Here is a 71,926-nt window from a genome sequence, read left to right as displayed (position 1 = left end):
TCCCGAAGTTGTGGTTGTAATACCTGAACAGTTCGAGGTATGTTTTCCTCAGGTCTTCTTCCTTTTCCCAGGTGGCTTCCCTCTCGGGATGATGCTTCCATTGTATCTTGCAGTACTTGATAGCTTTATTTCTGAGTTGTTTCCAGCTCTCCTCGAGAATCTTAGCTGGCTTCTCGATGTAAGTCAAATCTGGTTGTAACTCGAGCTCAGCATGTGATATTGGCTCATCTGGGGTCTTTAAGCATTTCCTGAGTTGCGACACATGGAATACATTGTGAACTTGTGCTAGCCTTCCCGGTAGATCCAATTCAAAGGCTAAACCTCGGTTCTGACTCAGTATCTTGAAAGGTCCGATGTATCTAGGACTGAGTTTTCCTTTTACTCCAAACCTCTGGAGTCCTTTCATCGGGCTTACCTTAAGATAAACCATGTCTCCAACTTGTGGTTCCCATGTTCTCCTCTTTTGATCGGCATAACTCTTTTGCCGACTTTGGGCTATCTTGAGCCTGTCTCTGATAATGTCAATGATTTGTTGTTTTTCCTTGACATAATCAGGGTTGAACTCTTTGCTTGCTCCGGCTTCATACCAACATATCGGTGATCTACACTTCCTTCCATACAGAGCTTCAAATGGTGCCATCTTGATGCTGCTTTGGTAACTATTGTTATATGAAAACTCTGCTAGTGGTAAGTGCTCCTCCCATGATCCTCCGAAATCTAGGGCACAAGCCCTTAGCATATCCTCTAGGATTTGATTTGTTCTCTCTGTTTGTCCACCGGTCTGGGGATGATAAGCGGTACTATAGTCCAATTTGGATCCTAAAGCTTCATGAAGTTGCTTCCAAAATGCTGATGTGAACACGGATCCTCGATCCGATACTATCTTCTTAGGCACTCCATGCTTACTCACGATCTCTTTGATGTAAAGATCGATAAGTTTCTCTCCTTTATCTTGCTGATTTACCGCTAAAAAGTGTGCACTTTTCGTCAACCGGTCCACGATTACCCAGATCATGTCCTTCTTTTTATTAGTCATGGGTAGTCCGGTGATGAAATCCATTCCTATCTCCTCCCATTTCCACTCTGGAATAGGTAAAGGTTGTAACTTCCCTGCCGGACTCTGGTGTTCTGCTTTCACTCTTTGGCAGGTATGGCATTCTGCCACATATTGTGCTATCTCCCTCTTCATGTTATTCCACCAGAATAGTTCCTTTAGATCCATGTACATCTTCTTACTCCCCGGATGTATGGAGTATGGTGTTTGATGGGCTTCCCGGAGTATTACTTCCTTGATTTCAGCAACATCCGGAACACAAATTCTCTTCTGGAACCATAATGATCCAGATTCTCCACGGTGAAATTCTGATGGTCTTCCTTCATCTATCCTTCTCATCTCCTCCACGATGAATGGATCATCCAGCTGACCCATCATTATCTCATTTTTCAGGTTAACATTCAACTCATCGGCTATTTGCAAAGCCGATAGTCCTTCATGGGCTTCCTTCTCCCAAAGTTGTATTTGGGCTTGACTTATTTCCTTCCTCAACTCCGGTGATATTTCTTGTTCCACTCCTCCGGTACTCTTCCTACTTAGGGCATCTGCTACAACATTAGCCTTCCCTGGAGTGTAATTGATTGTCAGGTCATAATCCTTAATCAATTCTAGCCATCTTTTCTGTCTCATGTTGAGTTCCTTCTGAGTGAAGAAATATTTGAGGCTTTTATGATCTGTATAGAGCTCACACTTAGCTCCGTAGAGAAAATGTCTCCATGTTTTGAGTGCAAATACAACTGCGGCTAATTCCAAGTCATGTGTTGGATAATTCACTTCATGAGGTCTGAGTTGCCTCGATCCATAAGATATCACTTTCCGATCTTGCATGAGTACGCAACCCAATCCATGCTTGGATGCGTCACAGTACACGGTGTAGTCCTTGCCAACTTCTGGAACTGCGAACACCGGTGCCGTGGTGAGTTTCTCTTTTAGAGTTTGAAAGCTCTTTTCACACTCCTCTGACCACACGAATGGTGTGTTCTTCCTTAGCAACTTAGTCATTGGTCCTGCTATCTTAGAGAATCCTTCAATGAATCTCCGATAATATCCTACCATTCCGAGGAATCCTCGGATCTCTTTGACAGTCTTGGGTGCTTCCCATTCTAGAACTGCTGCTACCTTGCTCGGGTTAACAGCTATTCCATCTTTACTAATGACATGGCCAAGAAATTCCACTTGATCTAGCCAAAATTCACACTTGCTAAACTTGGCATAGAGTTGATGTTCTCTTAGTGTTTGCAACACTATCCTTAGATGTTCAGCATGTTCAACTTTATCCTTGGAATAGATCAAGATATCATCGATAAATACGATGACGAACTTGTCTAGACATGGCATGAAAATCTTATTCATGAGATTCATGAAAATTGCTGGGGCATTGGTTAATCCAAATGGCACTACAAGATATTCATGATGTCCGTATCTTGAAACAAAAGCAGTTTTCGGAACGTCTTCTTTCTTGATCTTTATCTGGTGATAACCGGATCTTAGATCAATCTTGGAAAAGACTCCCGCTCCTCTAACTTGATCAAATAGATCCTGTATTCTTGGAAGTGGATACTTGTTCTTGATTGTGACGTTGTTCAGATTCCTGTAGTCTCCGCACATCCTTCTTCCTCCATCCCTTTTATCTACGAAGATCACAGGTGATCCCCATGGTGAAACACATTCTTGAATGAATCCTTTTTGTTCTAAGTCATCCAGTTGCTCCTTAAGCTCTTTCAACTCCTTGGGCCCCATCTTGTATGGTGCCTTAGCAATCGGAGCTGTTCCTGGGATTAGGTCGATAGTGAATTCTATCTCCCTATCTGGTGGCATACCAGGTAATTCCGCAGGAAACACATCCTGGAATTCATTTACTACAGGTATATCTTCTAATTTCACCTCCTTCATGCTGTTCAGCTATAGCTCAACTTCAATCTGTGTATGTTTGTCGCCTTGGTAGATCATTCTACTTCCATCAGGACTTTTCAATGACACCGTCTTGTTTACACAGTCGATCAATGCTCCATTAGCTTCTAACCAGTTCATACCAAGAATGACATCAATGTCCTTCATCGGTAAAATGAACAGGTCCGCGTCAAACGCGCACTTATTGATCATAATGACTTGTTTTTGTTTGGCATGGGTTACTACTATCGTTCCCCCCGCAGAAAGTATGGTTATGGGTGTACCTAACTTAGTGCAACTAATCCCATGTTTGATGATGAATTGTTGAGAAATGAATGATGTAGTTGCACCGGTATCAAAAAGTACTTTGCCAGGATGAGTGAGTATCTGGAGCGTACCTATCACCGCCTGATCGGAGTTGACCACCTCCTCCAGACTAGTGCAGTTCAGCTTGCCAAAGGGCTTCTTATTCTTCCAGCTCCCTCCGGTGTTTCCTCGATTTCCTCCTCCTCCAGATTGACCTCCTCCGTTGTTTCTCTTGGGGCAGTCCTTCAAAGATGTGCCCCTCCTGGCGACAACCAAAGCATATAATCTTTGGCTTCTTACAATCTTTCGCGACATGTCCTTTGAATCCACAGGGATGGCATATAATCTGGTTTGCAGACTGATATCCTTGGTTCCTCCTCTGGTTGTTGTTGTTGTTGTTGTTGTTGTACCGTGGCTTGAAACTCAAGCTGGTATTGGGCTTGTTACTAACAAACCTCTTAGGCTCAAACTTGGCCTTCTTCCTCTTCTCTTCTTGTAGTTGTTTGAAGTCATCTTCAAGAGTGATGGCTGCATCCACCAACTCTTGGAATTCCGTTGCTCTCATCATACGTAGCTGTACCTTGAACTGGGGACTTAACCCCTTCAGAAACCTCTTCTTTTTCTTGTCCTCGGTGTTGACTTCTTCAACAGCGTACCGGGACAGCTTTGAGAACTCCCTGACATAGGTCAGGATTGCCTTGTCCTTCTGCTCGAGATTTTCAAATTCTCGACGTTTGAGCTCCACAATACTTTCAGGGACATTGGATTCCCTGAACTTCCTTGCGAATTCCTCCCAGGTGAATACCTTTCCCGCCGGATAAACGGCTACAATATTATCCCACCATGATGCGGCGGGTCCACATAGCAGATGGGTAGCATAACGAACCTTCTCTTGGTCGTTACATCCAACGGTGTTGAGCTTTCGCTCAGTATCCATCAGCCAATCTTCCGCGTCCATCGGCTCGGGCGCGTATGCAAAAGATATGGGCTTGGTGTTCTGGAAGTCTGCTAAGGTGACTCCCTGATTCTCGGGTCTCTCTACCCAGTTCTGCTGCAACAAATCCTGAAAGAATTTGTTCTGCTGCTCCAGTGTTACACGCTGTCGCTCCTCCACCAGCTGCATGTACTGGATAAAATTTTGCTGCGTCATGGGTGGTGTTGGTGGTGGAAACTGATCTCTGGCTGCACCCTCAGCCTCTTCCTTTTGTTTTGCTTCGCGCTCCATGCGCTGCGCTTCAGTCTCATCTCCTAGCGTTCCCGACATAACCCCCTAGTTCTGCAACACAAGATGATACTCATAATTACTCCATGCGCAAGTTTTCTGAGCTCAACTTTGTGCACAGAACTAGTCACGCAATGGAAATCAAGAAGCAAATCCAAATCATACAAAACATATACCCTGTATATACATACTTAAGTGGTCTTATTACAGTACTCAAGTCGATGTGAGTATGCAAACTCACTTATTAAAGTATATGTACAAATTTATACAAATATTACAAACTATAATACACGTGGTACTTGTGTATTATAGCCACGCCTCCCTTGGTGGACTCTAGTCGATCTTCACTCCCGGTACATCCCAGGCTTCCATCCGGTCGAACGTGTCGTCCTCCTGATAGACCCTGGAACATAAGGTCTCCCCGTTGGCTGGTAATCTGAATCCGATGATGGTCCTAGGGAGAAATCAGTGTTCACAAACTGATCGTTGAGTGCATCATAGTCCACCCATCGGGTGTACTCTCCTGTAGCCCCACCATAAGGGTTACCAAAACTCATACCCGACTCAACTTGTGTCGGATATCCTCCATCCACTCCTTCATTACTAGGATAGCTCTGGTTCTGGGTTGTTGCGTCATCATTTATCTCACCATCATAATACACAGAAGTACTATGAGTTCCAGTATCATCTCCCCAACGCCAACCCCTGGAATTCTCGATAGGAGTCTCGGAATGCTGGTTGTTTCCGGATTCCTCTCCGCCTTCGTATCCCCCATAGGAACTACCCAGGTAGTTCCCAGGTGTAGCAGGTGTAGGTTCACGTGCAAGTGGATCAATACTGATGTAGTCACCAGCTGAATAAACTGGTGTGTGCACTACATTCTCCATAGGTTCTTTCCCCCTACTCTCCTCCTTGGGTTCAGTGAATTCCTCAAGCATCGTATCAATTGCTCCTATCAGATGATGGTTCAACTGAAAGAGTAATGATATGAGGTTACGGCTATTATCCATATATTTTGCCGCTGCTATGGGTTTGCGTTTAGCATATTTGTAGTGGTTGAGCATGGGATCTTCTTCCTCCTGATTATGAGGAATATGGGAGAACTCGGAATCCATAAGCTCTTTTGTCTTATGTTCCCGTATGTCGGTTATGGCTCTCATAACAGCTATATGGTAGGCTGTATTGGTTGTCCTAGCTTCTCCAGCTGGCATGACTACGCTCATTCCCAAAGATTCGGGAAGTCGCAATCCTACCCTGCACTTGGCCAACACCGGACCATCATAGAACATGTATTTCTTTACTGGAATCTGGGGATCGCACCCAAATTCCAGTAACATGGCTCGTAGGATATCAGCAAGTCCTCCTTGGTATTCGTTCAAAGGTGGAATCCATAACTTTCACGTTTCTTCCCGGTCGTGAACTTGCCATGTTGGCTGTAGAAATAGAAAGATTATAAGATTAGTAATAATGCATCATAATAGAGATAATAAAGAATTATCGCACTAAAAGATATGATTGTTGTATTCTCAAGTGAATATACACCATATTTTTAGAGAATTCTTTACTAATCCTATTTGACTCCTAACGTTTGGTCCCATTTACTAGGTTCCAACCTAAGGTCAAAGCTTTTGCTCTGATACCAACTGTGGTGACCCTGCATACCACTGCATGTTGTAGTATGCCGCCGTTGATATAACATTCACGAAGTACCATTCCGCAAATATTACATCCCTCGTAGTAGTACAACAACATAGCAGGGTCCATAACTCATTCATTGATTATTACAACTATCATACACATGTCATCTTGGAGCTCCTCTTGGGTCCGGAGAGGAATACTCCTAGGTTCGAGGCGAACCCAACTTAATTTACAATATAAGAGTCGCATTAAACTAAACATTTATTTCCTCGAGTAGCTAAATACTAAGAGTTCGGGCTGCTCGGTTACTACTACTATCGGATATCTCTAGGCTTGTTCTCCTCCGGAAGCCTCCCCGGATCCGTAGACGATGATGTAGTCTACGCCTTCAACACCTCCTGAGAGGTCTGGTTCCTCGTAGCCGATGATCTCGGCTCCTTCATTGTTGTTGTAGTCCTCCTCCAGACGATTTATCTGCATAATCTAAGCATGGGATTTAAGAGTGGTATGAGTACGAGCGTACTCAACAAGTTCATTATAGATAAGAGGTGTTTCATGCTCTAGCTACGATATTAGACCAGAAAGTCTAATACCAATGCAGGTTTTGGTAAACATTTCTTCAAGAGATTGCTTTTATTTCAAAAAGCTATGTCCGTCAGCCTTCACCGGTTTACTAGAACTTCATGGAGCTCCTTTCCGGCCGCGTTCGCAGTTCCTTATCCCGGAACAGGGAGTGACAGGTCACAGTTCTTTACACTCTGCAGAGGTGTGTTGCTTTACCCATAAGAGATCTTAACCTTGATGCCAACCGGGCAGCTTTCCCGTCCACACTTCCTTCGGTGTGAGGCCCGGTATAAGGTCTAGCCAATCATGTTCCTCCGCTACCTCGCACACCCACCCTTTGTTGCATACCCCGACCCTGGGTCCTCATCGGTCCTCTTATACCAATTAAGGATGGACCTCGACCACGACAACAGTTTGGGACTCGTTAACCAAACTCCTTCGCCGGCAGCTGCAACCCATCATAGACCACTTACCGTGGGGAATTAGAATGGGATCCCCACCCCACCGCTTGCCCAACCTGGGTCAAGTGTCTACGGTAAGCGCATCCGTTGATGTACGAGAGGTGGAAACACTTTTGACTACTCCGTCCCACTCCAGATCTTATGGTTAACACGGGTATTACGGCACAAGAATCATCACATTTGTTGTTTAATCCTAGATGGATATTAACCTTTGCAATGGAACCTCCACCATATCAACACAATCCATGGTTTCATTGCCCACCACATAGTCATATTCATAGTTATGAAAGTAGTGGTTTTGGTTTTTATGCAATAGTGATAACCATAATACTTTGCAAGTAATTTGATAGAAATACTCAAATGACATGAGCAAGTGATGAACTTGCCTGAACACTGCAAAGTTTTGCAGTTGGAAGGTGTGGACTGACCCTTGTCCTCTGTTTCTGAAAAATAGCATCATTGTCCGATAAGGGCAATGGTTAAAGAGGCAATTATGCATGATTCCATTTTTAGGGTTTGTTCCCCCCTTCCGATGTCGTTATTATTTCATGTAAGAGGTTAATACTAAGAATAATTTGGGGATACTTGATTTAAAGTAAAATACAACCTTGAAATGTTGTCAAGGTGTTTTTAAAGTCCAAATGCATTAATGGACTTATTTTCATTATTGAAAATAATATGTGTGATTTAAATCATTATTTAAATCATCAAATTAAGACTTATTCTTCTTTGTCTTCAAAAATTCTCTTTGATATTTTATTTAGATAGAGAATTTTATGCTGATTAATTTTCATATTTTTACTTATTTTTTTAGAGCTGTATTTTATTTTATAAAATTCTTGGAAATTCTCATTTAAATGGGTATTTTGGAAATGCCCAAAATACCCCTCGGGCCCACCTGTCAGGCGGCCGAGCTGGTTAGGTTGGACCAGCCCACTGGGCTCGGTCCAACCGACCCAGTCGCGTCGTCTTCTCGCTGTGTCCTAACCCTAATTCCCCTTTCGGCTCCCGCGACGCCGGAATCGCCTCCGCCGTCGCCGCTTTAATCTGGCCGTCTCCGGCCATCGCCGGCGACGAGATGGTGCGGATCTGGACCGCCTCTCGACGGCGGACATGGTGGTCCGCGTCGATCTGACGCGTGCGTCCTCGTTCGCTCGCCATCGACTCTCCCGTGCGCCTGGCTTTTGGCGTCCGCCGCCACCGCGCTTTGGAGATGCCGTGGACCTTCCTCCTGGCGCTCCCCTGGGCGCGTGGTGCTGCGCTGGGGTGCTGTGGTGGTCGCCGTGGCTTGGCTTGGCCAGGCCTGGTGCCGTCGTGTGCCCTGGCGTGCGCCGCCGTGGTCGTGTCGACCACCTCCTCCCCGGTATGTGCTCCTCCTTCTCCTCTGCTACCTGTTCTACCTCTTCTCCTTCCTCTGGATGCCCTGGCATCCACCTGATTGTGCTGCTGCTTCTACACCTATGTGCTCTGCTGCTGTGCTTGCTGTGAATGCGTGTATGCTGCTGTGCTCTCTGCTGTTGCCATGGATCCTAGCTGATGTGATGTGCTGCTGCCATGCGCATGCTGCTGTTGTGCATATGCTGCTTCTGTGTGTGCTGCTCTTCCCTATATCTTGCTGTTGTAACTCTTGAGCTCTTGCTCAAGAGAAAATTGTGATGCTTATGCTCTATTAAATTGTTCCTGCTGTTGCTATATGGATCCTGCCTCCGTGTGTGCATTTCCTTGCCCCTGGCTTGATCATGATGCATGATCCTTGCATTATGCAAGTGCCAGTGCCCTGGGTGTGATGTGTATAGGGCTGTGAATCTTGGAAATGCTCAATTGAGCATGGCTGTTGACTAAATAACACCATCCCTTATTAGTGTGCTTCTGGATACAATTGTATTTAATTTATTTACTTATCTGTGATGCAATTATTTATGAGATGTGGCTATATAGTTGATCTGGTTAAATGTGTGGTTGCTAGGCTTGGCTCTAGCATGTCTTAGCATGCTCTAGCAAGCTTCTGATGATCATATGATCATCAGTTGCTTGTAAAAGCTGCTGTGTTATGACTGTGCCTCTCTTCTGCTCATCTTTGTGTCTGTGTGACACCAAAATCTGTACTGATGCATGCTTTTGCTTGCTCAAGCGATTCTTGATGCTTGCAATGATCCATTGGATCAGCCGCAAGACTCGGTGCTTTGATTCCTTATATGATTCACTTATCTCAGACATTACCTGGATTTACTAAAATGGATAAGTGATGTGAACTGCTTGCAGTAATGATCATTTCATTGAGTTTGGCAGGGCTAGATGGATGCCACCACTTGGTTGGGTACCCTAGCCCTCCTTTTGAACCCATCTGGGTGATGATAACTGTGCATGGCTTATTAGTTTGGGCTGGTTCAGTGGTTGAGGTGACCTTGACAGCAATTCATTGCTGTTTAGGTAGCTCCCACCCTTGTTGGCTTGCTATGGCTTAGTGAATGCATCACTGGGTAATTCATTGTTGGATTTCCAGTGATCTTTGATGTTGACAAACAAGAATAGACACATATTGTCTATCTATCTGATGGTGTGCTAGGTTTTAGGTGCTAGGTGACTTTGGTTGAATAGATAGGATCATTTCCTTGCTGGATTGCCTTGGTTATGCCACTGTTTTGGTCTAGCCAGTGTTCCCTTGGTGATTTCCTATTGGCTTCACCCATTTTTGCTTGCACCACTGACTTGGTAGCCAGATGATGATGCAATCTGGGTATTCTACCCGTTTTGGCTTCTGTGACATATGCAAATGCTTATTTATGAGCAAACCAGGGTTTTGCTCAAAGTTGATCTGTTTATACCTCACTCCAGCTCCTAGAAAATGGTGGTTGGTGTAGAGGATTTGGCTTCAGGATTGTGATGTGAGCTTGCCCTGCTCCTCCTGGTTAGCCTGTGCTTGATTTCCTGCTTGTGCCTTGTTCTACAACAGTTCTAGTGGAACTGTTATGGATAGATTGGTTGTTTGGGAAGCTTGGTGTTCTTCCTGTTCTATCTGTTCTTGATGATCTTACCCTGGGAAGTTCTGTCGACAGAATGGCTAGGGTTTGGCTGTGAAAAGTTTATATGTGGTGCTCCCCTGCATCCCTGGTCGACAGCTCTTGCTTGTCACTTTGGTGACTCACTGTGTGTGTGTGCTGCATGCACACAGCCCTGTGAGCAGGCTGTGTGTGTGTGTAGGCATGTGCTGTGCACCTGGACCTGGAACTTGGCTGTGGCATGGATCAGCTCGGCCACTTTGATCTTATCGGCTCATTTCATAATTTTCCTTTGATTTCTGACCTGCCAAGTGGCTATGCCACTTGGCATAACTTGTGTTTGTTATGTTTATGTGCAGGTTCAAAATGATGATCAAATAGGCAAGATGATCTTCAAGCTCAAGATTAGATGATATTCACATTGTAGTATTTAGGATGGATTCATACTTGTATTTTTCTTTTTATTTTCTTTTATTTTACAATTTCCCAATTCTTGTAATGTGTTGCAATATTCATTTATTTTCATTATGAATATTGTAATGACAATGTAATTTGTGTGATGATCAATAAAGCTCAAAGTTTTCTCTAATGAGCTTTACTTTACTTTAATTGATCATATTGTTTATTATTTATAATTTAATTGCTAAATTTCCTCACAATTGAATTTATGAGATAATTATTTGATGTTTGAATTTGAAATTCAAATTCAACTTAAGTTTGAATTCAATCATGCAACTTAAGTTATGATGCAAACTCTCCCCTCTCTTCTCAAAACCCTAGTTTAGTTAGATAAGAAGCAAGTTTGTCGCACTCTCGAAACCCTAACCCTGTAAGGTGTCGAGAGACAAACTTGTCCCTCTTCGATGCAGTTTTTGTTTAAAAGCGCGAAATTTCCCCAGAATTTACTATGCAATGCACATCCCTTTCTAAAATCTACCCCTCGATCGTCTCTAAACCTGGGACATTACAATAAGCTAGACGACGATGGTGGCTTCTTGACCGTGGTGGCATGTGCTGGTGGGAGGCGAGTTCGGTGGTGGTGAGGCTTCGACCTCATAAGGCTCATGTGGAACAACCTATCTGAGGGGCGTGGATTGGGTTTTTTTTTAGAGAAATCCTTGCCTGCTCGTCCAAGACCAACGCATCCAAGAACAATGCAGTGCTGCCTTCGGGTGACACCTTTCCTTCATGGAGGGCGCCGTGGCTACCCTTGGCCAGTTTCCTTCATTTTTCCAGGAAAACCCTAGAACTAGTACTCTTGTCTAGGCAGTAGCATCGTCGATGTCACATCCCTTCTTGAAGGTGTTACTTGGTACTTGACTCTTCGATGCTAGGACCGTGATGGTACATATTCAGAGAGCACAATGGTTGCGGGTCACGCCGCTTAGTAGATCTGCCTTAGTCTACATTTGTTTCTTCTTTTCTTTTCTTTTCTTTTCTTTTCTTTTTCTTTTGGGCATGTCTTTGTTGTTGCCCCAATATTTCTTCGTTTCGGTTCTACCATTGGTTGTATGGTGTGTTGCTATATCAATATAGCGGGACGAAAGCCTATTTCAAAGAGTCAAGATCAAAATAATGATGAAGACAATATGTAGTCTTTACAAGCCCACCGCGAGCAAGAGATTTTTCTTCTCTTACACAATTGACTTAATAAATCTAGCTCTCCAGGATGTCCCTGTTGTTCAACCAAAATACAGAACATAATACCAAATGGATGGGAAAAACTCATTGAGTAAAAAATTCCCCATTGATGGAGGTCTTTGTTGAGAGCATCTCGAGTTGCGTCCCCCAAATCGCGTCCCGATAAAGCATCGAATCAAGTGTTTGTGGGATGCCGCAAGTTCCTGCCGCTTTTGGGGGACGCCTGTTTCCAGCAGCATCCCCCAAACGAGGCCCCAAAATATGTATATAATACATACTAAAATATTTCCATTCAAATTTGATTTTATTTTACAACTTTGAATGAAAACGGCAAGGTGATTGCCCCTAGTCAGCCGAGGGAGGTGGAGACGGATGTGGAGATGACGGTGAAGGTTCTTGGCCGTCACCGGTGCGGCTCAGCATTGGGCAGGTGGTAGCTAGGCGATGAGGCATGTTTTTTTGGAGGCTGAGGGAATGATGGCAATGATTGTGGTGGCAATAGCGAGCAGAGGCGGCTTTTTATAGCCGTTGGCGACGCAGGAAGCAATGGAGAAGGCGCAAGCAGATGCCCGGGAACGCGGATGGTGGCGACGTGTGGTGGAGACGCAACGCCGATGAGACGTCTCGCTTGCACCGCCCTAGAAACTGTCATTGCCATTAAGGCAAAGTTGCAGCGCTTCGGTTCGTGTCACTGACACTGCAGTGGCGATGGAGTTTTTCGTTGCATCCAGTGCCCCGCAGCGTCCCATGTACAACGGAGATGAACTACGGATGCTGGACACCGTATTGGGCCACACCGAATGAAAAGGACTTTGGGACACATCGGCTGGGGGCGGTTAAATGTTCGACGCGTCCCAAATCACTTTGGGTAACCTAACTTGACTGGTGCTCCGAGGGTGCCGTTTGTTTAGTGCACATGATCTCCCATGCATAAAATCATTACGTTTTGTTGCATGCCAATTTATTTCAAATTCTTAAAACTTGATGAAACTGAATGATACGTGACGGCACATATCTCAAAGCATGGAACGGAGTAAATCACAAGGCATAAACGAGACAAACACATTTCTCGGTCTTTATCAAAGTGAGAGAGGAGGAGCGGGCGGCCCAACGTGGTGTTTGACGCTGAGATTGAACGCCGCAGGGACGGCCGCCGCAGAGGACGACACCTCCGATATCTCATGGTCATCCGACGATCCTGATGCACTTACCCCGGATGAGAGGGCGGCGGAGCAGAGGGCGTTAGTCGACTCCTACGAGACGTTCAATAATGCCGAGGATGCCACGAACAAGATGCTGCGGCGGCGCCTCCTAGAGGACACGGCGGCGCACCGAGCTCTAGCAGCTGCACGGCTAGAAGCAGACGAGGACGAGGGAGGGACGCAACAACGGGGGGCCGTCGAGCAGCAAGTAGCCTAGGGCTTGTATCAACTGTAATTTGTAGTACATTACAGAAATTCAATTCGGCACATGGGAGCATATGCTCCTGTCTCCGGAAAAACATTTTGAAATATCAAAAAAAATTGAACAAAAATTTCCGCGCTTACGTTTCGACATTCTACGTACGTACATCAAGTTTTGTAAAAAATTAATATTTTTTATGACTTGTGTGAAAAAGACAAAAAAACGTCACGAACACTACCATTTTTTTGCACCAAAATTTGTCTTTTTTACACTCGACAGTAAAAATGTCAGTTTTCCGTGAGACGAATTTGTAAACGTGTAGAATTTCGAGATATACCTATTAAATTTTATGTCCGAACTTTTCAACATTTTGAAAATATATTTAAAATAAAATTTAAAAACCGGGAGCATATGCTCCCGGGTGCCGAAACACCACTCCACATTACAGATCGCCCGCTGAGAGCACACCCATACGTAAACGGACACGCGGTTAAAATATGTCCGCGGGATGACGCAAACGAACGCGCGCGACCAATATGATGCCCTTAGGCAGATCGGTAATAAAAAACCGCACATGTCATGAAACATTGTGGAGTGCATGCATACGCATCACAAGAAAACTCAACTGCAACGAGGCAAAACAATTTCTAGGCTGCATGTTGTTACAGATGCCCTTGGCACTCGTCGCAGAAACGGCTGTTTTTTAAGGGCCAATTTGGCAGTGCAGTTTCTTCGTATTTAGAATAAACCAGTACCTAAAAAATACTACCGTTTGAAATATTTTGGAGGTTTGATTACTTCATTCGTATTTTCACCTCCAAGGGGTTTGCGGGTAGAAAGGAATTTGGTGTTTAGCTAATCTCCTCAAATACTCTTCCCAAAAGAACATACTAGTGCGATGAAGAGCTTTTAATCTAGGCAGAAATAAGAGGATTTGTGAAGATATTTCTGGATTATCCCATCCAAACGTGGAATTTTTTTGTGTACCTGCCTTTGTACATAGCTATTTAATGAAAATCACACTGTAGGGGTTTTCCCTACGGTTTCACAGTTAAAAATACCTAGATAAATAAACATTAATTGAGATTTTTCGAAATTCAGGATAATGTCCTCTCGTTCCCTTAGACACGTTAGAAGTAAATCCACCCTGAGCGGGTTGGCGACGGTTGAATCCTTGGTATTCCAAAAAAAATGGTATTTTTCACGCTAGTAAATAAAGAGATGCATATGTCTTCTTTTCCCCCTAAACAATGGTTTAGGGCATCACCTATGTAAGGTGAGCTTTTGCTGTAAACTGGATGTCACTTGCCTTGCGAAATCTCTCAATATATATGAAGTGAATCTTAGCATTAAGATGTGATCCACATATGCTATGGTGTACTCTCATGCATGAGAGAGAAAGGTGAGAGAATTTTTTTTATTGCTTATGGACAACCCACAAGCTTGTAGATCACCCATAAGAAACTTTCCTTGTAGACAACCTTCACTATGTATATGTACAACCTTATGGACTACATTTTACTTGTGGATAGGTCCTGTGGGCAACATAGTGGATGCCCTTATGGAAACTATGTATTATCTATTCCCCAGACGTTGCAATACCATTGTTTTTCAATATAATTTGTTGCTTACAAGAACAAAAACTACTATTGCTGGATAGACTAAACTCAAAACATATGATGTTGACAAAGAATATTTTTCGTTGAGAGCATAGACTGTGTCTTATGTCAAACTGAGCCCTATATGGATGTGATACATCTCTTCTTTCAGTGTGATTTCAGTTAAACCTTTTGGTGGAAACTGAGCCTTGAATGGGACTAGTAAATGTGCACGTGCAATTCACGTGTAACATTAGGATGAAACTACATAAACCATCTTTTTCGAGCTCGATCAACTGCAAATATGCCAGATTAAAAGAAGGATTTGCATGCACCCAAATGCTATCTCACATGTTTTATCCATCTTTCTGGCAAAAAAATAGGTTATTGATCTCAATCGTCAAGTTGTTTTCATGACCTCAATCAAGTTGTTTTTAAGATAACACATATAACATATACTCCTGAATTCAGAAAAAATACTGAAAGTAATATGCTGTCATTAATACATCTTGATTCAGGAATTTGCATCCAAAAGTTGGAAATAATTTGATTAGCCTTTTTACAATGATGTTCCTTACATTGAAAACTCTATTAAGAAAATCGCTTGATGAAACCTCTTCATTTCCTGTAAAGGATTTACCTAAGAACAGACAACATCAAAAAATGAGTACCGAACAACATCTTAGTGAAAGTCTTGGAGCATAATGGAGATAGCAATATAGCACAAGTAGTGAACATTTAAATTTCCAAATTATAGCACACACAACAATCAAGTAGCTCAGCCACGCTCAGCTGCAGCCATGAAGATGATGACGGCCGCTGATGTCCGCAACTCCAGCCATAGTCCTGAACTGCAACCGAATAGTCCTAGCTTCCCACACCACCATGAAGCCTCAACTTATCTAAAACTCCCAAAAAAATACAGTGAAACAAGAATAGCATCATCTACATCACAAAAGAACATGGGATAACCTTGGTATGTGATTAAAAATCACTTTGTATTACTTGATACACCAAAAGAAATTGAGTATACTATGTCAAAAAGATCAGTAAAAGTAATTTCGCGGGAAAGTATCCAATAAACAACCATGTAATAATATCAGTAAAGAACTTAATGCATCCGTCTTGAATGGAAAAAAGAATCAACCCAGTTTCTTGAAAAAAAAAACATGAAAGCAATAAGAACTCAACAAATATGACTGAATCTAGTTCAGACTTCATGTCAGGCCTCTTGCTAAGCAATGAGAAACATGCAATATCATAATACAAACAACAACGACAAATGAATAATAGGTTGGAAAAGGCTACTTTCAGAGATGTGGCTTGTTGGTAAGCAATGAAAAATGCAGCAGGGGCTCTTATAAATTATATTGTGAGAGAATTAATAATTCATAAAGGGTAGCGGAGTTTTTCTATATATCTGAATCTAGTTCAGTTTTGTATAATAAATTTCCAAAAGATCCTTTATCCAATTAGACATAACAAGAGTTAAACAGACCACCAGAAACTCATCAAACAATCACTGAACAAATGGCCCTTTCATCCGTCCAAGTTGTATTTTCTTAGATTCAGTTCTTCCAATCATGGAAGCAACCAACATGGAATATATATTTTTCAAGACAGCTTGGGTCACCTACAGATGTTCCATTAATAACAACACAGCCTCCCTTGTCACTTGCATGAACCACCAAGGATCTCTAGCAACTCACTGTGGAAAGCACAATTATCATTTTTTTTGCAGAATGTAGAGAGCACACAGAAATATGATCTGAACAAATGAGATGGGCTTATTAAAATTCGTCCATCGGCTTGAGTCTTACACCAACCTTCCATCTCTCACTTCAAGACCTATACTCTGGTAATTGGAACTGGGAACCTACATTAAAGGACACAATTAATTTGTCGCTGGCAAAAATGCATTACCATATTCCTGACAAATAATCCAAAGAGCTTACATGAATCTTGGAGCCTTTCATACTATTCCAGATCAGCTTGAACCCACTGCCCGCATTCAGATCTGCAGTTTTGGTTTTTAGAATCCTTGGCCACCATGCCAAAATATTACAATGATGTATCCATGGTGGTGCAAAATGACCTCATGATAATAGTTTGCAGGATGACATGTTTGAGAAAATTTTAATGGTGATAACATCAATTAGTATGTTGGTAAAGACATTTGTAAATTACAGTAGCATTCCATTCATGAAATTCGCAATTGTTCCGCCGTTGTGAATTACAGCAAGATCGACTACAGTTCTAATACCTATCAAATTTGAACAAAATAGGTTTACAACACTGTGATGTTCAAATCGTAAGAACATGGCAGCACAGTTACCTTCAAGCGAAGGCGGGACGTACAGTGTGGCGGCGGGGTTGGGCAGCGCACTGCGCCGGAGGCATGCGATGCTGCTGCTTCCTGCTTGCAGCGTGGCGTCGGCCAAATCACAGGGAGGCAGACAGGAGGCGTGCGCAGCGACGGTGGTGTGCGCGGCGTTGGGCGGGGCAGCGGTGGTGCGCAGCGACGGTGGTGTGCGCGGCGTTGGGCGGGGCAGCGGTGGTGTGCGCGACGGCGGTGTGCGCGGCGTTGGGCGGGGCAGCGGTGGTGTGCGCGACGGCGTGCGCGGCAGTGCGGAGGCATGCACAACATCGGCCGGACTGCCGGAGCGGCGGCGTGCACAGCGTTAGGCGGTTCGGCGGCGTTGCGCCGCTTCGGGAGGAGCGTCGTTGTGCGCACCGTCTGACGGAGCAGCGGTTCAGCGGCGAGCGTAGCGTCGCTGGACTAGCGGTTCGGCGGCATCGTGCTTCGTGCGTGGAGGCACGCGCAGAGGTGGATAGGGTATCGTGCTTCGTTTGGTTGTTGTACTCTGTATTAGCTAGCGGTTTTGATTAGACGTGGGTGCCGGCGTCTAACACATGTTTTAGAATTGATCTAAACCGGTGGATTAAAAGATTAGATGGTCAAGATCGTCTGGATCTGCCACTCTGTCTCTTTTAATAGTATTGGAGATACTAGCTTTGAATGGCGGCGGGAGACGGTTAGGGTTACGAGGGGGTGCTGGAGGAGGAGGTGCGACGGGTTACGAGCATGGATATCACTAGCATTAGATAAAATGTAGACTAAAATCTATTTAAAATATATTAAACCTGCGGCAAGTATTAAGGGCCAGAGGGTGTATGTGATCTTTTGTTCGCACAAGCTACATGATTTCTTTGGTCCCAAGAAGCGCATACATATGATTTGGCATATCCTGCTCGTCTCCAATCTGTAGAACTTTTCATGGAGACCTGGGGATTGAATAGCGCTAGCATGACACGATCGCCGCATTCACGGAATTGACTGGGATTGCCCTCCGCGCGGCAACTTTCATAAGCTCATATATTAGCCTCCCTTGCGAAAACGACATTGCCACGTGAGTCATGGCCCGCTGATCGATCGGTCGGCCGGAAAATAAAAAGATTTGGTGACCGGTCGAGGCGATCGCGACCATCTCGATCGACGCACGTACGCACTGTAGGTAACAAAACCGTGACCAGATCCTGCAATTCCCATCGTTTCCTTGGAACTATTCCGCGATCTAAACAGCATCGCTGCAGGAATTATTCTTGGCTCGGCATGGACAGAGGAGCCGCGGCGGCCGGGGACCAGCATTCACATCGGAAGATTCAACAACATGGCTCCTTAATCCGAGCGAGTTTTTGTTGTTGCCCTCGGGGACGGGAGAATCTCAGCCGCTCCTGTCCTGATCTCCCCGGTGCCTAGCAGCAGGTGCAAGCAAGTGAGCGCCAAAAGTAAGTGTTAACAGCATTTTCAATCCCCTAAAAAAGTTAATTACAATCACCGGATCAATAGTCGAAAAAATAACTAAGTTTAATCGACCTAAAACCTAACTTATTCATTTTCTTTCAAGGCACTTGACGGACCAGCTTCGTCGTTGTTTCCCATCCTCCTCTCGTGCTTCCGCGCCCGCCGCTCCCTTCGAAGCGTAGAATCATGCGCCCAATGTTCCTGCGCCTCTTCGAGGAGCCTCTGCCGCTCGGCCATCATGAAGAGGCGGCCCCCTCCTCGATAGACGCTCGTTCGATGGAGATTCCAATGCTGCGCCGCCATGTGGCCTCGAACCCCTCCTCGAGCTTCTTCACCGACTCGTAGGACTCGACGATGGCCTTCTGCTCCGCTAACTTCTCCTACAGGTCTGGCACATCACTCCAGTCCTCCAGGTTGTCGTCGTCGTCCCCCTCCTCCTCTTCCTGCTCAGTCGCTGCATATGATGGCACCTCAGCCGCTGTATCAGCTTCTGCCTTGCAAGATTAATGCGATGATCTCTCTTGAAGATGGAGTCGAGGAAGACGGCGGTAGCAACTTCTGTGGCGTGTGCGTTGGCGTGCGCGGAGAGTCTGCTTGACTAGATGTGCTTCTCACCTGCTATTGGGCGGTTTCGGCATTTGGTTTTTGGATGATGTGAGTTGGTGTATTGTTACCCCCTTCATCCCACTGTAGGTTTAGTGAGGTGGATTCGAGGTTGATCTTTTGTATTATTTTTGTAAGGTTTTGTGAATAATCTAATAAAAGTCCTGTGCATCCTTTGGATGCAGAAGCTGGGGCGATACTTTCCCCATTTCAAAAAAAATCAGCTTATGCCTTGACCAGCCTCTTGCTCTGCGTCAGCCATGAACTGCGCGTCGAGGTTGGCGCACTCCTCCATGTTTGTCAACACCAGGATTTTTAAGTCCAGATGCCTATTATGCCGTACATCGCAATCCCAGGAATAATGTTTTTGCGAGACATAATAGTAAGTAGCATAGAGTCATCATTTATTACAACACATATTATCTTACAACCATAGATCACATGATCCAATATTACACGAATATATTGTTCAACATCACAAATAGTAGCGGAAGCGAAGTAGTAGTGGACGATCTATTCCACAGGCAACGCTTGACGTTAGAAGACGATCCTAGTTATCGTAGACGTCCTGTTGTCCGTCATCCTGATACTGGTGCTCTCCTTCATAGTCTGGCGTTGGAATAGCCAGGGCAAAGCCATGAGTACTTTTAAAGTACTCGCAAACTAACTCTAAGATAAATAACTCAATAAGTGTAAGGGGATACTAAGCTCTAGGTTTATTTGCATAAAGCCAAGTTTTAGTTTCATAAATCTTTGGTAAAAGCCTATATCATGTGCTAGACTAACTCAAGTGGGAACATTAGTGTCATTCCCACAACTCATTATGGTTCACCAAAATGTCACCTTTCAATCCACCATTCATTTCTAGACTCAAAACATTTTAATGATAACGGAGGTAGTATGGCCTTTCCAATCGTCCGTAACCGTGGACACGGCTATTCGAATAGGTTTAACACTCTGCAGAGGTTGTACTCTTGTGCCACAACTTTTGATTTCATCCGTCGAGGATAACCCCGAATCATCGTAACACAGTACGCGGATCATCAATCGAAACCTTTCACTTATCTATGCTAGTATGAGCACCTCTCCCCATGAGCTTGGCCTCCCGGTGGAAACCGCGGTTAACCCGGGAACTGCACAGGGCTTGGGCCGTACATTCACCTCGTTTCAACATCAGTCCACACTTAACGGAGGCAGCCTCAGCGTAACCCCTATGATGTTTGTTTAGAGGGAACCCATACTAAAATACACAAGTTTCTAGTTAAGCCCTACCCATAATCAGGTATTGTGAGGGTACTCGTATAATTGGAAGGGTATCGCATTCAAACTCAATCATCTATTTTATCAAAAATCACCATCTCCTCAAGGTCATATTCACCTTCAAAATCTTTCACCTCCGTTCATTTCACAAATGTTCCCATCTAGAGTAGTCAATTTTAATTCTTAGCAATAGCAACTAGTCATGAGGGGGTGCTATCTAGCTTTATTTGCTTAGGCTAACTTTGATGCTCTTGTTCTATTCCCGACAAGTGAATCATAAATCAAAAAGTACTTTGAAATAAATAAGCAAAAGCAAATGTAAGTAAAAACATGGGATAGGTAATACATAAAAGTAAAGTGTGAAGATGCCTTTGCTCTTGTAGAGCTAAGCACTTGTTTTCAGCAAGGGTTAGCTTGCCTTGAGCTGGGTAGTTATCGAAGTTCTCTTCTTCTTCCTGAGAGTAGCCCTCCTCCTCTTGGTATTCCTCGTTACTAGCGTCTATATACGAATACGAGGTATAAATACTAAACCAAGCTCACATACTAAACTAGAGGCACTCAAAATAGTTCACACACTAGTCCTATCATCAATCAAACATGGCATGGTGGATTATTTGATTTGTCTTTAATTGAAAGAGAAATAATTTCCTCTCATTATTCCTATTTCTTAAATTTGGTGGGTAGGTCTTTAAAAGAAATCATTTCTTTTCATTTCCTCTTATTAAGATTTAATCTCTCCATATAATAATAAGGTATGAAATATAGGTTGACCCAAAGTCAACATTTCATATCTATTATATGTGAGTTCAATTTGATTGAAGTGCTACACTTCACATATTTCTAAAACTTAACATTTAAATGAATTAAAATCTCTAAGTAGTAATTCTCAAGGGTTCATTAACCTAAGTCATTTCCCCTGGTTATTAGTACTTAGGATCAAAATTTAAATGAGAGGTAACTCTCATATTAGGGTTGAGTTTGAATTCCACTTTAAAAATGCTCTAGAAATGACTACATAGCCATTTTATTTGATCTAGTCCATGATCATACAAACAACAGGGCTATGTTATTGCATAATCAATTAGAGGACATCATTTGTGATTTATTAGAATTGGAATTACTTCAAAAACTATTCTGGTTGAATTTTAAATAAAGTTTGAATGTGCAAAAGTCCCTATCTTGTCCTTTTTGTCAAATTAAATCTACAATGAAGATGGGGATGGGGCCAGTGGCATTGGATAGATAAATTCATGGGCTTTCCAACGGTATAAGGTTTGCTAGATTTGGTTTGGCAGAATTCAAACTATTCAAATTTTACTAAACATTTAGCAGAGCAAAATTTGAATAAAGAATAAACTGGATTTGAATTCCTGGGCTTAGGCGGGAAGAGTTACTGGGCCGAAACGAAATAAAAACCCACTTCGCAGCCCAACACGCATCTGGTGCGCTCGGGCCGCGCTGACAAGGTGGGGGCCACCTGTCGGCGCCTCTTTAAACGCCGAAGCGGTACGCGCGCGTTAGGCCGTAGGATTAGACTAGGATCCGACGGCGTGTGAACGTCGTCTTCTCCGACGAGCAGCGGGCTCCCTGGCGGCGAGCCTAGGGGGTCGGAGGGCGTACCAGGCCGGTGCAGGTCTCAGGCAGTAGGCGCGGAGAAGTGGTTGTCGACGAGGAACGGCCTGGTGCAGCAGCGGCGCTCGGGGAGGCTCCAATCGACGAAGAGCTTCCGCGGGCTCCGGCGGTCTTGAGCTCGCGATTCGAGCAGCTCCGGCGAGGTCTGGTGAAATTGATGGGTGGAGGAGACTCAGTGAGGTGAGGGGAGTGGATTGTGTGAAGAGATGAGGTGCTGATCGTCGCTATTTATAGAGGGAGCGAGGTGGCCGGGTGTGCTGTGGAGGAGCGTCGACGGCGTGGCCTATCCGTCGATCGAAGGGGCAAGGCGAGGACGGCATCTTGTAGGCATCATCCTGGCGATGCTCAACGGCTAGCTGGCGCAGAGAAAAGGCGACGGGATGGCTCGGGAGCTTGCAGGGTTTGTCACGGGGCGCGCGGCATCATTTGGCCGAGGACGACGGCGGCGACGGTGCGAGGGGGCAGGCCTGGGCTTGTGTCTAGCGTGTAGAGGGCGGGGAGTAGCTACTCAACGTCGCGGTAGGGATGCAGGGCGAGGAGTAGGCTGCTCGAGCGCTCGACGGACCGGCGTGTCCAGGGCGCGCTCACCGCGTCGACTGGCACGCCCTGGCGCGGTTTGGCCACGCGCGTTCTGGCCAAAGTAGAGCCGTGGCGTTGCAGGGGCTTGTACCATTCGTGTCCTTGTGCAGTGTAGATGCTCCAGGACAAGGGCAAGAGTTGAGATGAGGGCTGGAGGTGGAGATGCCAAAGGTGGCCGGCATGGCCACGGTATGCATTAGACTAGGTTTTCTTTCCCTCTCCTCTCACTTTAATCGATCAAGCAAGGTACTGGGGTGAAGCAGGGGTTGTAAGAGGGTGCAATGATCAAGAATTAAAGGGGTTTAGGGAAGAAACCAGTGTGTAATAGTGTGTGTCTCAATTTGGAAAAGATGCCTGCCACCTGTTCGACATAATGGCCGCAAGAGAATTTTATTTGAATTTCGAAATTCTTTTTGGTGAATCTCATTTATATAAATAATGTGAAGTATTGGTGGTGGTGGCACTCAATTTGGAGTTGTTTTGCAAAATGTCAAAAGTGACATAATCTTCTCTTTATTTCAGCATCCCCTCTTGTCACTTTTATTCTGGTCAACCTATTCAACTCTAGCCATGATGGTCAACATCAAAGTTGCTCACCTTGACATGGTCTTGGATGACATGGCTTTGGTTGACCAAGTTTAGTTCAAGAATTGAGAAAACCAGGGGGGTAAAGAGGTGAAGAAAATATTTTTGTGACAAGTGGCCATTATCATATGTATGTGAGATTTTTGATTTCTTTGCATTTGATTCTTGGTTCAAGGGTGCAATTGTGTTAGTTTATCACATTGAAGTATTTTAGAAGCAAGGGAGCAAGCAATCTTGGCCTTGGTTGAGGATTTGAAATTTTGCATAAGGTGTATGTGAGTGGGAAATGGGTTTTTCCCATTTTCTCTAATTCCCCTCAATTTAGGGTTTAGTGATCATGCTTAGGATTCACAAGGCAATGTTTAACCATACTAACACTCATCATGGCAATTGCACAAAAGAATATCACTCAAATGCATATATCTATATGTGGCACTATATGCATAGAAAAAGTTTTTGTTAATTGCAAATTTTGGGTTTGGGGAATTTCTCTTTCTTGTTTATTATTGTTGAAACTTGGGATGTTACAAACCCTTCCCCCTTACAAAAGATCTCGTCCCGAGATCTGAGAAAACTAGGTACTAAAGAGATCTGGGTACTCAGTCCTCATAAAGTCTTCTCTCTCCCAAGTGGCTTCTTCTTCGGTGTGATTACTCCATTGGATCTTCGTAAACTTGATACTTCGGGTACGTGTGGTTCTGACAGCTTCTTCCTAGATGGGAATAGGTCCTTCGCGGTATGTCGTATCTGAGTTGATATCCACAGCTCGATGGTCGATGTTCTTGAAAACTTCGGTCTTCTCGTGCACTTCTAAACACTTCCGAGTAGCGAGATGTGAAACACATTGTGCACCGCTGACATTTCTTCCAGAACTCCAGCTGATAGGATACTTCTCCTCGGCGACTCAGGACCTTGAAAGGTCCGACATATCGGGGTGCGAGCTTTCCTCTAAGCTGAAATCTCTGCATTCCCTTAAGAGGGGACACTTTGAGATATACGAAATCTCCGATCTCGAAGGTCATCTCTCGGCGTCTCTTGTCGGCGTAGCTCTTCTGTCTTGATTGGGCTGTCCTGAGGTACTCACGGATCTTGTGAACCTTCTCTTCGGCTTCTCGGAGAATATCTGGTCCAAAGATTTGACTCTCTCCTACTTCCGACCAATTCAGAGGGGTACGGCACTTCCTTCCGTACGATTTCTCGAAGGGGGCCATCTGTAAGCTGGCTTGGTAGTTGTTGTTGTACGAGAATTCTCGCGTACGGCAAGCAGTCTTCCCACTTAGATCCATACTCTAGCACACATGCTCTCAACATATCTTCTAGTATCTCGGTTTACTCTTTCGATCTGTCCATCCGTCTGCGGGTGATAGGCTGTGCTGAAATTCAGACGAGTTCCGAGTCCTTCATGTACTTTCTGCCAGAATCGGGAGGTGAATTGGGATCCTCTGTCAGATACTATCGACTTCGGGGTTCCGTGCAGGCTGACTATCCTTGAGATATATAGCTCTGCGAGTCTTGGTCCTTGATAGGTGGTCTTGACGGGGATGAAGTTGGCGACTTTGGTCAGTCTGTCGACCACTACCCAGATGGAATCATTTCCTTTACTAGATTTGGGCAGTCCGGTGATGAAGTCCATTCCTACGGAATCCCACTTCCATTCGGGAATCTGTAGGGGTTGCAACAGATCTGCGGGCGTTGGTGTTCTGCTTTGACTCTTTGACAGATGTCACACTTGGCGATGTAGCTTCCAATTTCTCTCTTCATTCCATGCCACCAGAATTGTTCCTTCAAATCCTGGTACATCTTGGTTCCTCCGGCGTGAATGGAGTACAGGGTGTCGTGGGCTTCTTTCAGGATAACTTGCTTCAACTCGGAGTCTGATGGCACGCAAAGGCGCTTGTTATACCATAGCACTCCTTCTTCATCTACGGTGAATCCCGGCGCCTTTTCGGCGGCTATTTGGTTCTTGATTCCGTCAATGCTAGCATTTCCTTTCTGAGCTTCCTTGATCTGACTAACCAGGGTGGGTTGGAGTTCAATGCTGGCGAGGTATCCTTCGCTAACCAGTTCAAGCCTAAACTGCTCAAACTCTTCAAACAGGCTAGGTTGCTCAATTGCTAACATGGAGTTCAACTGACACGGCAGTCTACTCAGAGCATCCGCTACCACATTGGCCTTGCCGGGGTGATAGTGGATTTCCATGTCGTAATCCTTGATTAACTCTATCCATCTGCGCTGTCTCATATTCAGCTCCTTCTGCGTGAAGATATACTTCAGGCTCTTGTGATCCGAGTAAACCTCGCATCGATTACCCATGAGGTAATGACGCCAAACTTTCAGTGCTAAAACCACCGCTGCTAGCTCTAAGTCATGGGTTGGATAGTTCTGTTCATGCTACTTCAGCTGTCTTGAAAGGTAAGATATCACTTTGCCTTCTTGCATCAGCACACATCCAAGACCAATCTTGGAGGCGTCACAGTACACATCAAATGGCTTGGTAATGTCCGGCATAACCAGTATTGGGGCTGTTGTCAGTCTTAACTTGAGCTGTTGAAAACTCTCTTCACACTTGTCGGTCCATTCGAACTTCCGGTCCTTCTTCAACAATTGGGTCATCGGTCTTGCTATGCTCGAGAATCCTTCAACGAATCGGCGGTAATATCCCGCCAATCCGAGAAATGCACGGACCTCGGTCTGAGTGGTTGGGGCTTTCCATTCTTCAACAGTCTTGATCTTTGCGGGGTCAACAACAATTCCTCCAGCTGACAAAATATGACCCAAGAATCCTACTTCTTTCAACCAGAACTCACACTTGCTGAACTTGGCGTACAACTGATGTTCCCGAAGGGTATCTAGGACCACTTCCAAATGTTGCTCATGTTCTTCCTCGGACTTGGAGTATATGAGGATGTCGTCGATGAAGACAACCACAAACTTGTCCAGGAAGTTCATAAAGATCTTATTCATGAGATTCATGAAGTAAGCGGGGGCATTGGTCAATCCAAAAGACATGACATTGTACTCATACAATCCATATCTGGTGGTAAAGGCAGTTTTGGGAATGTCGGTGGCACGAATCTTCAACTGATGGTATCCTGTCCTCAGATCAATCTTCGAGAATACTCGGGCTCCGGTCAGCTGGTCAAACAGATCTTCTATCTTGGGCAACGGATACTTGTTCTTAATGGTGACATCGTTAAGCTTACGATAGTCCATAACCAAACGAGTGGCACCGTCCTTTTTATCCACAAACAAAACTAGCGATCTCCAAGGTGACGCACTTGGTTGAATCAGACCTTTGAATAGCATATCATCCAGTTGCTTCTTCAGTTCCACTAACTCTGCCGGGTTCATGCTGTAGGCTCTCTGGGCTATAGGTCCGGTTCCAGGGATTAACTCGATGATAAACTCGATATCCCGATCTGGGGGCATACCGGGTAGATCATCCGGGAACACATCAGGATATCGACAAACGACCCTGATCTGATCCAAGGTGGGTTTGACTAGGCTTTGGTTACAAGTGAACTTTCGAGGCATCTTTTCAGATATGTGTTCGACTACTATTCCGGTGCTACTAGTCATGGTGATGGCCTTCTTGGCACAATCAATCAGTCCATGACGTTTCGCCATCCGACCATTCCCAGGACTACTTCCAAACCTTTGGCTCCCGTAACAATCAAATTTGCATAGAATTCTATTTCATGTATTCTGATGGGCACATCTTTGCAAATTTTTCTAGCTTTAGTTGTTGATCCAGGTATTTGAACTATCATGACATGCTTCAAACTGATGGGTTGAATCTTACTAGTGCATGCAAAATCTTCGGTAATGAATGAATGCGATGCTCCGTAATCAAACAAAGACTCTTGCGGGTATTGAGTTAACAGAGAACATACCCAAGACAACGTCTCGGGGCTTCCCGAGCTTCTTCCGCATTCATGTGATAGAGGCGGCCGTTGCGGTTGTTCGGGTTGTTGGGGCGAACTTCTTGTTGGTGGTGACACGACGCTGCTGCGCAGGGCCTGAGGTGTTGGCGGCAGTCTTGGCGAGCTTCTTGGGGCACTCATAGGAGAAGTGTCCAGCCACTCCGCACTCGTAGCAGTTGTAGGTGGACTTGTCCTTGGGGGTGATGGGAACAGCGTTGCTCCCAGTCCTTGGAGCAGTGTTGGAGTTATTGTTGGGGGCGCGAGGTGGAGCGCGGTTGAAGTTGTTGTTGTTGTTGTTGTGTCCTCCTGATCTGGGGTTTCCTCCACTCCGGTTCTGATAACCCGGACGTGGATTCTCACTCGGGGGCGTGGTGATTCTTGGGGCGAACCCTCCACCTGAGTTGGGGCGATACTTGTGGTTGTTGCTGGGCCCACTCTGGTTCATCATACGGCGCTTGCGGTTCTCATTGGCTTGGTGTATCTTCCCCTCCATCTGAATGGCGGAGTCAACAAGGGCTTCTATGTCAGCAAAGGGGATATTGATCAGCACCGTCTGCATCTCATCATGCAGTCCATTCAGAAACCTCTCCTTCCTCTTCTCGACGGTGTCCGTCTCATCTGGGGCGTACCTTGACAAAGTGAGGAACTTGTCGCGGTATTCCACCACGGTCATTCTGCCTTGCTTCCTCCCGAACTCATCCCTCATCTTCTTAATCAAACCCGGGGGCACATGATACTTGCTAAACTTGAGTTTGAAGTCTTCCCAAGTCATCAGGTTCCCCGCATGTAAGGCGCGGGTACTTGTCCACCAGGCACGTGCAGGTCCAGCCAGATAGTGGGTGGCGAACAATACCTTCTCGTTGTCCTCCACTCCGGTAACCTCGAGATTGTTCTCCATAGTCTGGAGCCAATCATCAGCATCGAGGGGTTCCTCTGTCTTGCTGAACACAGGTGGGTTAGTGTTCTGGAAGTTTTTCAGCTTTGACCCTGGGTGTTCGTGGTTTCTGTGGCCTTGATTGCCCTGAGCCAGTTGTTGAAGTGCAGCTAGGTTGGCTTGCCGTTCAGCTCTCTCAACTTCTCTATCAGCTAACATCTGTTGCAACATCTGCATCATTGCCTCCTGAGTCATGTTGCGAGTTGGGGGTGCCATCTGAACAGAGATAGGGATCATGAGATAAGAGGGAAATGTCTATGTCTCATTTTGGGATATAATTTCAACTGAAAACTTGATTCATATTAATAATAATAATATTACACACACACAAACATAGTCATGGAGATAACACATATTACAAGCCAAATGTTCAGGAGGGTTTTAAGAACCCTTTCAACAAACTACGATACATGGGGCGGGTACAAAGGACCGATACATAACACGGGACGCAAGTGCTCAGACGGAACTACTCGCCATCGACGTTGATAGGGTAGACATTGTCTACCCCGGCATCGAGGTGCTCGTGGCCATCCTCGTAAGGGTGGAACTCCAGGTCATCGTCTTCCTCCTCCTCGTAGTCGTCGTCGTTGCTGACGTAGGAGTAGCCGTCCCCCTGGATGTTCTCCCCTTCACCTTCGCCTTCCAGCTCCTGAATCTGCTCAGCTTGGGCAGCGATGGTCGCCTTCAGAGTGGCGATCCTGGTCTTCAGGCGGTTGATGGCGTGATCCTTCTTCTGGTTGGCACGGCGGAGTGCCCTGCGTTCTCCGGCGATCACCTTGATGGTGTCCGCCTGCTGCGCCAACTGGATGTGAGTGTGGTTGGCGTATTCGCGGGAGTTGTCGAGGTCGATGCGGGTCTCGCTCAGCATGAAGTCAAGATGATCAACATGGTGGCGAAGTTGCGGGTGCGACGGCAGGTTCATTGGCACTCCGAGGGAGTTGTGCCTTGCATAGTGCACAAAGCGACTATCCGTGAAGTCCATGAAGTTTTGCCCGCACGTACGTGCGAGTCCTTCCCGAAGTCCCCTTGCGAGACCATCCGCCCGCTTGTTCTCCCCGAAGGAGAATCGGATCCTTGCGCTCATTGGGAGTGTGAACCTTCCACGAAGGTCCACCATGATCACCCACCGGTTGACCACCGGGTTGGTCATTCAGCATTCCGCCAAAGAATTCCGGTGGTGGGCGCCGAGGAACTCGAGAGGGAGAAGAGGTCCCTCTCGAAGATGATCTCTCCACCGTTCCCCAACCGATAGAACTCGGCCCTGGAGAAAGGGCTGTGCGTCCACGACGTGATCCATCTCGTAGAGAGATGAGATGATTAAGTTAGATAAGTGCAAGTGTTCCAAATTTTAATTCACTTAGAAGAAGGGCAGGAATTTAAAGTTTGTAAAAGACTCTTCAAGGTAAGAAGGTGAATAAGGTTTTCATAACTAGTCAAATCATGAAATTTGAAACTAAGTTTTTGAGCGTCCATTCTAACTAGGGTCTCCTAAGGTCAAACAATGGCTCTGATACCAACTTGTCAACACCCGGATGTGTAAGTCCGTATGCCTATTAGGCCGTACATCGCAATCCCAGGAATAATGTTTTTGCGAGACATAATAGTAAGTAGCATAGAGTCATCATTTATTACAACACATATTGTCTTACAACCATAGATCACATGGTCCAATATTACACGAATATATTGTTCAACATCACAAATAGTAGCGGAAGCGAAGTAGTAGTGGACGATCTATTCCACAGTAACGCTGACGTTAGAAGACGATCCTAGTTATCGTAGACGTCCCGTTGTCCGTCATCCCGATACCGGTGCTCTCCTTCATAGTCCTGCGTTGGAATAGCCAGGGCAAAGCCATGAGTACTTTTAAAGTACTCGCAAACTAACTCTAAGATAAATAACTCAATAAGTGTAAGGGGATACTAAGCTCTAGGTTTATTTGCATAAAGCCAAGTTTTAGTTTCATAAATCTTTGGTAAAAGCCTATATCATGTGCTAGACTAACTCAAGTGGGAACATTAGTGTCATTCCCACAACTCATTATGGTTCACCAAAATGTCACCTTTCAATCCACCATTCATTTCTAGACTCAAAACATTTTAATGATAACGGAGGTAGTATGGCCTTTCCAATCGTCCGTAACCGTGGACACGGCTATTCGAATAGGTTTAACACTGCAGAGGTTGTACTCTTGTGCCACAACTTTTGATTTCATCCGTCGAGGATAACCCCGAATCATCGTAACACGCACGCGGATCATCAATCGAAACCTTTCACTTATCTATGCTAGTATGAGCACCTCTCCCCATGAGCTTGGCCTCCCGGTGGAAACCGCGGTTAACCCGGAACCGCACAGGCTTGGGCCGTACATTCACCTCGTTTCAACATCAGTCCACACTTAACGGAGGCAGCCTCAGCGTAACCCCTATGATGTTTGTTTAGAGGGAACCCATACTAAAATACACAAGTTTCTAGTTAAGCCCTACCCATAATCAGGTATTGTGGGGGTACTCGTATAATTGGAAGGGTATCGCATTCAAACTCAATCATCTATTTTATCAAAAATCACCATCTCCTCAAGGTCATATTCACCTTCAAAATCTTTCACCTCCGTTCATTTCACAAATGTTCCCATCTAGAGTAGTCAATTTTAATTCTTAGCAATAGCAACTAGTCATGAGGGGGTGCTATCTAGCTTTATTTGCTTAGGCTAACTTTGATGCTCTTGTTCTATTCCCGACAAGTGAATCATAAATCAAAAAGTACTTTGAAATAAATAAGCAAAAGCAAATGTAAGTAAAAACATGGGATAGGTAATACATAAAAGTAAAGTGTGAAGATGCCTTTGCTCTTGTAGAGCTAAGCACTTGTTTTCAGCAAGGGTTAGCTTGCCTTGAGCTGGGTAGTTATCGAAGTTCTCTTCTTCTTCCGAGAGTAGCCCTCCTCCTCTTGGTATTCCTCGTTACTAGCGTCTATATACGAATACGAGGTATAAATACTAAACCAAGCTCACATACTAAACTAGAGGCACTCAAAATAGTTCACACACTAGTCCTATCATCAATCAAACATGGCATGGTGGATTATTTGATTTGTCTTTAATTGAAAGAGAAATAATTTCCTCTCATTATTCCTATTTCTTAAATTTGGTGGGTAGGTCTTTAAAAGAAATCATTTCTTTTCATTTCCTCTTATTAAGATTTAATCTCTCCATATAATAATAAGGTATGAAATATAGGTTGACCCAAAGTCAACATTTCATATTTATTATATGTGAGTTCAATTTGATTGAAGTGCTACACTTCACATAGTTCTAAAACTTAACATTTAAATGAATTAAAATCTCTAAGTAGTAATTCTCAAGGGTTCATTAACCTAAGTCATTTCCCCTGGTTATTAGTACTTAGGATCAAAATTTAAATGAGAGGTAACTCTCATATTAGGGTTGAGTTTGAATTCCACTTTAAAAATGCTCTAGAAATGACTACATAGCCATTTTATTTGATCTAGTCCATGATCATACAAACAACAGGGCTATGTTATTGCATAATCAATTAGAGGACATCATTTGTGATTTATTAGAATTGGAATTACTTCAAAAACTATTCTGGTTGAATTTTAAATAAAGTTTGAATGTGCAAAAGTCCCTATCTTGTCCTTTTTGTCAAATTAAATCTACAATGAAGATGGGGATGGGGCCAGTGGCATTTGATAGATAAATTCATGGGCTTTCCAACAGTATAAGGTTTGCTAGATTTGGTTTGGCAGAATTCAAACTATTCAAATTTTACTAAACATTCAGCAGAGCAAAATTTGAATAAAGAATAAACTGGATTTGAATTCCTGGGCTTAGGCGGGAAGAGTTACTGGGCCGAAACGAAATAAAAACCCACTTCGCAGCCCAACACGCATCTGGTGCGCTCGGGCCGCGCTGACAAGGTGGGGGCCACCTGTCGGCGCCTCTTTAAACGCCGAAGCGGTACGCGCGCGTTAGGCCGTAGGATTAGACTAGGATCCGACGGCGTGTGAACGTCATCTTCTCCGACGAGCAGCGGGCTCCCTGGCGGCGAGCCTAGTGGGTCGGAGGGCGTACCAGGCCGGTGCAGGTCTCAGGCAGTAGGCGCGGAGAAGTGGTTGTCGACGAGGAACGGCCTGGTGCAGCAGCGGCGCTCGGGGAGGCTCCAATCGACGAAGAGCTTCCGCGGGCTCCGGCGGTCTTGAGCTCGCGATTCGAGCAGCTCCGGCGAGGTCTGGTGAAATTGATGGGTGGAGGAGACTCAGTGAGGTGAGGGGAGTGGATTGTGTGAAGAGATGAGGTGCTGATCGTCGCTATTTATAGAGGGAGCGAGGTGGCCGGGTGTGCTGTGGAGGAGCGTCGACGGCGTGGCCTCTCCGTCGATCGAAGGGGCAAGGCGAGGACGGCATCTTGTAGGCATCGTCCTGGCGATGCTCAACGGCTAGCTGGCGCAGAGAAAAGGCGACGGGATGGCTCGGGAGCTTGCAGGGTTTGTCACGGGGCGCGCGGCATCATTTGGCCGAGGACGACGGCGACGGTGCAGGGGCAGGCCTGGGCTTGTGTCTAGCGTGTAGAGGGCGGGGAGTAGCTACTCAACGTCGCGGTAGGGATGCAGGGCGAGGAGTAGGCTGCTCGAGCGCTCGACGGACCGGCGTGTCCAGGGCGCGCTCACCGCGTCGACTGGCACGCCCTGGCGCGGTTTGGCCACGCGCGTTCTGGCCAAAGTAGAGCCGTGGCGTTGCAGGGGCTTGTACCATTCGTGTCCTTGTGCAGTGTAGATGCTCCAGGACAAGGGCAAGAGTTGAGATGAGGGCTGGAGGTGGAGATGCCAAAGGTGGCCGGCATGGCCACGGTATGCATTAGACTAGGTTTTCTTTCCCTCTCCTCTCACTTTAATCGATCAAGCAAGGTACTGGGGTGAAGCAGGGGTTGTAAGAGGGTGCAATGATCAAGAATTAAAGGGGTTTAGGGAAGAAACCAGTGTGTAATAGTGTGTGTCTCAATTTGGAAAAGATGCTCACAATTGCTCGACATAATGGCCGCAAGAGAATTTTATTTGAATTTCGAAATTCTTTTTGGTGAATCTCATTTATATAAATAATGTGAAGTATTGGTGGTGGTGGCACTCAATTTGGAGTTGTTTTGCAAAATGTCAAAAGTGACATAATCTTCTCTTTATTTCAGCATCCCCTCTTGTCACTTTTATTCTGGTCAACCTATTCAACTCTAGCCATGATGGTCAACATCAAAGTTGCTCACCTTGACATGGTCTTGGATGACATGGCTTTGGTTGACCAAGTTTAGTTCAAGAATTGAGAAAACCAGGGGGGTAAAGAGGTGAAGAAAATATTTTTGTGACAAGTGGCCATTATCATATGTATGTGAGATTTTTGATTTCTTTGCATTTGATTCTTGGTTCAAGGGTGCAATTGTGTTAGTTTATCACATTGAAGTATTTTAGAAGCAAGGGAGCAAGCAATCTTGGCCTTGGTTGAGGATTTGAAATTTTGCATAAGGTGTATGTGAGTGGGAAATGGGTTTTTCCCATTTTCTCTAATTCCCCTCAATTTAGGGTTTAGTGATCATGCTTAGGATTCACAAGGCAATGTTTAACCATACTAACACTCATCATGGCAATTGCACAAAAGAATATCACTCAAATGCATATATCTATATGTGGCACTATATGCATAGAAAAAGTTTTTGTTAATTGCAAATTTTGGGTTTGGGGAATTTCTCTTTCTTGTTTATTATTGTTGAAACTTGGGATGTTACAATGTTGGCCTCCGTCAAGCTCGGGCTCGAGCGGCGGCGACGAAGGTTCTTTCGCCGGTGGAGGCGGAGCCTATGGTGGAGTGATACGTTGCAAACGTATCTATAATTTTTGATGCTCCATGCTTGTTTTACACCAATTTCTATATGTTTTGTTTACACTTTGTGACATTTTTATGCATTTTCTGGAAACCTATCAATAAGATGCCACAGTGCCAGTTCCTATTTTCTGCTGTTTTTGTATTTCAGAAAAGTTTTACAGGAAATATTTTCGGAATTGGACGAAACAAAAGCCAAACCTCCTATTTTCCTGACACGAAGACGGAGCCCAAAGAAGAGACGGGGGAGGGCACCAACGAGGGCGCACCATGCCTAGGCGCGGCCCCCCTGGCCGTGCCTAGGGGTGGTGTGGGCCCCTCAGGCGCCCACCGATCTCGCCCTTCTGCCTATAAATTGCCCCCGACGTGAAAACCCTAAGTCAATCAGCCTCCATCCATGAAAAGTTCCGTAGCTCCGCCGCCATCGAAGACAAGTTTAGGGGACAGAAGTCTCTGTTCCGGTACCCTGCCGGGATGAGGAATTGCCCCCGGAGCCATCTCCACGACTCCACCGCTATCTTCATCGCTATTGATGACTCCCATGATGAGGAGGGAGTAGTTCTCCCCCGAGGCTGAGGGCTTTACCGGTAGCTATGTGGTCTATCTCTCTCTCCCATGGTGTGATCTTTATGTGATCATGAGCTTTGTAATCTAGTTGAATAAATAGATGCTATTCTTCATCTATTATGCTATTCAAGTGGTTTTATTATGTGATCTCCGGAGACACCTTGTCCCACGGTGTGAATGTGACAGTGTGCGCACCGTGTGTGACTCTTAGGCTAAAGTTTACAGAAATACTTACCATGAGTTATAATTTGAGTTGGATGTCTCTATGAAGTTATGGTGTTTGTTAATACTATCTTTGGATGCTCAAAGTGACAGAGTGGGGTGTCCCTAGGTTTGGATCACGACCTTTAAGGAATGCTTTTGCAGCCTACACAGTGAATTGGTGTTCGTTATCCAACCGGAGAGTGGTTCAGAGTAGCATAGTGAAGAGATGATATTTATGTATTCAATTATGATATCATTGTTGATGGTGTTCACTAGTGAAAGTAAGATCCCTAGGCCTTGTTTCTAAGCATTGAAACACCGTTTACAATAGTTCTGCTACATGTTTGCTTGTTTTCATTTTTATTTCAGATTGCAATTACCACTTATAATCATCCATATTACTTGTATGTCACTATCTCTTCGCCAAAATAATGCACCTATACATCTGACAAGTATATTGGGTGTGTTGGGAACACAAGATTCTTCTTGTATCTTAATTGCAGGGTTGTTTGAGAGGGATATCTTCGACCTCTACCTCCCTAAATTTGATAAACCTAGGGTGATTCATTTAAGGGAAAGTTGTTGTTGTTCTACAAACCTCTGCACTTGGAGGCCCAACACTATCTACAAGAATAGAAACGTGCATAGACATCATGGAGGCACAACATAGCCATTGCGACTACGCGTGGAGTATGATGTTGCAGGGCGGCGTGATATTTTCGTGAAGGTGGATGAAAGTTCTTTTGCTACAGCGACTACTGTGGTGGCGATAAAAAGAAGAACAGGTTTTATAGGTGGAGACGACATGGAAATCGGCGAAAAAAGTTAGGACATGATGCAAAAGGGCGGTTAGGACCGTTGTGGCATAATGCCGCTGCAACGCATGGAGAAGGCGCATGGATGACGAGAGGTCCCGCCTGCCTCCGCCTCAGAAACAGTTGATACTATTACGTGAAAGCTATCGCGTACGGTTTGTGTCGATGACAGGGCTGGCTCGCGGATCGCCATGTTGCCACCGTGTCGGATCCGGCGCGTCCATAAGGATCCCTGTGTGGCGGGAATTGTCTCAAAAACACCAGACATAATATTGAACCGCGCCGTGGTGAATCAAAAAGGCCCTTAAGACACCCGCAAGGATATGTTCTAAGGGCATCTCCAGCAGGCTGACGCATTCCGGACGGTGCAAATGTCCGCGAGCGTCCGTTTGCATCGGTCCGCGGACGCGAAAATGGTCGTGCGTCCGTTTACGTCGGGGGGTGGATCTAGCGGACCGACGCATTTCCGGTGTGGGCCATTTTAGTTTCAGAAAATTCAGAAAAGAGGTTGTAGCCTCAAATTAGCTCAAATTTGCACGAAATTATAGTCTAAAATTAGGTCAAATTGAGGTCTAAAATAAGTTCACCACACTTTGCACATGGTACGGCGCAAAGTGGAGTCCAAAAGGTGCACAACAATGCATGAACATCATATGAAGTCCAAAAGGAGGTGATCCGCGACGCCTCGTGGACCTGAAAGGGAGCGGGAGTTTCAGGACGCAGCTGGGAACTTACCGAGCTCACCGACGAGGCCGAAGGAGCGACGCCGGCGATCCCCTCTTGCTTGACGAGCATGTAGGCCTCCGCTAAGCTCGGATGGAGGCCTACTTGCGCGGCGCCAGCTTTCAGCTGCATCTGCCACGCCTGTTGGCTGACCTGCAGGGCGGCGGCCGCTGCATTCCTCTCCTTCAGGTTCCTGCGCCGACCGCGATGCTTCGCGGCCTCGACACCTTTCTCCTCCTTGGACAACACATTCTTTGCCGCCTTCGGCTTAGCGTCCCGGCCGCCGGTGGCGGCCCGCTTTGCTTCCGCCGGAGCTGCGGCCTCCATTGTGGTTATGGTCGTGGCTATGGGGGAGTCTGGGGTGGCGGCGGGTGCGAGGGTTACCTCGGAATCCATGGTGGTGGCTACGGCGGCGAGGACGTCCATCGCTTTTGGACTGCTGTCGCCGGTCTACTGCGGAAAATGACCACTTGCGGGAATGTTATCGGCCTCCCTGCCACTGACACGCGGATTCTACGTAAGTTTTGGCAGACACCCGTCGCAACCGCGGAGCGTCCGCGGGGACGCAAACCTGACGCATATTTGGACCAGGTTTCCGTCGCCGCGGACGGCCCGATCACTTTGCGTCGCTCCGTTGGAGCAGGAGCCATACGTATTTTCAGTCACGGTGGATAGAAACGGTCGTTAAAAGTTCGTTTGCATCACCCAATGGAGATGCCCTAAGGAGCAGTAGTAAGCAAGGACCAAGTGGATGCTGCTCCAGTGCTCCGAACTGTCGGAGTGAGTAGTTCGGTGCAGCAGTAGGCGGGTAGGGTACACACAGGACACAGCCCCTACCTGTTCCTGATCGCAGCTTTCGATAGAATGGAGGGGGCAGACATACGCAGGGGCCCCGGTGGCCAATGCATCAGCAGCGGCAGGAGCAACGGTTGTGACAGGAGCATCTTACTTTGGCTCACGCGTTGGGATGTGGGGTACATTTAACCGGAATTTTTTAAAACGTAGGTGTGCTCCTCATTCCGGATTATAATAGTAAACTGAAAACAAATCCAAGTACTGCATAAAATGGAAAAAAAATGAGAAAAATGAATGTAGAGAATATATGCATGTATGTGCGTACCAAGTTACAAACTTGAATCAGAAAGTATGTAACTTGCGTGGATGAACAATCCAAGTAAAAGTAAAAGGATTTCATTGTGCAAGTATCTTTTTTTTTGAGGCCACATAGATACATCTTTTTCCAAGGCTATGTGCATGATTTATCTTAAAATTTTATAGAACTTATAAAATGCATGCTTTGGGGGATGATACCTTTTTGCACCCACGTACATATGCTCCTATTTTTAATGAGTTTTGAACGTATTTTAAATGTCAAAAAAATTAGACAAAAAATGTTTGGTGTACACCTCTATGTTCTATGTGCTCACAAAGTTGTTTCGTGACAAACTAACATTTCTTATGTCGTATGTAAAAAGACAAAATTTAGTGCTAAAAAGAGCTCTTCAAGAGACATTTTCTTGTCTTTTTTATGTAGAACAGAATGTGCACATAGATTGTCAAGATGTACTTCCAAATTTTTTGATCGGATTTTTTCTGACATTTTAAAATGCTTTATCTGGTAGCAGGAGCATATGCTCCCATGATCAAAAGTGGATTTTCGATGTTTTGTGCAAGTTCTGACCTCGGGATCAGGAGTACCCCTACACACAGCGTATTTTCGAAGAACAATAGGAACAAAACATCGCAAAGATACTACCTCCATTCAGTGGCGGAGGCAGGAAACAAATAGAGGTGGGCACGCCTCAAAAAAATTTTTGCTCTCCCTAACTATAATATTTTTTTCAAATTAGTAATATATGTTGCCAATAATTCTCAAGATAGGGGTAGAAATTCTTTTCCTCAAATTTTTGAGTGGGCCACGACCCACTAGGCCCACCCTCTGTGTCCGCCCCTGCCTCCATTCCATAAAACAAGACACATAAATTTAGTCAAAAATCAATATGCTCTAAATTTGACAAAACATATAGTTGACAATATCGATACCTACAACGGTGAATAAACACATCGCATGCATATATTTTATGGTAAATATGTTGATATAGATTTGGTATCGTGGTTGTTCATATTTATGTCCATTTAATATTTAAACTTAGTGTATGTTGACTTCTAGCTAATTTATATGTCTTGTTTTATGAAAGGAAGGGAGTATGGAGAACATCTGAGCGTGGAAAACTCTGAAAGCAAATACGTGTGTAGAAACCTGCACACATTTTACCGAACACTTCAACATGTTGGTACTATCTTCAACAAGCGACATGAATACGCACAAGTGTTTTGTTCAATGAGATCCATTTCAAAAAAAAAAAAGGTAACAAAGCCACAACAACACATTAACTAAACATTTCTCGATCTCGGCTCCTGGTCGTATTAGTTTCGCAAATAAACAATGCACCTGCCATTGGTGCACTTCTTTTCTTACAAAATAATTGAAGTTTTAGGTTTATTTTGAGTCAAATGCATTTACGTCTGCCAAAATTATAAGAAATGTATCAATATCCGTGACATCAAATCTCTATAATAGCATATTGTATAATAGATCTAATAGAACTAAATTGGTGTGGTATATGTAAGAAGTGGGTGTATTTTTCTCTAACCTTGTTAAAACTAAGATACTCTCTGCATCCTAAATTAAGTTGCTTAACTTTATTTAGATACGGGTCTAGATACGGATGTATCTAGATGTATTTAGTGTGTATGTACATCCATATCTAAAAGTAATTAAGTCACTTATTTTAGAACACTTAGGACAAACTATTGTGGCCACGTAAGTGGTTTGTAAGACCTTCTGAAACCTTCTTCTTAATCGAAGAAAATGATAAATCTTTTGACTTGTTTGACAAAAAAAACTTAGAACAAAGTTAGGACAGTTGTAGCATAGTTGTGGACTGTGGTCAGTGTCCTAGCCTGTTCTTCCCGGCCCACACTCTACATTTGCCTAGTGACTTGACAACACGGCTGGCCCAAGATCAGCCCACTACAGAGCCCAGTGGTGGCCCACAGCCCACAGATACGACGTCGCGGAAATCTCGTGCATAAGCCGTTACCTCACTTCCGTCTGTAAATGGGAAAGGAAAACGTGCGACCACTCCTCAGAATCGAGAAGCTCGCGGAGGGATTCGCTTCGCTTGCAAAATCAGCTAACCGGCGATGGGGTCCGGAGCTCGCGCCGCCCGCGCCACCGTCTGCCTCGCCGTCGCTCCACTCCTTCTCCTACTCCTCGCGCGCGGCGCCGAGGGTGTCGGGCTCTGGCTGCCGCCGCCGGGGGCCGGCAGCGGGCAGCTGGGCGCCGCCCCCAACAGGTACCTGACGCGGGAGGAGCACTGGATGACCCAAACCCTCGACCACTTCTCCCCCACCGTTAAGTATCCTCTCCGATTCTCTGTCTGTTTCTTCAGGGAGCTGCTCTGTGCCGTGGGAATTTCTGTTCGGCGAATTTTTTATGAGCAAATCTGACACCTTTATCTGTTCTGGGGAATATATGTGTTAAACAGTCATCCGGGAGTATGGGGCCGCGGGGAACTGGGAGAAATGACAAATCTGTGAATTTCATAATGCCGAAAAATCGCTAGATTTCTTCATTGATTCCGCGGGAGCCACTTTCCTTTTCTGGTAACGCCATTTACTAGCTCGCATCAGTTAGGTGGCCATGAACCAAACTACCAAAGTAGGCTCCAGCTGCTGAGCTGCACTTGACATCTCAGATTGAATCGAACAGATCGGTGTCCCCTGCAAAAAAAAAAAAAAAGAACAATAAGTTGGTGTCGGGCCAGATGTCCCTTGTTTCCTGGCCACGTGTGTCCATGGAGAATTTCAAATGTGATCCTGGTGGATTCACTACGTCGGCTGACTTCAGTGATTATAAGAATTTACTTGATAGCAAATCACATGGTTATTAGTAATCCCCTGCTTCATGCCTGCCTCACGTAGTTTTAGGTAGACAGATCTCTTGCATGGTGGGGGAATGCCCAGTTGTAGTTTATTTTGCGTGCACTAGCCTGCGATTTATGTTGTTCTTACTATGCAGGATCATCGGCAATTCAAGCTGCGGTACTACGAATTTCTTGATTACCATCGCGCTCCAAATGGGCCGGTCTTCTTATATATATGTGGAGAAGCTTCATGCAGTGGGATTTCTAACAACTACTTAGCTGTGAGTTCATTAGTACATGGCCACACCTATTTTTAGTGGAATAATTGGACATTATTTGTTGCATTCTGTCCATTGCATTTCATCATGTAACTCCGTCTCTTACCGATAACATACTTGTGGGTTGGATTAATGTATTTGTAGGTGATTGCGAAGAAGTTCGGCGCTGCTTTGGTTTCTCCTGAGCATCGATATTATGGAAAGAGTTCCCCTTTTGATAGTTTGACGACGGAAAATCTAAGGTTCTTGTCATCAAAGCAGGCTTTGTTTGATCTGGCTGTCTTCCGCCAGTATTATCAGGTGTGCTTGTGGTATATTTTTTTCGGTATCCTTATACAACACCTGTACATGGTCTTATATTAGGCTAGAGCTCCATTGAATACACAAGTTGCTATTTCTAAAAAAAATTGTTGTTCTTCTCTGAGCTTATCTTTCTGTTGTGTAAAGGAAAAATTGAATGCAAAGTACAATCGCACAGGAGCAGACAATCCTTGGTTTGTGTTTGGAGGGTCATACGCTGGAGCACTCAGTGCTTGGTTCCGATTGAAATTTCCTCACTTGACATGTGGAAGTCTTGCAAGTTCAGGAGTTGTTCTTGCTGTTTACAACTTTACTGACTTCGACAAACAGGTTAGTACAGATGCACATGCTGGTTTGTGTGATTAATTACGGCATTGTGGCTTGTACAGTTGTACCTAAAGTTTATTTTTATACAATTTATACTACTGGAGATTGGGGAGTCAGCTGGTCCAGAATGCAAAGCAGCGCTTCAAGAAACAACAAGACTTGTTGATGGACAACTTCAGGCTGGCAGCAACTCGGTGAAACAACAGTTTGGAGCAGCAACGGTAATTTTGTGCAGCATGAAGTGTTTTTTTTCTTCGACAGCTTATGAGTCCTATGTGATATGCAACGACTTCAGTCTTTAGGAGTTTGCCGCCACTAAACGGTCTTTGCCAAAGTATCAGGTGTTTCATTATGTAACAACTTGAAAGGGGAAAACTGTACAAGTGTCCAGTGCTAACTTGAGTCACACAGTAGTGGTCATAAAAATCATGATTTTCCATAAAGACTATTAATGTGTCCTGACGGTGCAACTTTGTCAGAGGCCATGCCATACTCTGGTGGAGTTTGGGCTTTTTCACATAGGTGCTGGAAGTATACTAAACCAGTAAACATTTCGTAGGATTCTTATTTAGTATTGCAACCCTATCCATTTCGAAAAAAAGTATTGCAACCCTATGGCTTCGTTTTTATTTTTGATATCTCTGACCTATCTATCCTACTGATACTCTTATTTCTTCTATATTTTCTCGGAACAAAAAATTAATTGAATTGCCATATATGTGGGAATTGAAACATAATAGTTTAAACGATTTGCGCACTACCAATGGCCGTTGACAGGTTCGACTGTTCCTTTTGGATGACATAAATGTTCATGTGATATTATCAACACATTTGCCGTTCTATATTTATCCATCAATTTATTTCGTACATTGCAGTTAGGAAATGATGGTGACTTCCTTTACCTACTGGCAGACGCTGCAGCTATTGCGGTATGCTCCGTGACCATTTTTCTAACTATATTGTCTGATAGGCATGGTTGTTGTGTTAAAAAACCTTTGCCATTTGCAGTTCCAATATGGCAATCCTGATGCCCTGTGCTCCCCGCTAGTTGAGGCAAAGAAGAATGGTACAGATTTGGTGGTAAGTACTATGGTCATTTGAAAAAAAAAATGTATATTCCTGTTAGTAATTGAGGAATATATCCTCTGGATAACTGCTAAGATAAATTAAAGGGGCTGATTTGCAAATATTGTTTTTTAAAAGTGCGTCTGTGTTATTACTTAACATGTAATACTTCATTGTGGATCTTAACTCTTATTTTACTCGTGCTACCATAACTTTCTGGTAAATCTGGCATTTGCTAACATCTTTTTTCTGTGCAGCAAGCATTTGCTCATTACGTGAACAAGTATTACATTGGGACATTTGGGGCATCAGTTGCATCATATGATCAACAGTATTTAAAGAACACAACTCCTGCTGAATCTTGTAAATGCTTGCCTCAACATTCAGTATTACGATATATTACATCGAGAGTTCTTAATGAAACACTATGCATATGTATTAGATAGTGTTAATGCTATCCAGATGTTCTATTATATACCATGCGTTTAACTGTTGAATTTTTATTCTATATGTAGCATATAGATTGTGGTGGTACCAAGTTTGCAGCGAGGTTTCGTTTTTCCAAGTGGCACCAAAAAATGATAGCATCCGTTCTGCGAAGCTTGATACTAGGTTGCTACAAATACCTTTCCTCATGTTTCGTGTCTCAGTACCAAGCACCCTTTCCCTTACCTATCACCCTGCTTGCTTCTGCAAGAATTTGCATTTTTCATGATCTGAAAAACATTATGCATTTTAACCATCAAATCATCATATGTTGAAAGCAGTAATATCTTCTTCATAGGATCTGCCTTTTATGATCTTGTCTTTTAAAAAATGTGATTATGTTTATAGACTGTGGGTTCACTTCCGTGTCCTTGTGCTTCTTTTTGTTCGTAGGTACCATTTAGACTTGTGCAGAAATGTTTTTGGGGAAGGAGTTTACCCTGATGTGTCCATGACAAACTTATACTATGGAGGCACAGGAATTGCAGGTGTGCCCTTTGACTAACTAGCTTTGACCCTGTTGCCTGTTTCGGTATTACAATTCTTTCTATCTCTCTATTTAATTGTGAAATTCATCTGATGAAGGCATCCATGGATGCCATTGCGGTAGATCACCACATGCCTGTGCCATTTTACTTTTTGTGTAGTGCTTGGGGCAAAATACTTCAAAATTGAAATTTACTGTTTCCTTGAGATTAAACACTATATTGCTTGTCAGACCTCCCTGTATTTGCTCAAAACATATATTACACCCCTGCAGGTTCTAAAATTGTTTTTGCAAATGGCTCTCAAGACCCATGGCGTCATGCTTCTAAGCAGAAATCATCAAAAGAAAGTAAGGATGTGCAGTCCTTTGTACCATTTTGAATATTTCCATCGTCTTAACTTTTAAGAGAACAAACTATGTTTCAACTATGAGCAAGGTTGGCGAGATTAATTTCTAATGACATTAGCATTCTTATAGAAGTTTTCGAATTTGTGCAGTGCCATCCTACTTAATTGAATGCAGCAACTGCGGACATTGCAGTGATCTTTCTGGATGCCCTCAAGCACCTTCAAATATCGAAGGTAGGTTCAGTCTTTCATTTTCTTTCATTCCAGGAGAAAGCCTCTTTAGGATAGTGACTTGTCATTCTTTGCCTAGCGACTAGCGTAGAATTAAATTACATCCAACATGTATTTTTTTTAATTGCAATTGATTAAACGTAAGAGCTGTTTGTATTCTTTGTTTGTCAGGTGATTCATCCAAATGCTCACCTCCAGAAGCTCTCAACAAAGTTAGAAAGCAGATCATCGATCACATTGACTTGTGGTTGTCCGAATGCCAAGAACAAGGTCAGAATTTTGGTTCTACAGCTATAGTACGAGTGGAATAATTTTATTTGAACGATTCATAACATTTTCTAGTTAAGGCGCCTACCGTATTTACCCCCAGCGTTACTGAAGGGCCAGCTGGTCGCACTTGCAATTCAGTCGACGTTTTTTATTTTCTCTTGTCCCTGACATCGGTGCTATGTCTATACATTTCAGGGCATGGCAGCGAGACGTCGCAGGGGAGTAGATGGAGCATATCTACTTACTGATCACCGGCGCAAAGGGGACAAGCATGATATTGCTGTTACTACTGCAAATAATACAGGCAGATAAGTGTTTCTCGGAGTCAGGGGCATCCGCATGGTTTCAAGCATTCTCCCGCTTGACACTACTATGTCACCGTGGCCGCAAAATCTTGGTTTATATTATGGGCAGGGATGCTAGTTTGAACTTGCGGAGAATATTATGATACATGTATATGTAACTGAATCGATCACCAAACATAATCGATGCTGCTGAGCTTGAAAATATCTGAACATATGAGAGAGCTCCGGTGACATTTTATCGTTGCTTTGAGTACCATGAGTCCATGACACACGAGTGTGTCGTATGTTTTGGTGCCGAAGGAGCTTGGTCACAGCCATGCCGGATGCCAGAGCAAGACGCACTATGTAGAAAACTACTGAATCAAGCCCCTCCAGGCGACCGGGGGGGGGGGGGCCCCACCCTTGATCCCGCCGCCGCCTCTCCCTCCCTCTGCCCCCATCACCCCCGGAGGTGCCGCTGGCAAGGCCGTGCGGCGCCGGTGAAGCGGGTGGCGGGGAAATCTCCTCCCCCGGCGCGCGATGATGTAGGAACGACGACGGACGCGTGGGGGTGGCCTTCGTCGCTGGGAAAGGTTGGCCCGCTTCCCAATGCCCCCCTCTCTGGCGCGGCCTCGTCGGCGCTGGGGTGTGGCGGCCGATGGCTGGGTGCCCTCCGTCGACCGGGCTGGGGCCAGGAATCCAGGGCGGTGGCCTTGGGCGCACGGTGGGGCATCGTCGGCCTGGCGGCGGGTGTCGTTCCTGCGGTTTGCTTTCTTCGACCGCGCGGGCGGTGAAGGGCGGCGGGTGTGGGCATAGTGCGGAGGTCGCCCCGACGGGCCTAAGACGGAGGCTCCTCCTCCCTGCGGTGCTCGTCGCACGTCCTCGGCCTCGGACTTCCCCGGTGGCTGGGGGGTGGTCGGATGTGGGCTCTGGATGGGGGGGGGGACCCTTGGCCGACAGTGGCGGCCGCGACATCGACGACGCTAACGGCGCCGTTCTCCATCTTGAAGGCGACATCGAGGTTGTATCCCCTCCCTCCCCGCCCTATCTATCGCGGGTGAAAACCCAAAACTTCGGTTTGGATGGTGGCGGCGCTCTGGTGGTGTCGTTCCCTCATTGGAGGCGCCGTTTTAAGATAGTGGGTTTGGGTGGATGAGCTCGGCGGAGGTTGGTATCCATCGTCTTCGCTTACTCCTTGCAGCTTGGTCTGGTATGGTGGTGTGCTGCGGGTGGCAGTAATGTTCGTGGGTGGCGGCGAGGCGAGTGCTCGGAGTACTTCTCCCAGCGGCAACTTCCAATATCCATGCGTGCTCAGGGAAAGCGATCTACCTCCGACAGATACGGTGCCCTCTGATCCTGGACGAGAAAGCAGGGAGCTTTCTTTGGAGGTGGAAACGGATGGTGTCAAAAAACGACACCCGGCCGGTTAACACTTTCCTGGTCCGCGGCTCTCGCGACCATGTCGATCACCTGATTGGTACTCAGGCATCCCTGTCGTTGGCCTTTTATTATAAGCAAGGAAAAAAATAGCGCGCTATAACAAAATAGCGTCGGCCGAAAAATATGCTATAGCGTGATAATAGCGCGCTATAGCACGCTATAGCGCCGAAATGATGTAGCGTGGGCTATCTAAAAACGCTATAGCGTGCTATTAGCGTCGAAATAGCGCGCTATTTTTTTCCATGATTATAAGAAGAAAATATGATTGCCGTGCACCGGATTGGACGTAGAGGATTGAACAAAAATCCTTTGAATGGATGGACGTGGACGTTGCCGGTGTGTTCTTCCTTTTCTAAAAAAAAAAAGAAGCGATGCCCAGCTCCCACGGAACAAATATGGAGTTAATTGGTAGTAGTCAAAAGAATGCAAAGATTTTAATAGGTATAATTAAAACGAAAATTTTCTTAATTAGTAGCGCGATTTTTGACTGCGCATGAATGCCTGGTCAATCAGCTACCGGCGTGGTCGCCACTCCAAAACAAACGCTTGATAGTCCAGTGGGAAAGGAAGCAGCAAGAGAGACATTCTTGCCGGAAACAATGGGGTCTCGCGCTCGCTTCGCCTCGCTCCTCTCCGCCTCCTTCCTCCTACTCCTCCTGCGCAGCGCCGAGCCGCTCGGGCTCCGGCAGCAGACACCGCTCGCCGGCGGCGAGCTGCTGGGCGTCGCCGGCAGGTACCTGACGCGGGAGGAGCGCTGGATGAACCAACGCCTCGACCACTTCTCCCCCACCGTAAGAAGATTCCGCTGTGTGTTTTTCATATGCTTTTACGCCCCTGGCGTAACCGAATCTTGCCTGCAGGACCACCGCCAATTCAAGCAGCGGTACTTCGAGTTCCTGGACTACCACGGCGCCGCCGGCACCGGCCCGGTGTTCCTGCGCATCTGCGGCGAGTCCTCCTGCGACGGCATCCCCAACGACTACCTGGCCGTGCTCGCCAAGAAGTTCGGCGCCGCGGTGGTGACGCCGGAGCACCGGTACTACGGGAAGAGCTCCCCGTTCGACAGCCTCAGCACCGAGAATCTGAGGTTCCTGTCGTCCAAGCAGGCGCTCTTCGACCTGGCCGTCTTCCGCCAGTACTACCAGGTCAGCTCATGCGCTTAGAGAGCCTATATTTACTATGGTCTGATTCTCTGTTCTGAATTGTGTAGTCTTTTTCGTTCTCTTAGGAAACCTTGAATTCTCGGCACAACCGAAGCTCGGGATTAGAGAATCCATGGTTCGTCTTCGGAGTCTCCTACGCCGGGGCTCTCAGCGCCTGGTTCAGGCTCAAGTTCCCTCACTTGACATGCGGAAGCCTCGCCAGCTCCGGGGTGGTTCTTGCCGTGTACAACTTCACTGATTTTGACAAGCAGGTCTGTGCGCACTAGAATGGATGATGGGGCTCATCAATCATGAAGCTGTCACGTTTTTGTGGGATGAATTGAGTTGAACCACTGCTGAGTGTTGTGCTGTCTGGTCTATTTTAGGCTCAATTCGAGTTTTATGTGTGGTCATTTTTACGCAGGTAGGGGAGTCGGCCGGCCCTCAATGCAAAGCTGCCCTCCAGGAAACAACTAGACTTGTCGACGAACAGCTTCGGTCGGATAGCCACTCGGTGAAGGCTTTGTTTGGAGCACAGACGGTAATCTCTTGTGTACATGACAATTGGCTGCCATTTTGAACCTGACAATTGGCTGCCATTTTGAACCTGACAATTGGCTGCCATTTTGAACCAAACTCTATCTTTTCAATGAAATGAGACGCAAAGGTCCTTTGTGTTTTCTCGAAAATTGACTGCCAATTTCATGTGATCAAATCAACCTGTGTTCAGTAAACCTCCAATCGGTTCGGTACTTCGGTGTTGATTTGGTTTCTGTACATGCAGTTGAAAAATGATGGTGACTTCCTCTTCTTACTGGCAGATGCGGCAGCGACAACAGTATGAACTGTCAATCTGTAATGCTGTGTTACTGCCACGTTGAAATGTAATTTGGGGATTACTGAGACCTATCATATTTTGCAGTTCCAGTACGGGAACCCTGATGCCGTGTGCTCCCCGCTAACCAATGCAAAGAAGAATGGGAAAGACTTGGTGGTAAATGACTGAATACATTCCCTCTGTAGTTACCTAACCATATATGAGCACATCTGGGTTGGTTAGTTTCTTAGGCATCTTGAAAATCTTTTTGGAAATGAGAGCAAATAAATAAAGTTGCATCTGTCTATTTCTTGCCTTTATACTTTATCTACACTAGGCCAATTCTTACAATCTAAAGAGACACTGACCAATGAGTGTAACATGACATCTTTGAAATGTCAAGTCCTCCTACAGTCCTATGTATGCAAAGGGAAAAGTACAATGACGTTAAGTGGGTATTATGGATGAGCCATGAGTGATTTTTGAGCCAGTGTTCCTTCCTCTTTGGAGATTTGTTTCCTATTAAATTTCAATCTAAAATGCAATTACATAATGATAACTAAGCACACGATTATCTGTTTCTTAAGATAGCCACGGTAATGCAATTAAATCTTGAAGTATTATGGCTTTTTCACAATTCAAACTTCATATCAAGCTGGCATGTGACTGTTTCTAACTATCTATTTATCTTATTGTGACAATTCTCATTTCTTACCTGATTTATTATTGGTATCTAGTAAGTTTTGTAGATATATATGTGGATGCCTGAAATTCGATGTACTCGCTTTGCAGGAAACATATGCTCAGTTTGTGAGAGATTATTACATCAAAAAATTGGAAACAACAGTATCTTCATATGATCAGGAGTATTTGAAGGAAACGACTCCTGATGATTCTAGTAAGTTTAAGGGGTAATCAGATTTCCCCGAAGTTGAATGACCTTTCTATCTTTTTTTCTAGTTGGCAAACCCTAAGCTTCTCCTCCAGTTGATTCAAATGATGGCTCTAATCTTTTTATTTTGGCATAAATCAGAAAGCGTAGCACATTTAAGAGCTTCAAGTGAATCACCATGGCATCTCTTGTTTGTTATTCAGACATGGCTGGAATTTTAATTTACTATTATTTTGTAGGTTCTAGGCTTTGGTGGTTCCAAGTTTGTAGTGAGGTTGCCTATTTTCAAGTGGCACCCAAGAAAGATAGTGTTCGTTCTGCAAAGGTCAATACAAGGTACTCTACCATACTCCTCTCTCACAGTGTGTACTGTTCTTTCATGTGCTATGTACTTTGTAAGAAGCTCTTATTATTTTTACTCTAAGAAGAGTTGCTTAACAATATTTTGAACATTACAGTTCGCACCATAAATCCATAATATATGGAATTGAAACAGTACTATTACAGAGTACAGACTATAGCTTATTCTTTAATACTCTCTTAATGCACAGCAGCGTATATCCTGGATACGCTTTGCAGCTATCTGTTGTGTGTTTTATAGTTCAGGTATATTATGTACCACTTATATTTATTTTGCTTTGTGTAACCCCAGGTACAATTTGGACCTGTGCAAAAATGTTTATGGGGAAGGCGTTTATCCAGACGTGTTTATGACCAACTTATATTATGGGGGTACAAGTATTGCTGGTTCGTCTCCATAACTTGCTTTTTATCTGTTCACTTCACATATTTTCCTTTGTTACTTAGTAAATCAAGTTATGTGCAACAGTTAGGGTATTTGTACTTCTAAAATGGAAAATCACCAGTCCAGTTGGCACCCTGATGGCCTGACCATGCCTAGTATTCATGTAGCTACTGCATCAATTGCCCCTTTTGTGTACCGTGTTAACCAGTGCATTGCCTACACAGTGAACATGAGTCTACCGTTATTGCTCTGCTTTATGGATTACGAATTTATGACTCCTGCACTTTCCCAGTTTTCCTGCTGATGATGCAATTTACTAGTCTTCTTCCTGATTTTGCATAACTGTGTGCAGCTTCTAAAATTGTGTTCACAAATGGCTCTCAAGATCCATGGCGTCATGCCTCCAAACAGAAATCATCTAAAGACAGTGAGCCTCCAACTTTTTACTGGACTGTTCATGTTTTCACATCTCATGAGTAGCCTTGCCATTTATGTACAAACTATACAATTATGGAATGATTTCCTTCGCCTTGGTTTGTACTAATCGAGGTAACACGACATGTGCAGTGCCATCTTACTTGATTAAATGTAGCAACTGTGGACATGGTACCGATTTGAGAGGATGTCCCCAGCTTCCTTTCAGGATCAAAGGTTAATTCAGTATGCTGTAGAACATTCTACCGCAATCATATATTGTGCATCATACTAATTTTCTTCAGGCTAATTCTGATATGCTTCACATTATCTTCACTAGGTGACTCTTCAAACTGCACGTCCCCGGAAGCTGTGGACACAGTAAGGAAGCAGATCACCAAGCACATCGACCTGTGGCTATCACAATGCCATGAACCAACAAGGTATTAGGATCTGGGATGCTTAGCCATCCAATGACACATGAGAGAACTGTGCAGTGATCATGAGCTGCCCTTTGCATTTTTATGAGTGAGGCTGGCCAGTCACCTTGTAAGTGGCAGCAGCCACCATTATTTTCCGTGTCTTTGCTGCAAGGCCTTCGCTCAGACATGTTGCAACATGGTTGTGAGCTCGGTCCCTACGTGCTGTGGCAAGCTACATTTTAAGTTTCTGACGCAGTCCAGTTCTTGCGCCATCAGGCTTTGATCTATCGGTACTCTCTGCGTGCAGGGCATGGTGAGGCGACAGATGAGTCTTATGACTCGCACCAGCTCAGGATGAGTGTAGAATCAGTTGACAGAGGAAGGAACAATTTCAAGTTCGCTATGTTCAAAAAAAGATCCAAGTTTGCGACATCGTTAAGCTGCAGACAGAGTCAACCATATGCGAACTTGCCAGTATCCAGATGCGAGGGCGCGTAGGCTTGTCTGAATCATCACACAATTCACAAGGTGGAAGGTTGTTTGCGCTTGTAACATCAGCGGCTTTGAGCTGAGACTCTGATGCACTATGACAGCTACTTCTCTGATTATTACTTCGATGTTCCTCCTGTTACGTAATGGCTGTTTTTTCTTACGTTGCTGCTTAACGAATGTTAGTAGCACTCAGCGCTAGTTGGACTGGCTTGCGCGAACTCATGGGCTGATGGCCCCTCAAGAAAAAAAAAACGTTGTGCTATCAAATTTGCTCTTAAAATCACGCATCAACTAATGAAGTACCAGAATATGGTAGCAAAGAGGTCTCTGAGGATTTTAAGTAGTAGGATTTTTCCATTACGCGAGCTGTTGTTTTTTTTCGATAAAAGAAATATAATAATATCAAAAAATACCAATTACATCCATTCTCTGCAACATCGCCCCACTCTAGTGGTAGTACGGATGCACAATAAAAGTCTCGCTACAACATTCTAGACCTAGCAACAGCAATACAACCACCACCGTGACAACACCTTAAATACATACTCTCCAAAAGTGACGCCTCCAAGAAGGGAACGGTGCACCAGCACCGTCATCGCCCGACCAAAGGTCTTAGGTTTTCACCCTGAAGATAGTCCCCACTCTCAAAACAATGCCTCTAAAAAGATCATTATCACGCACAACTAATTAAGGCTAGACCTTGGATTTTCACTCTGAAAGTTAAGACTATGAACTTCACATGTGCTGCCGCCCCCACTTGCACACCACTGCTGTGGAGCCCGGAACGCGAAGCAAGTCTCTTAGCATCACGGAGACTCGAACCTCCTTTAGCCAATCCACCAATCTAGCATTCATGATATTCCTTCTTCTGACTTCACCATGGACCAAAAAGTCACTTGATATCAACACAGAATAGAGCTTCGCGCCGCTTCCTTCGGAACCAAACGGTCGGATTAAAAACATGGGTGTGCGAGACCGAATACCACCAGATCCAACAAACTCTAGGCAAAAGATGGATTGTTCCATTCGCCGGCGGAGCTTTCCGGAACTCATCTCTCCAGCTAGATCAAGGAAAACTGATCTCCGGTGAGAAACCCGAGGATCGCCATCAAAACAAAACAAGACCAGCAGCCCCCACGCCGCCAGTCCCTCCTGCCGGATCACCAGAGAAGAGTACGGTGGCGTGGACCATACGTACCGCCGCCGAACCGCCACCGGGGGCGGAGGCCGCCACCGCTCCACCCACTCCTCCATGGCTACCGACGAAGAGCATGAGGCCCTGGCCAAGCAGCCGTGCAACCGGCTTCCTCCACCGGTGCCTCATCACCTCCCATGGAACGCCGCCGCGGAAACCCTCTCCTCCCCCTCATCGTTCGGCGGAAGGGGAGCCGCCAGCATCGCCGGGGCCGGGGCCGGCAGCAGCGACGACCTGTGGGGCAACGGTCTGAGGGGCGGCTGCGCGGGATGAGAGGGTTCCTCCGCTGCCGCCCGGGCGAGGGGCGGGAGAGGAGGTAGGGTTTTTATCAGTTTGCTTGAAAATACCTAGTTCAAAAAGGGTGGGCGAGTTATTGTTTTGTAAGGTTTATTTTTGTATTACATTCAAAGAAAAAAAATCCGGTTCAAAAAAAAATCGTCTACTCAAACCACTTGGTAATACTTTTTCCTCGTGGTATAACTATTTACACTTTTGTACAAGTTAAATCTAGCACCACAACCATGTGTTTTTCTTATTTATGTGCTTTTGCAAAAAATGCCAACAAAAAAAAGACCTACTAGCACCGGTTGGCCTCTTTTTTTTTGAACGGGTAAAGGCTCCGAAGGACTGAAAGGGCATATTAATACGAATTCCCTCCGTGGCAATCGCTCGCTCGAGCGATCGAATCTTGTCGGCGCGGAGCGCTCGCGCGACAGCGCGAAGACAATTCCCTTTTCGCCGTGTCACGCCTATTTCTATTTCTGGTAACCGATCGACTTTCCCTTTTCGGCCCGTCGTTTTCGAATTATTTCGAATCGATTTCGTGTTCCCCTCCTTCCGCCCGTTCTCCTCTCTCCCCTGTTCTCCTCCCATTCAGCCCCGACGGAGAGGGCGACGGCGACAGCGACGGCGGAGGCGAGGGTCCGATTCCCTGTGGCTAGTGCGCGACCTAGATTTCTCCTGCTCTCAGTTCACTAGCAAGGGCCAGTCGATTTCGGCGCTGTAGGGTTAGTATTCGAACTGGATCTAGTGGGGAGATCTGGGTCTCGCCGGCCGGTTTGTTTGTCCGGCGAGGGATTGTTTCCACCGTGGATTATTCTGATGGGATTTTGTTTGTCTGGCGAGGGATTGTTCCGGCGAGGGTTTGTTTTTTGGGTGGATTTTGTTCTCCGCCTAGGTTCCTGATCCGTCTCTTGGTTCACAAATCTCCGTTATCTGGGTCTCGCCGGCCGGTTTGTTTGTCCGGTGAGGGATTGTTCCACCGTGGATTATTTCTGATGGGATTTTGTTTTTTCCGGCGAGGGTTTGTTTTTTGGGTGGATTTTGTTCTCCGCCTAGGTTCCTGCTCCGTCCCTCGAATCACCGTTTTCCATGTTCATTGTAGTTATGATTTTGGCCTGTTGCACTGCTTTTCGTCCTCAATTTCTAGTGTAATTGTAGCAGGAGATAGCAGAGATCATGGGACTTGTTTTCTATGGGTTCACAAATCCCTGTTATGGGGTTTGTTTTATCAACTCACTTATTCACTTTTCATCAAAAAGTATCTCAACGTTTAACCAACACATACGTTCTGAAGTTACCCACGTCCTTTTTCTATGTTAAGGGAATGATGAACACATTTTTGTACTCCTGCATATGTTTTTTGTTTGTTGCTGCTGCTTATTTCTACCTTTTTACAGTGGTGTTTTTTGGTTGGGCTTGATATATTAACCAAGGCATTGTTATTTTGATTTTTCGACTTGTTATCATTTGATGTCACTAAGATTTTTTCTCATTATCATGGCATCTGTTTTTGTATTGCAGCGTTGTTGTTTCCATGGCGGGCAGTAAGAAACAAGGTGGTGATCAGCTAGGTGTTCGCAAAATGCCCAATGCTAGTGAGCGTGCTAGGAATGGGGCCTCTCCTTTTCCTGTTGTTAGGTTATATGAACATCTAAGTTCTGATCAGAAGAAATCGATTGAGGATATGGATCTTGGTTCAGTGCTTGACATCAAGTGCCATGTTCTTCACAACCCTTTGATAAGCTGGCTTGCTCCTTTGTATGATAGTCATTCTCGAGAGTTTGTCATTCAAGGGCGTGGTAGAATCCCTCTCAATGCTGATTCCATTTACCGCACACTCGGTCTTCCGCGGGGGGATATTCCAGTCGTGTATGCAATGGATTCTGTCATAGAGGCTCGTCTAGGTCCTTTATTATTTTTCCAGGCCATAGCAGCACGCTGAAGATTACTGGTGTGTTCATAATGCTGTCACAGATGAATCAGTATGATGACATTTTCAAGCAAGTTTGGATGATGTACCTTGTCTGTACTTTGCTTGCACCAACAACGTCGAACAAAGTTAGCAACAGATGTTATCCTATACTGGTATATGTGTTATCCTATAGTTTTTTAAAAATTCATTAAATTTTAGCATTTTTTATTAATATATGTGCTTGTTTTTATTAATATATGTGAACAATCATTTTTACGCGGTGTTTATATTATTTTTTTGTAGGACAACATTAGCAATGTCAGGAACATGAACCTTTGTCAGTTTGTGTGCGATAGATTGCATGATGAGCTTTGTACTGGGAAGCCTTCTGGAGGCTGCCTGTTCCATGTTCAGTTACTGTATGTTGACTCTTTGGATATTAGCTCTCTTAACCTTGACCTTCCAGATGGTCGATTTGTTGCTAATATATGGTCAAAAAAAGATGTTGATACTGTGCTTGATGCTGACTTGAAGAGGGATGGATCTGGTTATGGGAATCTCGAGGTTAGTTAATCTTTTTGGGTTTCTCATCTTATGACATGAACTTGTGGTCGATTTGTGCAAGCTGATGCATTTTTGTTTTCTGTTTTGTCACTAATATCAGTTGAAGCCACACCTTGCTATAAATTTCAACTTGTTTGGAGGGGCAGCTAGCTTTGAAAGATGGGTTGAAACCAATACTGCACCTAACTGCCCGAAAAATGTACGATACAGTGATAAGTTTTTATTCAGTTTTTTGTTTTTAAATTTTGTATGGCACCATTACATTTTTTAGTATCTCTCTTATTTTAAATGATTTTTCCCCTTCATTTTTGTGTGTTGTTTTTTGATGTAACGTAAAGACAAGGTTGCTAGATTAATGGGTGAGTTTGCTTCTGGTCTCACTGGTCTAATGAGTAAGCTTGTTCAAGGTTTGACTGAAGTTGATGATGATGAAGTTGTGGATACTGCAAAATTTGATAAGACATTACGTTCTCAAATGGTTGCCTCTCGTTCATTGGATGATGGGGGTGCTGCAAACACATCCTCTCCTATTGCGCAATCAACTTATGATCGTCCTGCTAAGATTGTAGGGAAATCACCAATACGCCGTCTGAAGAATGTGCCTTGCAACCAGAGTGCTGATGCTACAGATGTTGGAGGGGATGTGCCTTGCAACCAGATTGTTGATGCTACAGATGTCGGAGGGGATGTCCTTTGCAACCAGAGTGCTGATGCTACAGATGTCGGAGGGGCTATTACTGCTGATCCATTGAATGTTGTTCATTCCGTTTCATCACCTGTCTTTGAGCAAACTAATGTTGTAGCCGAGGCCCCTGTGGTTGAGCAAACTCGTGTTACCAGGTCTGCTGCAAAAGCAGCTTGTGCTGCCAAAGTGCCATGTCAAACTGATAAGGTACATGTGGTCAACTTCAGTGACAATATGTCTGACGGCGAGAGTTATCATTCTGGCAATGACAGTGATTATGCTGATGAAGCCGTCACTGCTTGCTTTGTTATTCAAAGCAGATGTCATGTGGATGGAGGTGAGCATGCTGATATCGTGTTGTCGGAATGTGCAGCCGTGCCAAGCCAAACAACTCTTTCTGGTGTTGCGACAGTTGTTCCCGGTGTTTCTCCTCAACTGGTTTCCAGCAGTGTACCCATGGATATTGATGGTGCTGTTGCGGAACCATCTAATGCTGATGCTCTAGTACGTTTTATGGAAACTGATATCACTGTTCCATCAGCAGATAATAGGATTGTGTTTCAGGGTCTTGAAAATCTTGCAGAAACTGCTGCTATGCATATTGATGGTGTTGTTGATGAGCGAGATATAGATAACGGGAAGCAAGTTTTATCTGAAACAAATGAAGCTGATCTTCTTCATGCCAAAGATGCCAGTGTTGATGGTGCTGTCATTTCTGTCGGTACGAAGTCAGGCGAAGATCTGAGTTCTAGCCCTGAGGTTGTTGTAATGAATGAAGACAATGGGAAAGGATTATCTGATGGTTATGATGCTGTCAGTGAGACAATCAACGACGTTGTGAATGATTTGAAAAGGAGTAGCTCTGCTCTCGATGCTTCTGAAGCGAAACATAGTTGTGTTGTACGCGAGGATCGTTCTGTTAATCCTGTACAGAATGTACCGTCATCTGCTCCTAAGAAGAAGCCCAATGTGAGAGGCAGAAGGTATTTTTGATCGACCCCGTTTTAAGTTACTCACCAATGTATTTCATGTGTACTTATCAACATTTCTGTTGTTGCATTTTCTTACATTTTCCCTGTAAATGTATTCATGTTTTTTCTTTTTGCTCCTTTGTTTTTCGTGTAATTTTACCAATTACTATCTCATGAACTTACCAATGCCTTTTTTTGGTAGTTATCAAACGCTGATTTGTTTTGCATGACATAGTATGTTTTATACTTCATTGTTTTGGAGTTTTTTCTAATAATTTTAACTTTTTGCTTTTTTACAGGCCAGATGTTTCTAAAAGTCAGGTTGCTACAAGATCTTCACCACGACGACCTCCTAGAGGCACTTCTTCAGGTGTTGCTGATAACGTTGCAGTTAAATCAAAAGTGTATACTTTGAAAGACCTCCTTGAAAGCTCAACAAAAATTCACGCAGCTGGAACATCTCCTTTAGTTGAAACTGGTAGTCAGATTTCAGCAGAGGGTGGTTCTGATGAGGTTGTTTTTAAGGATGATGTTGTCCCTTCCAAGTCTACAAGTGAAACTGTTCCAACAGGAAAAGAATCTGCACATGAGGATCCAGTTGAAGTTAGCTTTGCAACTGGTAGCCAGATTTCAGCAGAGGGTGGTTTTGATGTGGTTGTCCCTTCTAAGCCTACAAGTGAAATTGTCCCAACAGGAAAAGAATCTGCACATGAGGAACCACTTGAAGTTAGCTTTGCACCTCCAGATTCTGGTACCAGTGTTACAAATCAGATGGTTGATCCTGTTGGCGATGTTGACCATCATGCATCTGCTTCTACTGGAACAACTTTTGATGTTGCTCGTGATGCTGAACAAAATGCAACAACTTCTCCACAAGGTATTTGCTCTCTCTTTTTTTCGTTGTATCGCTTCATGTTTTGTATTCATTAGTTTTCATTCTTATTGTTCGTTTGACGAAGTATGAAACATTTTTTTATCAGATCAAATTGTTACTGTTGTTAAGAGAGCTAGATTTGTTGCTGCTGATGGCAAACTGAGTCTCACTCCTGGCATCCCTATAGATCTTTCTGCTTATCATGTTTCTGTTGTAAATACATCTGCGTCCGAAAAAAGCGCTTCTCCAGCTGGTAATATGATTTTTTGTGTTGTGCTCTTTTTGATTTCTTTTTTTTTCATTTGTTTTGTTTGTCACGCTGCTGCTCACAATATCATTGTTTTTGCGCAGAGGCATTAGGAAATGATGATGGTCATGATTCTACCATTTTTGCTGATGTTGTTAAAGAATCAGAAACTGCAAATGTGTCATCTATCCCTCCTACTGGTTAGATCACTTTTCTATATTTGTGTTTTATTTTTACAGTTTTTACTTTCTTATTCATTTTCTTTGTGTTTTTTACTCAACCTTTTGTACTTATTACATTTTTCTGTGCATGTCTTGTTCCATCAATTCATATACGTCTGTTCCGCGTATTATCTCCCACTTGTAATCTATATATGCAGAATGCGTACCATCAGGGCAAGTAAATGCACGTATCCGTAATACGTTTACAAGGAACAAGAGAGGGAGGAAGAAGAAGAACTAATTGTTATTTTTACAAAACCTGTTTTTTTATGGATCATTTGGTGTGGCGAAGTGATGGTGCTGTTGAGTTGGTCGATGTATTAGCTTTTATTTTATTTTATATCGGGGAACAATATCCTGTATGAACGCTATGTAATTTATCCTTTTTTTATGTAATGGATGATTACCTTGTTTTTGAATAATTTGGCTCTGTGTGAGCGACTACTGTTTGTTTGTGCTGTGAGTGCATATGATTTTTTGTAATTTTGTATTTTGTTTAAATTCATTGTTTTTGTATGTATTTTTTGTGTTCCCTTTTCTTATTTCCTCTCTCTTTTGTTTTTCCGACCTTTTTCTTTTTTCTTTTATACCTTCATTTTAATTTTTTATTGTGGCTACATGTGCGGCGATGTTTATTTTGTCAATGAAGACGGAGGTGCAACTGACCTTCAAGAATATTGTTTTGATGACTCTGATGGATTGCATCCTGTAATCGCCACCGAAATCAGTAACAATGAAGCTGGTATGTCCTACTCTATCTTGTAGTTTAAGTTATATTTTCTTTTCTTGTTTTTTCATATAGAATATCATGTCTTTGTTTTTTTACACTTTGTTCACTTTGTAATTCTCTGTTTTATTCCTTTTTTGTTTTGTTTTTTTGATTTCTCAGATGATTTGGAGGTCCTTTATATTACTCCAGCTTTGCGAGTACCTGTTCAGAATTTATCTGTTGCCAGTAGAACTCCAAGGACCAGGCTACGCATGGAAAGGGTTGTTCTTCCTTCGAAGTTCATGCTACCTCCATACAACCGAGTTACTTGCACTGATGAGCAAGAATTATTGTACGAGCAAGTTATAAAGCACAACAGCTACTCTGAACACTCTAAAATAAAAGAGTATGTCAGTTTTTTCATGTATACGCAATGATGTTATTTTCAGATAATTCATTACTTTTTAGCAACTTAGTTTGTTCATGCATTCTTTTTTTGGCAGATCAAGGTTCTTGATGATTGACCCTATGTGGGTTTCCACTGGTGACTTGGCTAGTAGTGTTATGCCTTCTGGAGAACTGTCAACAACGGTTTCCGAAATTGGAATTGCTGTTCTTCAGGTTGACTGTCCGAAGAAGAAGATCATTTTCCCATGGATAGTAACTGTTTATTTGCTTGAAAGAAGATTTAATTCAAGAATACTGCAGAAACATTTCAGGATGGATGATAAGTATAAACTTAGTCACCAAAATCTGGTAAACTTTTCTATGTTGATGTTTTTCGATTTGTGTTACTTGTGTACATTATTTTTTATTTCCCTGATCCTTCTTTTCATCTTTCCTTTTTGTTTTTTTCAGTTGTGTTTTGATGTCCTTCAGAATCTTGGAACAGAAAAGAAGCCCTGTGGTCATTGGTATTCACTGTTCTTGAATTTTGAGAAAAAAGGTTTGAAGTTCTTGATTCTGCGCGTGGTCCTGATGACGAATCGCTCATTAATCATTCTAGCGATCTAGTTGATGCTATCAAGTGCATGTATCATATAAATTACTCCAGTTCATCAAAACAGATTGATGACTATGAGTTGGTTTTCATTGAAGCTCCTAAGCAAAATAACAAGTATGTTTTCTTCTTTATCTAACTTATGCTTTGTTCATTGTTGGACATTTTTTTTGTATATGATAGCTCACAAATCTTTTTTTGTATTTTTTTGAAGCATTGATTGTGGTTATTTTATGCTTAAGTTCCTTGAACTTTGGAATGGCCGTGTTGTACCTGCTATCACTTATGATCAGATACCAGAACTTAGGAAGGTCCTAACATGGAATTGGTTAAACCACCCTCTCAACAAGTTGCAGAATTGGAGGTACCTGTTGGAAAGCAACGCTCTATGAGGTATGAACTACCAGATGCAACTCAAACAAACTACCACTTACAGCATAAATAAGCTACTTCTCTTTTTACTTGCAGTCTGATTAATCAGCATTTTTTCTTATTATTTTGGCTTGGTAATTTGTAACATTAACCGTTGGTAAATATATGATTTAGTGGTTGGTGAGGAGGGCAGGTTGGTATTTTGTTACGAGCTAAAATGTAATTTTGTCTATTTTTTTGTAACTTAATTTATTGTTGTTCGTGGAATTATCAAAAGGCTGGTAAACAATATGCTCAGAGGTTGATAAACACTTTGAAGAGCGGTTGATAACTTTCAAGAATTCGACCTGGTCAGGGGTGTTTTTGGGGGATGGTGTTGATAAGTTCATGTTCTTTTTCACAGCTGTTTGATAGGCGACTGGGTTGATAATTTTTCACGTTTGTTACATTTGATAAACAACTGCTTGGAGGGTTGATACATAACTGGTCAGGGCGTTGATAAGTACATTTTCTTGACAGACGACTGGGTTGATAATTATCAAGGATAGTTTTCATAATTTATGGAATGGAAAAATAATTATCCAAATTGTCGTATTACAAGTTCATACGACATACACAGCATGACCATTACATAAATGAATGTACTCCTTTTTTCATTGCACAGTTCCATCCTGCTTTTCCCTCATCCTTCTTGCTTTTTCATGGGCTCCCTTCTTCTTTTTGGGAATTCATTCCTGGTATGTTCATGCCAACCTGTGTATTTTTTGTACATGGGATAAATTTAGTAAATGGTAATAACTTTTTTAATAGTTTCTTGTACTTCTGTGTATATTTTATGTAAGTTAGTACAGTACCTTGTCTCTGTCTGGGCATTTTGGTCTTTTGTGTCCAGGCAACCTGCAAAGTCCACACAATCTTGGTGCAGCCTTTTTCTTTAGTTTTGCAGCAGATTTCTCATGGAAATTCATAGGTCTTTCACCTAGGTTGAACCCTGGATTTCCTGGCTGTGGTGGATCCTTATAAGGGTGATGCTCATCTTCATTTTTTTCTTCGTCACTTGAATTTTTCTCCTCAGGGTGTATCTATTCATTGTTGTGTCCATGATTGTTGTCTTCTCTGTCTTCATGACGCATATTGTCAGTATCTTGTTGAACTGGGTCATCAACCTTTTTTCTCTTACATGTGACTTTTTCTTTCGTTTGGAGGCGTTCAATTGCATCTTTGCATATAGCTTTCTTCAGCTCAGCAACTCCTTCAGCAAACAAGTTGTATGACCTATCATCCGTGCAGACAGTACATAGTATGTGTGATATTTTGCTCATTTCAATTGTGTGTGTAACAGCCAAGTGTGTATTCTGTGATGCTGTATTGCCTCTTCTCTCCGTCAATCGTGCTACTTCTATCCCAGCTGCAGTAGTCCATCTAGGGTTGATGAAACTGACAGGAAGCTCAGTCAAACCAATATGAGTAGCCACCCTCAAGACATGGCAACATTGTATTCCATCACGAGCCATCTTTGAGCACGAGCATTTGTACACATCCTCATCAGGGGAAATACTAACCATATATGTTGATCTGGGGAACTCTGCATTCCTATAGTTAGTCACCCTAATCACTCTGTATAATCTCTTCTCTTCCACAACTTCAACATTATAAGTAGTACCCTTCCTTAGCTCTTCAGCAAACTTGCCGTATATTGGGCCTGTGTAGATTTTCATAGCTTCCCTTTCAAGAGGGTTGAATCCCCAATTCACAGACTCCTTGAACTCACTTTTCTCTCTTAGGCGATCTAGGTCGGACTGTTTCTTTTCTTGTATTATGATATACTCCTTGAAGAATGTTGCAATCGAGTCCTTCCTTTTTACGTAGTGTTTGAATAAGGAGTTTGTGCTCTCACTTCTTCCCGTCGATGAAGTGAATGGGAAGAATCTCTCTTTGAAATATGCTGGGACCCACTGAGCTCTAATGTCATATATCCTGTCCAGGTGTGGCTCTCCCAAAGCATTGTGACGCTCTAGTAGATCATGCCAGCTATTTTTGAATTCCTCTGGAGTAAATGAGTTCCTTATAACTGCTCTTAGTTCTTCCTTTAGAGTTTGAAAGTATAGAGATGGTAAACCTAGAGGGGGGTGAATAGGTTTCTACAGATTTTAATTCTTTCTTTGCAATATTAGGCTTTGCGGAATATAAAGGTGAGCCTAATGCAAACTAGGTGAAGCAACCTATTTGAAGATACAACTATCTCGAGCACGAAGGCTCTCTCAGGCAGTTAAATCACAAGTAAGGAGTTCGATTAGAGATAACCGATAGCACGCGGAGACGAGGATGTATTCCCGTGTTCCCTTGCTTTGCAACAAGGTACGTCACGTTTGGAGGGGTGGAGGTCCCACGAAGGATTCCCCACGCCACGAAGGCTCACCCTATTCTCCGGAGCCTATCCCATGAAGGAATAGCTCACTCACTTGTGGTAGACTTTGAGGTAGCCTCCAAACCTTCACAATCTTGCCCGGAGCGAATCCACAGCCCGGATGCTTCCGGACTCCTCTTGCCCACCTAGGGTTTCCAAGGAACCCTAGGAAGCAAGCTTCTTGATGAATACAAGGGGGAATGAGATTTGGCTTGGTAGAACAGTAGATCGGGTCCTCCTCTAGTGATTCCCCGGAGGGATTTGAGTTTGAGTGGAGGAGGAGGGAGATCAGAGGCTTTTGGTGTTTCTAATAATGGAGTAAGAGAGAGAGAGCTCAAGAACAGCTTGTAGTATGTTGCCTAAGTGTTCTGAGGTAGGAGAAGGCCTATTTATAGTGTACTTCGAAATATGGCCGTTGGTCACTTGCCACCTCAGCTTTCTTCTCGTCAAACCCGGTCAACCGGACCAGTGACCGGACTGTCCAGTCTAGAATCCGGTCCGACCGGACCAGTGACCGGACCAGCCGGTTGTGATCGGATGCTGGGCCGGATCCTCTTTTTCTTCGTCCAGGGGCTCCTCCGGTTGGCGCCCGGTTGGCGCCCGGTCGACCGGACCGTGCGCCGGACTTGCCGGTCTAGAGCCCGGCTGACCGGGCGGCAACCGGATTCTTCCAGCGTCGATTTGCAACCCGGTTGACGCCCGGTTGGCGCCCGGTTGGCGCCCGGTCGACCGGACCGTGCGCCGGACCGTCCGGTCTGTGGCCCGGTCCAACCGGGTGACCGACCGGATTTCTTCTGTAGACCCCTTTTCGATTGTTGTTGAAGTGGGGGGTCTCCTTTAGCCTTCTTATTCCTTTGATACACCATTTATGCCTCATTGCCTAATACCTGAGATAATCCTTATAAACGTATTAGGTCAAACACTCTAGCACGGTGTCATTGTTACCAAAATAATGGATAAGGGTAAAATACCCTTACAATCTCCCCCTTTTTGGTATACGATGACAAACCGAGCTAGAGTCACATATAGATATTATGATAAGCTCTAAACCTTGATTCCATATAAGATATTACGACAGCTCCCCCATAATGTGTGCACTTGGAGAATTTGCGTTTGAATGCAAAGTGCACCATATGTGTAACATGAGAAGCTCCCCCAATATCTTTAGGAAACAAGCATGGTATGGACAAGTATATCAAGATATATAAGCATAAAACATGATTATCCTAATAGAGTGAATAAGCACACACATAGTCGTCCATACACAAATTATTCAAAGTAGCAAATGATTCTCGAGAAATCGAAAACAAATAAGCACAAGCCATATAAGATCCAAATGAAGCAACTCCCATGGCTTGTGACAATCAAGGAACCCCGTAATCCTAGACTCTACTCTCTTCTCCCCCTTTGGCATCGGGACACCAAAAAGGCGAAGAAAATAGGAGAGAAGCTACCGCACCCATCAATAGAACTGATGCCCGACGGAGTAGGAGCTCTCATCATCATCGCGCGCAGCCGCACCACGGTCATCCTCATCATCATCAGCAGCAGGAGGAGAGGGATGATACGTCTCCGACGTATCGATAATTTCTTATGTTCCATGCCACATTATTGATGTTATCTACATGTTTTATGCACACTTTATGTCATATTCGTGCATTTTCTGGAACTAACCTATTAACAAGATGCCGAAGTGCCGATTCTTTGTTTTCATTGCTGTTTTGGTTTCAGAAATCCTAGTAAGGAAATATTCTCGGAATTGGACGAAATCAAAGCCCAGGGGCCTATTTTTCCACGAAGCTTCCAGAAGTCCGAAGACGAAACGAAGAGGGGCCACGGGGTGGCCAAACCCTAGGGCGGCGCGGCCCCACCCCTGGCCGCGCCGGCCTATGGTCTGGGCCCCCCGTGCCGCCTCTTGACCTGCCCTTCCGCCTACTTAAAGCCTCCGTGACGAAACCCCCGGCTCCGAGAACCACGATACGGTAAACCTTCCAGAGACGCCGCCAACGCCGATCCCATCTCGGGGGATCCAGAGATCGCCTCCGGCACCCTGCCGGAGAGAGGAATCATCTCCCGGAGGACTCTACGCCGCCATGGTCGCCTCCGGTGTGATGTGTGAGTAGTCTACCCCTGGACTATGGGTCCATAGCAGTAGCTAGATGGTTGTCTTCTCCCCATTGTGCTATCATTGTCGGATCTTGTGAGCTGCCTAACATGATCAAGATCATCTATCTGTAATTCTATATGTTGCGTTTGTTGGGATCCGATGAATAGAGAATACTTGTTATGTTGATTATCAAAGTTATATCTATGTGTTGTTTATGATCTTGCATGCTCTCCGTTATTAGTAGATGCTCTGGCCAAGTTGATGCTAGTAACTCCAAGAGGGAGTATTTATGCTCGATAGTGGGTTCATGTCTCCGTGAATCTGGAGGGGTGACAAGAACCTCTAAGGCTATGGATGTGCTGTTGCCACTAGGGATAAAACATTAGTGCTATGTTCAAGGATGTAGTCACTAGTTACATTACGCGCAATACTTAATGCAATTGTCTGTTGTTAGCAACTTAATACTGGAGGGGGTTCGGATGATAACCTGAAGGTGGACTTTTTAGGCATAGATGCAGTTGGATGGCGGTCTATGTACTTTGTCGTAATGCCCAATTAAATCTCACTATACTCATCATGATATGTATGTGCATGGTCATGCTCTCTTTATTTGTCAATTGCCCAACTGTAATTTGTTCACCCAACATGCTGTTTGTCTTATGGGAGAGACACCTCTAGTGAACTGTGGACCCCGGTCCAATTCTCTTTACTGAAATACAATCTACTGCAATACTGTTCTACTGTTTTCTGCAAACAATCATCTTCCACACAATACGGTTAATCCTTTGTTACAGCAAGCCGGTGAGATTGACAACCTCACTGTTTCGTTGGGGCAAAGTATTTTGGTTGTGTTGTGCAGGTTCCACGTTGGCGCCGGAATCCCTGGTGTTGCGCCGCACTACATCCCGCCGCCATCAACCTTCAACGTGCTTCTTGGCTCCTCCTGGTTCGATAAACCTTGGTTTCTTTCTGAGGGAAAACTTGCTGCTGTGCGCATCATACCTTCCTCTTGGGGTTCCCAACGAACGTGTGAGTTACACGCCATCAAGGGAGCACGAGCAGTCCGAGGAGGAGGGCCACCATGAGCATACATGGTGAAGTCAAAGTTCTGGAGCATCTCATCGGTAATGGGAGGCATCTCCCAAGGTGGTGCAACCACAGGCTCCATCTCAGGGCCAGAAGGAGGAACAGGAGCATTCCGTGCAGCCATGAACTCACTCTGTCTCCTCCGTGTCTCCTGGTTAATGGCAAGACTCTGATGTGCAACATCATTGGTGTTCTTGCACATCTGCCACATGCTGGTGAAGAAGCGAGCGGCACCACGCTGAGGGCGCCGAGTGTAACTGGGGCCTGCTGCAGGATCATGCTGTTCCTTGGAACGGCGCTCAGTGGTGTTCATCATGGAAGGGACTTCTTGGCGACCATCCTGAGTAGGGAATCTGAATGGTTCCATGATGATCTTTTCACCAAAAACGTTGAGAGGAGCAGGAACAATGGTGTTGATGAGCCGCTGAATATACTGAGCATAGTTTGGAGTCATGCGGTCCATCACTGCACGCTTGATTTCACAGTAAATAAGATCACACCCATCGATCTTCCTTATCTTGGCAGGGTTGCAATAGTACATCAGGTTCAGGTGATAGTTCCTGACTTCACTAGTATCTCCAGACTTGCTGATGAGGTTAGTGGGGTAGCAAAAGGAGATGTCACCCCTAGTCAGCTTGGACCGAGAGTGGATCTTGTACCCTGGAGAACGGTCACCACCACAACCCAAGGCCGCACAGAACTGTGTGTAGGTGCAAGAGTACTTCTCCTTGCCAGTCATCCAAGTCATGGTGCGGTCTTCATCTTCATGAAAGTAGACAGTGCAATGGAACTGACGGACTAGCAGAGGACAGTAGGTGGGATCTTCTTGTGTATCATCAGGCTTGAGGATCACAAGGTCATATAGGCCCAGACCCCTCAAGGTGTCAACCACAAAGCGGTACTTTGTGGCTGCATGCAAGGCAAGCGCCCGAGGATTGATGGCCTTGGGCATCACCACAGTCCCATTCTTCATACTGTCGTGATCATCACAGAAACCATGCCATAGGGTTGCTTGTGTCTTGGTCCAGAAGAGCTTGTCCCCACCCATGTAAGTCCGGCGCTCATGGCGATATGGATTCACCAACCTCACTTCCCGCCACTCACCGCGGTGTGCATCCGCAAGATTGAAAGTTGGCACTTCTTCATCATCTTCTTGGGCGGCATGCTTATCCTTCTTCTTACCACCCACTGACTTGGTTCTTCTCCTCTCTGAGCTGCCAGTGTCAGTGTCAGTAGCCTGACGAGCTGCAGGAGGTACGCGACCACTAGACCGGCGAGGTGGATTCTCAGCAGTCCGGCCTCTCTTGGCAACAGTGCCCCGTGGTTCAGGTTCACCACTCCAACTTCCTGTGAATGAGAGAATAGAGCAAGGATAGCAGTGGGGTAAGTGTACATGTCATCAATAAGAGAGGAACCAAAAAGCATAGCATATATTCAAGTGTAATGATGAGATTGTGCGAAAAACTGGGCGATCCGGCGCATAGCCCGGTCCAACCGGAAGACATACCGGACTAGCCGGTTGCCAATCCGGTCAGACCGGACGACACGCCGGGCCGGCCGGTTGAGGGGCCGGTTGACGGGGCGGCAAACCGGATCTGTCGAGTTGTAATGATTTGCCCAGATTTTCTACCACAAATTCATGCAAAAGCTCAAAAACTTGAACACGGACTATAGCAATAGAGTGGAGTATGTGCTGTGTGTTGTGAGACACTCTAAAGGCATGAGGACTTGCAAACCCTAACCCTAACCCTAAGGTCTCCTCAAATCTTGTCAAGAACTAGAAATGTGTGAAGAGGACTAGAAATTAGGGAGGAAGGGAGAGTACATTACCCGAAGACATTGTTCTCCTTGATCAAGAGAACAAGAAGAACACAAGGTAAGGCTTGAAAACCAAGAACACCAAAAATTCCCAAACTAGCTTGAGAGGGCTCAAATCCTTCGGTGGAGATGTGCCAAAGAGCCCGATCTATGGTTTGGTGGAGTTTGGGGGGGTTCTTGTGGTGGGAACGGCCTAGATCTTGGTGGAGGTGAGCAGGGCGCCGGCCATGGAGGTGTGGAGGTTGGGGAATAATGGGGAAGATGACCCCAAGGGGTATCCCTTCCCCAATTTATAGTAGACTGCGCGGCCGGTCGGGCGCCCGGTCGACCGGACCTGGCGCCGGCTGATCCGGCCCAGAGCCCGGTTGGTGCCCGGTCAACCGGACCATCCGGTCAGGAACCCGGTCAAACCGGGCCAGGGACCGACCAGCCCAGAATTGTCTAGTTTTGCCTCGTTTTGCCCCTATGCTTTGTGTAAACGTGTGCGAGTACTCAGATGATGACATGTACATATAGATAGATAGATGATGATGAGATGAGCATAGACATGGGGTTGGAAACACAAAGTTCTCTAGGCATACCCATTGGAGAGAAAATCCAAACAAGATGTGAATAGCAACAATGGGCATGATTCGAAGTATATATCAAGAATCATAAGTCATTTGGAAATGATGTTTGCAATAAGATCATTTGGCCTTATATAGTCAAATCAAGTTGTAATGAAGGCTCAATGAGGGGCGGGGAATTACTCCCCCTATGTGAAAGCGCAAATGTCATGAGACCGCGAAGAGACATGCTTGGGTCCATATAATGACATTGGGTCTATTTATGTTGCACACATAGGTATGCATCGTACCAAGACATGGTAGGATGACTATCCCCATATGTGATATGCCTCTAAGCTAGATAGCAAGGTAAATGCAAGAATATAGTGCAAGAAGTTAATCAATCCAAGTTTTTAGGATCAAGAATACCAAGTTCTCCTCTCAAGTTAACAAAGCGGGCTTCATCCAAAGGCTTAGTGAAAATATCCGCCAATTGGTAGGTTGTTCCCACATGAGTGAGATCAATATCCTTATTGGCAACATGATCACGTAGGAAGTGATGGCGAATGTCAATATGTTTGGTGCGACAATGTTGAACCGGGTTGTTGGCGATCTTTATTGCACTTTCATTGTCACAAAGAAGAGGCACCGTACCAAGAGACACACCATAGTCTTTCAAGGTTTGCTTCATCCATAACAACTGAGTGCAACAAGCTGCCGCGGATATGTATTTGGCTTCGGCGGTGGATAGGGCGGTGGAGTTTTGTTTCTTGGATGACCAACTCACCAATGACCGGCCAATAAATTGGCAAGCCCCGGAGGTAGACTTCCGGTCAACCTTATCACTGGCCCAATCGGAATCCGAATAGCCAATGAGTTCAAAGGTTGACCCCTTTGGATACCATAGCCCGAGAGTAGGAGTGAGAACAAGGTATCTTAGAATCTGTTTGACCGTCACTAAATGGCTCTCCTTGGGAGCGGATTGAAAACAAGCACACATCCCTACACTTAGCATGATATCCGGCCTAGAGGCACAAAGGTAGAGCAAGGATCCTATCATGGAGCGGTATACCTTTATGTCCACATCCTTCTCACCGTCACATGAGCCAAGTTGCCCCTTTATGGGCATGGGTGTCTTCATTGGACTCGCATTAGTCATGTTGAATTTCTTGAGCATGTCCCTCACATACTTTTCTTGAGAGATGAAGGTGCCTTTTGCAAGTTGCCTCACTTGGAAGCCTAGGAAGAACTTCAACTCTCCCATCATGGACATCTCAAATTTCCTAGTCATCAATAGCTCAAAAGCTTTGTTATGATTGGGGTTAGTTCCACCAAAGATAATATCATCAACATATATTTGACATATAAAGAGGCCACCCCCTTTAACCCGCTTGGCGAAAAGGGTGGAATCGACCGTACCCATGCAAAACCCATCATGTAGTAAGAAATCCCTAAGGAACTCATACCAAGCACGTGGAGCTTGCTTGAGACCGTAGAGTGCCTTATGGAGTAAATACACGTGGTTGGGTCGGCATGGGTCTTCGAAACCCGGGGGTTGAGCCACATATGCGGTTTCTTTTAGGGACCATTCAAAAATGCACTTTTCACATCCATTTGATATAATTTGAAATTGTGGAAAGATGCAAATGCAAGCAAAAGACGAATAGCTTCAAGTCGGGATACCGGCGCAAAGGTATCCTCAAAATCCATACCTTCTATTTGGGCAAACCCTTGCGCCACTAACCTTGCTTTGTTTCATATGACAATGCCATTCTCATCTTGCTTGTTCTTGAATACCCATTTGGTCCCAATGACATTGATGCGATGATCCTTGGGTCTCTCAACTAGAGACCATACTTCATTGCGAGTGAAACACTCCAATTCTTCTTGCATGGCAATTACCCAATCCGGATTGACCAAGGCTTCGTGTACCTTAAGTGGTTCAAAACTAGACACAAAAGCATGATGTTGACAATAAGTGATAAGTAATGCATGGTGTCTACGAGTTACCACTCCTCTTAAGATGCTACCAAGGACTTGATCCACTTTCATGTCACTTGCCCTTGTAGCGGCCTTGATCTTCCGAACGGTTCCTTCATGATCAATGAATTCATATCTTGCTAGTGCTTGATCATGAGGGATCACTTGAGCTTGATCATGAGTTGAGGATGTTTCTTGATCATCATCATGGTCTTGCTCCGTGGAATGAGGATCTTCTTCTTGTTCTTCGGAACGTGACTCATCTTGAGTAGAGGATGTTCTTGAGTTGCACTTGATGGTTCGGCTTGAGTTGAGCTAGGCTCCACTTGAGCCGTGCTTGATACATCTACTCCATCATCTTGATCATTATTATGAACTTCCATGGGCCGGATGTGTCCAATTGCCATATGCTTGATGGCACTAGATGGATCATCATCATTACCTACAACACATGGAACAACTTGCTCCACTTGGGAGCCATTATCCTCCAAGAACACCACGTCACAAGATACTTCAATAGTCCCGGTGGACCGGTTGTAGTATCTATAGGCGTGAGAGTTCTCCGCATATCCAACAAATATACCCTATATGGTTCTAGTTTCAAATTTACCGAGCTTTCCTTTGTTGTTCTTAACAAGACATTTGCATCCAAAAACACGAATGTACATGACATTAGGCTTGTTACCGGTAAGGAGCTCATATGGAGTTTTGTTGTGGAGGGGACGGAGGAAGAGCCGGTTGGAGTAGTGGATGGCCGTAGAGATGGCTTCTCCCCAAAAGTTGTGGGGTGAGTTGAATTCACTCAACATGGTTCTTGCCATCTCAATGATAGTCCGGTTCTTCCTTTCAACAACACCATTTTGTTGAGGGGTGTATGGTGCCGAAAACTCATGCTTGATGCCCTCATCATCAACAAACTCTTGCATAGTGTAGTTCTTGAACTCGGTGCCATTGTCGGTCCTAATTGCCTTGATCTCGGATTCATACATGCGTTGAGCTTTCTTGGCGAAGATGATGAACTCTCTATGGGTCTCGTCCTTAGACTTAAGGAGAAAGACCCAAGAGTATCTTGAGTAATCATCAACAATGACAAGTCCATACTTGCTCCCACCAAGAGTATCATAATGTGATGGCCCAAAGCGATCCAAATGAAGGAGCTCCAAAGGCCTAGATGTGGTAACAATACTCTTGATAGGGTGCTTCTTCTTGAGTTGCTTTCCGGCTACACATGCACTACAAACACGATCTTTCTCAAAAGAAATGCCGGTTAGTCCCACAATGTGCTCACCCTTTAGGAGTTGTTTAAGATTTCTCATGTTAACATGACCAAGGCGGCGATGCCACAACCAACCTTCGTCATGCTTGGCCGCCATTAGACATGTGGAGAAAGAGGGGCTCTCTTTCGAGAGGTCAACCACGTAAAGGTTGTTCCCCACATATCCAACAAGGACCAATTTGAGATTGTCACTCCTAAAGACTTGCACATAATATTTAGTGAAATATGAATTGTAACCGGCATCAGCAAGATGATATATAGAAAGTAAGTTATAGCCAAGGGATTCAAAAAGCATAACCGTCTCAAGGCACAAGTCCTTAGAGATTGCTACCTTGCCATACCCAAGTACCTTTCCCTTTGAGTTGTCACCAAAGGTGATGCTTGACTTCTTGTTGATATCTTCAATGAATTGATCAAGCACACCTCTTCCTACGGTCATATGATTGGTGCATCCACTATCAAACACCCATTTTGGACCGCCGGAGGAATATCCCTACAAAATCAAGTAGAGGATTTAGGAACCCATCGATTAATGGGTTCCTTTGCAATGGCAACAATATCTTTTGGTACCCAAATTGAGTACTCTCTATATGCATAGCCATTAGGAGGGCCAACATAGTTAGCATAGACATCACCATAATAATCAACAAATAATGCATAGTGATCGTTTGGCCCCGTGCAGTCACCACTAGTGGCTTTGCCCTTTGAGGCTTTGCCATTATTAGTGACCTTCTTGTTCTTATCTTGAGCGGGTTTCTCCTTCTTGTAGTTGTTCTTCTTGTGGGACTTGGGAACATATCCAACTCCATACTTTTGATTGTTTGACCTTTGCTTACTCAAGAGGTCATCCAATCCCATCTTGTTCTTGGCGGTGGTGAACTTTGCAAGTTCCTTTGTTAACCTAACATTTTCCTCAAGAATAGATGCTTGCTCACAAGAAGATTCATTAGGATGATAGTCAAGACCATATTTGGTCACCAAGGATTCAAGATATGCATTGGTCTCAACATGCAA

The 71,926-nt window shown here is 44.7% G+C and overlaps 2 protein-coding genes across 4 annotated transcripts; both read left to right on the top strand.

Moving 5' to 3' along the window:
* Positions 1-39,413: 39,413 nt before the first annotated feature.
* On the top strand, positions 39,414-44,522 carry LOC127306110 (probable serine protease EDA2). Its single transcript, XM_051336718.2, has 14 exons — positions 39,414-39,710; positions 40,378-40,503; positions 40,645-40,800; positions 40,948-41,130; positions 41,232-41,348; positions 42,003-42,056; positions 42,136-42,207; positions 42,450-42,555; positions 42,708-42,804; positions 43,072-43,166; positions 43,439-43,513; positions 43,663-43,746; positions 43,915-44,013; positions 44,209-44,522. Exons 1-14 carry the CDS (start codon positions 39,501-39,503, stop codon positions 44,259-44,261), a joined length of 1,527 nt encoding a protein of 508 aa, XP_051192678.1. The 5' UTR covers positions 39,414-39,500; the 3' UTR covers positions 44,262-44,522.
* Positions 44,523-46,219: 1,697 nt separating this feature from the next.
* Positions 46,220-50,821, top strand: LOC127306097 (probable serine protease EDA2). 3 transcript variants are annotated; one of them, XM_051336709.1, is made up of 13 exons: positions 46,220-46,528; positions 46,598-46,882; positions 46,966-47,151; positions 47,304-47,420; positions 47,664-47,717; positions 47,802-47,873; positions 48,489-48,594; positions 48,828-48,924; positions 49,241-49,335; positions 49,686-49,760; positions 49,901-49,984; positions 50,088-50,190; positions 50,477-50,821. In XM_051336709.1, exons 1-13 carry the CDS (start codon positions 46,235-46,237, stop codon positions 50,484-50,486), a joined length of 1,578 nt encoding a protein of 525 aa, XP_051192669.1. In that variant the 5' UTR covers positions 46,220-46,234; the 3' UTR covers positions 50,487-50,821. The 3 variants fall into 3 exon arrangements, with proteins under 3 accessions (XP_051192669.1, XP_051192663.1, XP_051192667.1); XM_051336703.1 differs by having other exon boundaries at positions 49,883-49,984; XM_051336707.1 differs by having other exon boundaries at positions 46,966-47,155; positions 47,308-47,420; positions 49,883-49,984.
* Positions 50,822-71,926: the final 21,105 nt, after the last annotated feature.

Source organism: Lolium perenne, chromosome 1 (genome assembly GCF_019359855.2).
Source record: "Lolium perenne isolate Kyuss_39 chromosome 1, Kyuss_2.0, whole genome shotgun sequence".
In the NCBI taxonomy this organism is placed as follows: domain Eukaryota; kingdom Viridiplantae; phylum Streptophyta; class Magnoliopsida; order Poales; family Poaceae; genus Lolium; species Lolium perenne.
This window is presented reverse-complemented; position numbering and strand designations above follow the sequence as displayed.

Coding starts and splice junctions, on each gene's coding strand:
- LOC127306110 (XM_051336718.2), top strand. CDS start 39,501: ATGGGGTCCGGAGCTCGCGCCGCCCGCGCCACCGTCTGCCTCGCCGTC. Junction 42,556..42,707: donor CACAACTCCTGCTGAATCTT/GTAAATGCTTGC, acceptor TTCTATATGTAG/CATATAGATTGTGGTGGTAC. Junction 43,514..43,662: donor GCAGAAATCATCAAAAGAAA/GTAAGGATGTGC, acceptor GAATTTGTGCAG/TGCCATCCTACTTAATTGAA.
- LOC127306097 (XM_051336703.1), top strand. CDS start 46,235: ATGCCTGGTCAATCAGCTACCGGCGTGGTCGCCACTCCAAAACAAACG. Junction 46,529..46,597: donor TCGACCACTTCTCCCCCACC/GTAAGAAGATTC, acceptor TCTTGCCTGCAG/GACCACCGCCAATTCAAGCA. Junction 47,718..47,801: donor CAGATGCGGCAGCGACAACA/GTATGAACTGTC, acceptor CATATTTTGCAG/TTCCAGTACGGGAACCCTGA.